Genomic DNA, 71,686 nt, shown 5'->3' on the forward strand with positions numbered 1-71,686 from the left:
GTGAGAGTACCTGATGACAGAGTGGAATGCTATCAGAGGTGGTGAAGCTCCTTGGACCAAGGTGATAGATAGGTGTGGACTGTGGTGTTAGCAGAGGATTTTATGTTTGATGCTCAATTCTTTGTAAACTCTCTTTCTCTAATTTATATCAATGAAAATTAATTAATAGGAAAAATAATTATCTCATTTCAGTCTCTTGGGTCTTGATCCTCATAACCTTGCGCTCATGGATGTCCTTAATGAGAATCTGTTAAAGTTTATATAGTCAAATGTCTGTTGGTATGTTGTGAGATCGTGCATATTTATGGGCTTGATATCTGCCAATATTTGAATTAATAACCACCATGTTTAAAAGCACTTGGCCTTATTATCTTGAGGAATGAATGTCAATTTAATATGGGGGTATGATTAAGCTCGTATTCTTACTGAAGTACGAGTACAACATCCATCTATGGCTTGTTATGAGGCGATGGACGTGTGTGTGTGTGTGTGTGTGTGTGTGTGTGTGCGCGCGTGTTATGAGGCGATGGACCTGTTGGACGTGTGTGTGTGTGTGTGTGTGTGTGTGTGTGCGCGCGTGTGCAAGAGAGAGAGCGAGAGAGTGAGTGAGTGAGCGTGTGTGTGTGTGTGTGTGTGTGTGTTTGTGTGTGTGTGTCTCCATTTTCTATGTGCTATGTGTGATATTCTAGAAGTCATTACAGTGGCAATGTGCTATTCAAATATCATATTTGGAAGAATTTGTCAAGTGCCTGATCATTCCTTGGTGGGTTGTTACAGCCTACTGTGTGGTCGCGGTTGAATCAGTGGGAAGACAAGCGCCCATGGCTTTTCTGGAGCGTGTGAAGGAAGACTTTAATAAGAGATATGGAGGTGGAAAGGCTGCTACTGCTGTTGCAAACAGCCTCAACAGAGAGTTTGGGTATATTATCTCCTCTCTTTCTCAACCAACTGTAAATTATCCCCTCAACCAACTCTAAAGGTTCCTATGCTTTATGCTTTTAATTTCTTGATTTCATCATTTATTTCTTTGCTTTCTGCTATCTATCCAGTACTTTGAAATATTGCTGTTTCATAAAGAAATTAAAGAGTGGCATAATTTTTTTTTTTTCTTGGGTACTTCAGCGGTGGGATTCAAACTTTGGGGTGTTGTGTTGTGATTGCTATCGCATTACATTTTCTTTCATTCTTCTTTATCTACTAACACTCGATATTCAGAACAAAATTAAAGGAACATATGCAATACTGTGTGGACCACCCGGAGGAGATGAGCAAGCTGGCAAAAGTGAAGGCACAAGTCTCCGAAGTTAAAGGAGTAATGATGGAGAACATTGAAAAGGTTGAATCTCTCTCCCTCCCTCCCTTCCTGTAGTATAAAGACTAACTCTAGCATGCAAGCTAGATTTCAAATACATCATAAACTATGAGCTGATTTCATCCGAAGAACCGAACTGTCAACAATCACTTCTAGTCTGATCTACTGGAGCTGGAGGGGAGGTTCCAGCTTTTTTTCCAATGCTGTCTGGGTTTCAGAGAAATTCAGGTTTTGCCGTGTTCATGTTTTTGAACCAATGCTGTGTTCAGGACTGTGCACGGGGTTTTAGAGAAATTACTCTATGCACTGGGTTTCATAGAGTCCTGAACACTGGGTTTTAGTGAAATTACTCTATGCACTGGGTTTCATAGAAATTTAGGCAGCGTTTGTTTTATTATGAAAATTTTGGGAGAAAGGGTCTAGACTTGTATATGAGTTGTAATATATTGTTTTAGTGTGGTTGGTTTACAGCAAAACTCCGACAAAATTTGACCCTCTTCTTCTCTCCCTCTCAAAATTTGGCACACTTCCTTTCAAGAAGCATGGATAGTTTCTTGAAATACACTTAGTCCTCTGGTGATTTTGGATGTACTGGAGTTCCCTCTAAAATTCATTAGAATATTATTAATATACTGTTGCTTATGTTCAGGTACTTGACCGTGGTGAGAAAATTGAGCTTCTAGTGGACAAAACTGAAAATCTTCGCTCTCAGGTTTTTCTATAGCTCAGTCTTTTTCTTCGCTTTCCTTTTCATTTGATAGGAGATTCGCAGTTGCATAACCATGCCTTCTGTGCATGTGTGTGCATGTGTGTGCATGTGCATGTTTGTGTGCGTGTGCATCAGGGTGTGTGTGTGTGTGTGTGTGAGAGAGAGAGAGAGAGAGAGAGAGAGAGGTGTTACCCTCTTCATTAGCATGTGTTTCAGAGAGAGAGATATGTGCTACTTTCTTCTTCAGCATGTGTTTGCAATCAAAACAATTGTATATTTGGTGTTCAGGCTCAGGATTTCAGGTCACAGGGGACTAAGATGAGGCGAAAAATGTGGCTTCAAAACATGAAGATCAAGCTGATTGTCTTGGGTATTCTTATCGCCCTCATCCTAATCATAGTCTTATCTGTGTGTCATGGCTTCCATTGTTGATCAAACTGTGAATTGTATTGCTCTCCTCTTGGCTGCTGCTGCTGATGCCAGCACAATACCTGATGGAACTGTGGCTTTTTTGTGGGTGGATGAGTTAGGGCTATTTTGTCCGTGGAGGAGTTAGGGCTTGTATATTCTCTGTTATGCATGCGTTCTTTAATGAAAAGGATATTTTTTTTGCTTAGGAAGGTTTGGTGATTCCTAACTTTTCAAGTGGTGATGATGGGAAGTGCAGCAGTAAGTAGAATAATCTATTATGTTTCTGAAACACCACTTTGAGGATGAGAGCTATGTCATTAAGGTGGTGCGGATAGCGGGGGGAGATTTATTTTGTGACATAGGTAATCGAGCTGTTTGTTGTGGACGAGAGCCATGTCAACATTTGAAATAGGGCTTGGGTCGGGCCAGCCATGCGTGAGTGGAGTCAGGTTGGCTATAGGGCCGTCCTAGGGGTGGCAATGGACCCAGACCCGATCTAAGACTTGAGGGGTAGACCCGATCCAGGTCCGAGTATGGGTACAAAAATTGGACCCATCTGGTCGGGTCGGGTCTGGGTCCAAATTGTGGACCGGAACACTATTCGGGATTGGGTTTGGGTACCATATCACCCAGACCCAACCTTTTGCCACCCAGGCTTTGTGCAGCCTGGATATTTAAAAGAACAAATAAAAAAAGATGAGAAAAGCATGGGACTTGCTGTAGCCCTAGCATAGGTCCAGCCCGATCCAGCCCTTGTCCTATGGTGGCCCAGCCTGGGCCGTGTGAAATATGCCCTTTTATCATCTAGAGAGATGCCCTTTGAGCGGTATCCCAAAAGTGATATTGAGAGCTTCCATATTGACTTCTCAATACCTAACCGGAAGGTGATTTTATATTGGAAAAAGCTTATATAAAGTTAGTAAAGGTTAGTAACCTTGTATTATAGATGTAAGGTGTATCTAAAAAATACAAAGTTAGAAAACTTTCCAATTGATTATCACGATGTTGGGATGCATGGATATAAAAAACTTCGAGTCCTAAAAATAATATATTTTTACACACGTTCTTTAAATCTCTATTTTTCAGATTTTTAAGTATTTATAAATATGCTTGATATATGCATTTATTTAAAAAATTTAAATTACATAAGTAGAGTTGAATATGGATTTTAAGCCAGGTTTCACATCTGGTTTATATCTTTTGGCAAAATTTAAACGTGCAACTCTCATGCATAGTATAAGGTGCCTATGTCATATTAATAAGGTGCGTCTCTAAAATTTGTTTGGAGATGTGGTTTTTGTGTCGGAAACCTTGTGATGGCTTTAGAATATTTATCCATAGTTATGAAATTTAAAATCTTGAAACTAGTGCATTGAATAGACTTGTAAATTCTTGAAAATCTTGAAAATAGACGGTCCAAATAACTTGATGTAAGATGCATTATTTTTAAGCGTGAATTTTTTTTCCAGCATCTTTTGAGGTTTTTTCAATGTCGAAATACTCTTCTAGAGGATTTATGAGGTGCACCTTCAATAATATAAGCATGCAACCTTGTATGAGCTCTGGCTTTTTTTTTTTTTTTTAAATGGGGTCAGGAAAAATGCATTGTATTTAGTGCGTTCAACATTCCAAAATTTACAAAAATATGCCCCAAGCAAAATGAGGGTGCTATTAGCTTCTGGCCTAGGCTTTACTTTAAAAAAAAATGTTGAATTTAAAATGTTGCCGGAAAATGCAGGTCTGGCATGATAAATATTTGTGATAGATTGAAAATATGTTTCTCTTCATTGTAAAATTTGAAGCTCCAAAGGGGTGCAACTGGATTTGAGAATGCTTGAAAATAGATGGTCTAAAGAATGTGTTACCTACAATTTTGGGATTCAAAATTCTTTTTCTTTTTTTCATTTCCATAACAATTATTGGGGTTGAGATGACCAATTTGAGAGTCTTTGGGGTTGGAATGTTCGTTTTTGGGTTAGGGCTTCACCCTTTAATGTAAATCTTATGCCTTGTAAAGTTTGTGCCTTATACAATCCTTCTTGGTAAAGTTTCACCAAACAAAAAAATAAAAAAAATAAAGGTCTCTAGAAGGAAATTTTATGCTCTTTTGGAACCATCTTTATGATTCAAGGGGAGAAAGGGGTAGTAGATGTATTTTGCAGGACTGGCGACAAATTACCGATACAAAATTGAGCTGTTGAACATTTTGATTGTCTTTCAAAAAAAAAAGAAATGCGGGCCCCTTAATAAATCTATTTTTAAAATGGATTTTTGGATTTAATTTTTAAGCACATGTAATCTCTAACCTGGAGAACATGAATATGAAAAAATAAATAAAATTAAAAAACTAGAAATAATAATTCTATAAAAAAAACATTTGGATCGGTAGTTTCAATTGTTTTAGATGGATCACCTATTTGCATCCATCTTTAAGATGGATGCTTTATACCTTGGATCCCATATGTAGAAATGCGGTCCAGCCTGCATGAAACAATTTTCCTTATTTCATATAGCCTGTCATTTTGCCCACCAATTGACATCATTATAGGTTTTGAAATTTATTTGATAATCATGATCATTAGATAGTTCAAATTTTAGAAATATTAAAAAATAGTATAAAAGACAACACAAAATATGATTCAACCAAGTATTGACAGTATTAAAGCAATCATCATCATCAAAACTTTTTCCCAACAATAATTAGAGCAATGTGACCATAAAATAAAGAGAATACAGATCCAGGAGGGTACTAACAATAGTTCTCTAAGGAATTTCCATTATAATGAACTTTTATGAATTAAGACTCTTAGGTACATAATAATGTATCTAAAAGAAGCTTGAAAAGCTCTCAACACCATCATCAATCTCATGTTTATTGAATCGATAAATTATAAAAGGAATTATTGAGAAAATTGTGAACATTGTAAATTTACATTTCCATATTATCAATCAATCTAACGTTTTCGAACCAAGCAGCAATGCAGAATACCACAGGGCCTCGAATCTCCTCCACTTCCACCAAGCTTTCTCGGTCCACAATCTACCAAGCACAAGAAGGCATCATCAAGTTTTCAAGATAAAATAACTAAAACATTCACATTTTCCATTATTTTTTAATAATATCACAAAAAGAGTGAAAAGGTTATATGCTCTCCCTGAAGCAAATTGTACACTTGTTTGGGTAGAAACTTACGTAGAAGTACCGTTATTTAGACGAGACTGGATTGGGCGGACAACTGAGTGGTGCCTTGCCTAGTATAATCTAAAGCAAAAACAATAATTGATTAAAAACTGACCAAAACCGACGCTTAACCACTTTTGGTTTGACAAAAAGGGACTTGGTGGTTTTGAACGGTTTAATTTTTTTTTTCTATTCTAAAACTATTTTCATACATTTTTCTACCTTTTTTTTTTTTGGTTTTTTAATTCTAGTCCAACCAATTCAATAGGTAGTCATACCTATTTTCTTTTGACTCTACCAGACCCTCGACTGGTTTGATAGCATGTCAGCTTTTAATAGTACTTCCTAGGAGTAATTTTTGGGACCCAAAATTTTAAGATGTAACCTACTAATCCTAGCAACCAACTTAGAAAAAAGAAGTGGCAGTCAAACCTTTGAAGATTCATTCATGAAGATTGAACACAAAGCGTCCATACTTCAGATGGTCAAAACTATATGTGTAGGAAGCCCATCTGTTTTTATTTTTCATTATTATTATTATTTTTTCTGATGGTTACAACTACATGTCTAGGAAGCCCTAAATGTTTTTTGAACTTAATCTTGTGACTCAAAGTGTTTACCAACATTCAAGTCCAACAAATCTAAGTGGGTGTTTTGTCTAGGGAGCAAATGTACAATTTGCTCAAGCATGGGTAAACTACACGTGTCCCATAAATAAATACAAAGAAAACCTCCAGCGTTATTTTCTTGGATATATTTAAATTCTTTTATGCAAAAAAATGAGGTAATAAAAGAAAGAGGGATTGAAGCCTAGCCTCTGCATAATCAATTCTCCCACCAGCTTCACATATTTCTTGCATGACTGAATCTCTCAGCTGTTTACAAGAGATTTCACCACTTTGAATGGAGGATTTAGCTTTAGAGAGACACCTGTTAATTGATAAGGCCTGCATTATCCCAGAAGAATAACCAAACATCACCAAACACTTCTAAGGGATGATACTCAAAGATTACACTAAATGAATATAGGACATAAATGCACAGAGTTTACGGGAAATAACATCTTTTTATTTGTGTGTGTGTGAGAGAGAGAGCACTAAATTATAGTGATTTGAGGATAGATCAGGCCTACAACATTGCAGAAGCCTGAAGAACCAGCATCAATACATAGTATTTCATGAACAGAAGGTTTAAGGGAATGTATCTGGTTCTCTCTCCCTTTCTAAACACGAATGCACAGCCAAGCACACTCAAATTCACAGAGAGAAATATGGTTTGTCTTTAGATGAGTTAGGAAAACTCACTCCAAGATTGTAAAGTAAATTGTAAGTAATGAATGAAATCATGGGTGATGATCACTTCCTACCATACCCTTCATCTCAGACCATTACTGAAGAGTTACTTGATAATTGTAGTAATGCAGAGCTTGTGATAAACTGTGGATGATAAAGTGAAAGAATTAATGGTACATGGAGATGGTCTCTCTCTCTCTCACACACTCACACACACACACACTAGAAAAAGTATAGAGTAGAACCTTTTGCCGTCCATATGCAGAGAGATACACATTGCGTGAGCTCATGGCGAGGCCATCAGCATCACGCACGATCTCGGATCCAATCACTTCTACGGAAAAATCGAGATCTTGAACCTGAGAGAAGCCATCAATTAACAAGAAATCAGATTAATTTAGTTAGTAATTAATATTGCTTGGGTTCCAATCATTGGACTCCCGAAGTTAAAAACAGCAGCAACATTTCTGGCTTCTGGAGGTCTGTCCTTCGAATCTGAGATTCCTTTCTACAAAATATGCGTTTCCATCCACGAGAGTGGACAAGGATCAAATTTTGGCCATACGCCTCTTGGGAAAAAGTATCCCAACCTTTTTCTATAGCCGACAATTTCAGTGTCGTTGGAAATGTAGATCATGGTCGCCTAATTTTAGGAGATCTCTTTTCGACCATGAGCTTGAAGACTTTAGCTCTTTGGCCAGTAGAATTCAATATGTATTCCTTTCGCCATCTGGAGTCGATTGGATTATCTGGGCACCAACTCCCTCAGGTTTGTTCTCGGTCTCCTCCTATCACACTTCCACCTCCCCCTCCAACTCCTTTGGCCACAGCTGTTCTATGGCCTCAAAAGCTTGGAAGCCCCTAATACCTCCTAGGATCCAGGTGCTATGTTGGATTGCACTACACAGGAGATTATTAAAAGTTGATCAACTTCAAAGGTGAGGATGCAAACGCCCCAATAGATGTTTACTCTGTATGGAGGATGAAGAAACAAACACACATCTTCTACACTGCAACTTCTCTAGAGCAGTATGGAGAGGCAACCTGAAACTGTTCGATTGGACATGGGTCACCCTGAGATCTGTCCCCCACTTATTCCAAGCTACCCTCTTCACTCCTTGTGGCCTAAGGCTGGAAAAATCTTGTGGAAAGCTTTGATCCCATCCACCATTTGGGTATTGTGGATTGAAAGAAATCATATAATTTTTTGGGGAGAGAAATCCACGGCTGAGCAGGGTGGAGAAGGTAAAGAATTCAGTGGCTTTCTGGGCCACCAATCACAAACTATTTATTAACTCTTCCTTCACTGATGTTCACAGTAACTGGTCGAATTTGCCTAACCAAGAGTCTCGAGGGTCTCTATGTGGAATTTGCCTAACCAAGAGTCTCGAGGGTCTCTATGTGGAGACCACATGATAGGGGAGCCTTTAAGCTCAATTTTGATGGTTGCTCCCTTGGCAATCCAGGACCCTCAGGCATCGATGGATCTCTTCCGTGCTAGTGATGGGTGCACTCTGTTGTCCTTCTCCCGTCTTATTGGAGTTGCAAACTCCATTTTTGCTGAGGCTCTTGTCCTATTGGAGGGTTATCGCAAGTGTAAAATCTCTTGGAGTCACAACCTAATAGTGGAGGCAGATGCCAAGAATATTATCTCTTGGGCTTCTAATCATTCATTATGGCCGTGGCGTTTTGATGATATCTTTGAGGAAATTTTACATTTAACCAGTGCCTTCAGGATTACCTGGTGCCATGTGTATAGAGAAGCCAACTTAGATGCTGATCGGTTAGCTAAGGAGGGGGCTAGCACCAGCTCTCCTTTGGGGTCTTAGGGTCACCTATCCCTCTACGTCCCTCTTAGTGGGTTTTCCGTTCACACTTTTATTTATTTCATCCCTAATTGGGTATAGAGCTAACATGCGGGGTCACCATACCTCTTGCAATTTTGGTTCTTTTTATGAAATACAATACAGTGAACTTTACTAAAAAAAAAATTTAGTTAGCGATGCTAGTGTATGATATCTAATTTTGAAGTTATTAGTACGTTAGTACTAATTATCACAAAAAGGTGAGCCTAGTCTTTGAAGTTAAGAAAGATATCGAAAAAAGAATGGAAAACTATCTTGCTATGGATAGGGCAATGAAAGCACCCAATGGCAAAATAGGGGTGCTTATTAGATTGGGCCAACCTGAAATCCGACGAGTTGACGGTTTGGGACCCTTTTCTAGACCTAATGGATCAGATTTGGTCAAGAAGTGGGGACCCAACATTTCTCGGGCGGTTCCAGGTCAAGGTTGATCCTACCTAACATTTACTTAACATTTAATAAAGAACAATTGTTTCATGCGGGCTGGACCGCATCTCTTCAATACGTGGTCTAGAGGTATAAAGAATCCATCTTTAAGATGAATGCAAATAGGTGGTCCATCTAAAAACAATTTTAACAAATGGGTCAAATGTTTTTTTTAATATAGTTATTATTTCTAGCATTCAAAATTTATTTATTTATTTTCATATTCATGATATATAATGTTCCATATTGTATAGCATATAATTATTATATTATATCAATATAATATGATCATTGTATTATTAGATAATATAATAGAACCTGACCTGGGTAAGGTCCTGTCCCGTGTCGGATTCGGGTAGGGGGGGTTGGGGGAGGGGCGGGTTTGGACTCGGCACGTCCCCGGTATATATTCAGATCTGTTCAACAAGATGCCGACCCACCCAACACCCATAGGTACAAGCATACGGTTACCAGCACTATAAGGATGGCTTCAACTTGATATGTAAACTCTTTCAACTTGACGGCATGTCAATTATCAAAAAACCAAAAACATAGAAGATCTTGTAGGACTTTTATCAAATAATTTGTGCAGTGACATACAAAAATGAGTTTCTATGGCAATAGAGAAATCCACAAACTTGAAAGCAAGTTATATGATCCCCTATTCTTAATTCTTTGAATTCCTCAATCCACAAAAACGTTCGCTTAGTAGAACACATGGATTCTCATGTAAAGCACACATTGAGAGAGGAACTGCCTCTATATATAGAGAGAAAAACGATATGGCCTTACCATTCTACAGATTATTCGCCATTGTTGATAGTCCTTCTTCCCGAAAACAGCAACATCAGGCTCCACCACATTGAACAACTTGGCCACAACTGTAGCAACACCCCTGAAAAATATAGGCCTACTCTTACCACACAAACCTTTCTCCAATTTCTCGACCCTGATCCATGTCTGGTGCCCCAACTGACCTCTCTCCTCCAAACAAGAACTCAACTCACTTTCTCTCTCTACAGTTACAGATGACCCACCTGATTCAATTTCAATTTTTGGCTCAAACCCACTTTCTCTTTCTACATTTTCAGAAGACCCAGTTTGCCCAGATTCAGAATTTGTCTCATAGAGATTTTCAGGGTGGAAAATCACATTGACCCCAACTTGCTTGAGCTTCAAAAGATCACTATTAAAATCAGAGGGATACCTCGTTAAATCTTCATTAGGGGCGAATTGGCTGGGATTAATATAGATTGAGACAACAATTAAATTGGCATGTTTCTTCGCTTCCTCTACTAGGGAGATGTGGCCTTGGTGCAGATAACCCATTGTTGGAACCAGGGCTATTTTGTGGCCGTTGGATCTCATGGTTCTTGACCATGATCTTATCTGATTCTTGCAGGTAATGATTTCTACTTCAGTTGCCATTGGCGAAAGCTCTTCTCCTTTGTTTGTTACCCTTTTGTGATTGAACTTGAAGTACAAAGGTCCTTTCGGGGCTTTTGGTCTGAATACAAAGACGATAAAGTGGGCCTCCCGTTCACGAAAGGCAACACGATCGTGTCAATTTTAGATACGCCGTGAATACTGGTAGCCAGGAACGGCCCGGCCCGGACCTGAGAGCGCACGGCCGACCGGCCCCCACAGCCTAAGGGTCGGCCTAGGGTAGAACCAGCCGGATTCCACTTGGTCCGGCCTTTTTGGAATTCTTTCTCTTTTTATTTTTCTTGATTATATTTGGCCCAGGGCCAGAGCCCCTTCAACTAGACACTTCATATTTTTCTTGGTAGGCTATGGACCCAAACCCAACCTAGGTTCGGACGACCGAGCTTGACATGGGTTCGAGTATGGATTTGAAAATTGGACCCATTGAATTAGATCTTGATCCACTATTGTACCTGAATACTATTTGGGTCTTGGTCCATGTGGACCCGACATGAACAGTGTTATTATTTAAATAATATTAATTTTTTAATATTTTAATAATATTTAATTAATATTAAATATTTAATATTCAAGATACATGGACATGAGAAAAATATGGATTTAAAGTTTAAGAAATAGTGCATCTAGTAATGCATTTTTGGACCGTTAATTTTCAATATGTTCAAATTTTCATAGATCTGCTCAATCTACAATATTTTTGAAGCTTTAAATTTTATAATTAAAGATGAAAATATATTTTAAAGCTATCAAAAATATTTCCAATATTGAAACCATATTTCTCAACATTATTTGAAGCAAACAAATAGTCATTTTTTAAGGTTGTTGCATCATATTGCTATACCACGGTTGCATGATATCATTGCTCTATATGTATATGGGAAATATTTCTATACTTCTCTTATAGTATAGAAGATCTATGCTTCCCCTACCCTCTCTACCCATCCAATTTTGATCAAGAGAACCACTCACTATTTGATCTTAGATCTAATGTCTCAAAGTGTTTTATTTTTATTTTTCTTTATACAAATTTTATGAATATAAAAATTGGTACGTCCCTTCTTCTCATTGGGACACACCTATAAAAATATTAAAAATAAATTTTTGATAAAATATAATGATCAAAATTCCTCTTGAAACTTTCAGAGATATTTTGGATTATATCTGCCCACGGGCTGGATCAACCAATGGCCCAAATTCAACCTGGCTGATCTGATGGTTACAATCTCATTGAATTTTTATTTTTTTTTCTACAAATCCAAATCACTTGAAATTTTATGCGTTCATTGTTCTCATCAAGACGCACCTAATAAAAATATAAAAAAAATAATTCACAAAATATAAATTGATTAAAATACTCCCAAAATGTAGACCATAGGTGAAAGTGAACAGTGATGAGGGTCGGCAAAATCACTGTTGATTTTTGCGTATAGGCGTTGGAAAGAATTTTCCTATATATATATATATATATATATATATATATATATATATATATATATAGGTGTGGGTTCTATAAGGTTACAACCTTAAAAATTCCAATTACGGTGCACCTCTAAATTATATCATAACATGTAATTTTGGTAAAAAAAAAAGTATTAAGATTATCTCAAAATCTACTTTTATATCTAATTATAACATTTAAAACTCAAAAATAGAAAATCTTGAAAATGGATGGTTTAGATAATGTATTGCAAGATGCACTATTTTTTGAAGTCAAAATCCTTTTTTTTTTTTTTCTACATTCATATATCACGATGTTGAGATGACCAATTAGAAGTTTTTTAACATTAAAACAACATTTTATGATGGATTTTTGAGGTGCAACTATAATTCTACATTTTAAAGATGCAACCTTATATAAACTTTTTCAAATATATATATATATATATATATATATATATATCACCATCCAAAGTTCATCGCACAGTCACGATTGTCCGGTAATATTTCATTTTTTATTTTTTATACAAATAGGAATGATCTAAAATTTGAAGTGTGTGTACATCTTAACGAGACGTACCTAACAAAAATAGGAAAAAAAAAATTCGTGAAAAATAAATTGACCAAAATATCCTAAAAATTTTCATAAGTATTTTGGTCAATTTTTTCATGTAAAATATTTTTTTAATATTTTTCTTAGACTCTCCTATTTTTTATGAACAATACTCTCCAAATTTCATATCATCCTGATTTATAGAAAGAAAATGAAAAATAAATCACTACCGGACAATTGTGACCATGCGATGAACTTTGGACAGTGATGAGGGTAGGCGAAATCACTGTTCATTTTTTTCTATAGGCGTTTTGTAGTATCTTCCATATATGTATATATATATATATATATATATATATATATATATATATATATATATATCATTACAGAAGCACCTCAAAATCTATCGTAAAAGGTTGTTTTAATGTTGAAAAAACCTCGATTGGATCATCTCGATATTGAGATATATGAATATGAAAAAAAAAAAAAAAAAATTTTGAGTCCCATAGATAGTGCATATTGCAATATTTTTTATAGGGATTGTATACAATGAGATCATTTACTTTTGAAATAGAGAGGTCACAATTATTTATTAATAAAATAAATACAGCCACCTAGGTCCAATGGTTACAATTAATTGTGACCTTGTAGAAAGGATAAATGTTCTCATCATATACTTTTCCTTTTTTATAAATAATGTTACACTCTCAAGTAAAACTATAAACTATAAATGTAGGAGTAATTGTAAGATCCCAAATTTTTGGGTCTCTGTGCAAATGTCATTTAAGGATCGAAGAGAGTTCCATCCCATTTTTTTTAGAGTGAGATCTTAAGTATTATAAAGGGGCAACTTGGGCGCATGTTTTCATTATGAAAATTTTTGAAAATCACTAGAGAATAACTCGAAGATTATTCTCTATTGAAATTTGAATTTTCTAACACCAATATCTCACTATCTAAGAATTTGATAGCTTCTATTCAATCTTAAGATATTATCTTTTTCAATTGAATAAGAGGGTACAATTAACTTACTTATTGAGGTTAATCTCTAGGTCTGAAGAGGTTACTTTTCGACAAATTGGGTCCTAAACTCTAGGTCGGGTTTCCTGGCGGGAGTAGATGTACATTGTACTCCCAGGGTAGTAGGAAAAAAAAATGATTTTATGTTAAAAACCCTGAATAATAAGAGAAACCTGAAACGATTAGCTACTTGACAAGAACATCTATAAAAACCAGTAAGCAATACGGAACCCCCAAGATTTAACACTCGCTCTATAAAACCATCCACAAAAGATAGAAATGGAAGGTATATATATATACATGCATATATAAAAAATTCACTAACAATGTGTACATGCCAATGTAAAATCTCATTTTGCTCTTGGAGTAGCCTCTGCAATTCCAAACTCCAGCCAAAGACCCGGAAGCTTTAGGTCAAGATAAGCTTGCTTTCTAACAAGCTGACTTTGCCAGGCATAATTATTTTCAGCTAGCCTTTAATAAGTGCAAAAAATCTTTCATGGGATCGTCGTGGTGAAGTCTCTTCATCCTGTAAGCTTCCATATCCTCAGCAGTGACCTGCAATCGCAATAAGAGTTGTTCAGTCGCTGGACTTAGTTCAAGCTTCTTTACATTTGGAACTACGAATTAGAAGGATGTGGCTAGTCTGACACAGCATTGCTCTCGCCTCAATTTGGTTTGATATATTTCATATAGAGTGCCGGAATATTGATTCAAATTACTTTCTCTAGGAAATGATCCCGAATGAACAGGTATCGCAGCTATATATAATTTCATTGTAAACCACGATCCCTTGCATTACAGTATGGGAAAGTTAGGGTTGGCAATGGATCCGGACCTGACTTGGGTCCGGGTATGGGTCCAAGAATTGGACCCGGTGGATCGGATCCAGGTCCAAATATTATTCCGGTCCAATTCTGAGATCCGAATATTATTCTCCTCAGCCGGTACAGGTTCTCTACAAAACAAGTTGCAACATCATAGATTATCACCAAGGAATGCAAATTGTTTGATAAAAAAGAATTATACATGCCTAATCAAGGAATGCAAATTATTTGAAAAGTAAGAATTACACATTCAAACCAGCAGAGAGAGCATTGAGCATTCCACAAACCTTCTAAGGCTTCTTTTCGTGCCATGTTTTATTTCATGAGATCATTTGCACCTTCTGCAGCTTCAATTCCAACTAAACCAATGCAGTAACTAATCTTTATTGTTTGCTTGCAACACCTGTAGCCCCATTGATGGTCTTTCCACCAAGAACCCCATACGCTTGTGTGATTATTGATATATACATCCTCCTCATATTTGCTTTTGGGAAGAGATTTCTCCTATAAATATACTACAAAAGTGTGAGCTATGCAAATAAAATAACAAATTATGGAGTAACAATACTTGATGTATTTCATGGTTAGAACAAAAGCTAAAAACATAGATTAGATGCAAAAGTATGAAGACTCATCTAGTTCAATAAAAGCTCCATCCATCTTTTTCTCTTTTCTCTTTTTAATAAGTGACAATAAAAATTGAGCTTCACTACTAAAATGTCATATAGTTACTGCAGAATAAAGAAGCTACACAAACGAAAGAAGACACTAGACAAGTTCCTTATTATAAAACAAGAAAGAACTCACCTGTCCCTTTATAATCCTTCCGGCACCATCATATTCAACCTCTCTCTCACTTTGACCTAAGAGAAGTTCCCTAGGAAGTTCTTCCTGAGAGGCAGCATTTCCATACTTGTCCGTAATGGTATCTTTCACTTGAGACTTCAATTCTTCTTTTTTGATCTTAAATTCTTTGCAGAGCAACTCAGCCTGAGATGGAGCGGCTTGCATATGAATATCTTGTCCTTTTTCAAAAGCCTCCAAGGAATGCATGTTAAGTTGCTTAAACTCCAATGCTTGCCCACTGACTCTGTATCGGTTATCACCCTAAAAAATACAACACACCCATAAGAATATAGCGGCATCTCAAGGCCTGCCATTAACACCTTTGGCCCTGCCAGTTGGGGCAAATATAGTCCAAGACACTTACTCCATAGAACTTTTCATTTGGATCACTATCCGGTAAAGGATCCTCTCGCATGGATCGCGCATTTGGGTCGTAATGTGCTGAATTAACATCCAGATTCAAAAGATATTTTGCTGTGTCCTCTCGGATACGCAAATTCTTATAAAACCATTTCATTAAAGATTAGCACACAGAAAGGTAAAATAAAATGTCAGTGCCTAAAAGAACTGTAGAGATCATGCAGGTTGTCGAGAAGCTCAATTTTAAACAATTTTTTTTCTCTTGATTCTATGATTTTAAAAGCTTGGATAAGATGTCTTGAAAAATAAAATAGTCATATGAAAACATGTTATCTTGATCTTTGTTCTGGACAATCTGCAAGATCTATGCACATGTTATCTTGATCTTTGTTCTTAGACAATCTGCAAGATCTATGCACATGTTCTAGGTACAGTACTGATATGTTCCTATATATGTGAAATATCAAAATTTACCCTTCATCACACGACTTGCCAAAACTGAAACTCGTTCATTTATTAAAAATCCAAAATAAAAAAGTGCCTGGAACACTGAGACATAAGAAAAACTACCTAACAGTTCCTTTGCTTCCACCTCCTGTAGTGTGCACACGTTTTTCTGCCTTCGCAAAATCCATGTGCTTGCTCTCATCAACCTTCAAGTCATATTCATCGTCCTCCTCATCACTAACCTCACCATCGCCATTATGATTATTGTTTTTCTCTTTAAGCTTGTTAAGCTGACGTTCTTTAAGGTACTTTCTTCTTGGCTCATCACGTTTCCCATCATAATCGAGTACAAATTTTCTCATCAGGTGATATGTGTTTACCAGTCCACTTTGCTCCCAACTTCCGACGTATGCATGACTGTCAATTATGTGTCATTGCCCCGCAGCTACAAGGGTAGAAAAGATTATAATTTCATCATAAAATTCTATATGCAAGAACGATAGCCAATTTAAAGTAAATTCTTAATAGTTTAATATCTTAATCTTAAAAGTCGCATTGAGAAGATATTTTGCTTTTTTTTTGGAACATATTGTCCATTTTCTCCATCGTACGGTAATATTCTTAAGACTTTGAGGATATAACTTATTGAACGTTGAAAAAGATAAAAGGGAAATATCAAATAGTATCTTCTTAAAAGAAAAAAAAGTAATGTGTCATGATACTGAAGAATGAACATCCAATTTTTAGAGGGCAAGAACTTGATATTGAAGAACCCTAAATCCCTATGCTGCTTTTCCCCTTTTTCCTTCCCTCAATCCCTCTCTCTATCTCCCACACCGCCAACTTTAGGGTTTGTTTTTGCTACTTGTCCGCCTAATTCGAAGCTTTCTTACCAATTTTGAAGGTTTCTACCAGCCATGTATGATGGCATAGGTTTACAAACCCCTAGGGGTCCTGGTACAAATGGGTATTTACAGAGCAATAAATTTTTTGTGAGGCCAAAGAGCGCTAGGGTTGAGACCAATGAGTTTAGTAGCGATCAGGGAACAGGAGGTGTGAAGAAAGCAAACAAGGAAATTTTAGATCATGATAATAAACGCCAGATCCAATTGAAATTGGTGTTGCTTGAGGAAACCGGATTCAACTGGTGACTTATCTGGCCACCACATCCGAGTTCTGGAACATATTATAGTCCTACTGGTGCAAAATGGATGAGAAATGTGTAAGCCCAAAGATTTGAAAAAGAATTGCTCAATGGCACCCAAAAAACCTTTCAAATTTATTATTGTCCATATATACAAAGAAATTCCTTATTACTAGCAGCACCTTGGACCCTCGCACCCTCCTCTTCAAGCATAATTCTAACAATCCTCTCTCTCTCTAACCTATTCTTTTCTCTCTCTAACAACCTTAATTACACACATTTCACCAAGCCACTTGGTCTCTGCAAGGCATGATCTCCTCAAATATTGGCAATCTCCTCGGCCTCAATTCATTTGAATTCAAAATCCAATTATCAAATGACTCGAATCCCTGAAATATGAGCTCTTCTGTGTCCTCCAACCCTGGAGCTTCAGTTTCTATCTCTCTCAACAATTCCTCAGCTCTGCTAATTGACTTGCAATCTGCCGATCTCGAGTTTGTTATAGCTCGAAGAACCGATCGAGCCTCTTGGAACTTGCCTTGTTTGAGGAGGCAGAAGCCGAGATTACAGGACTTGTTGGGGTCAGGGTCTATCAGTTGAGCCTTTCTGTAAACGATTTCGGCTGCCATGTAGTTCATTCTTTGCATGTATGCCCAACCTAGATTACCCTGCAATGAACAACTTCGTTAAAGAGGATTTCATGGTTAAGGTTCAAAAAAAAAAAAAAACCTTTGTTACACAGGAAAACATAAATAATTCAAGAAGACATCATATGCATTTGACAGTTAATACACATTTAATACAAATGCTCGAAGAGTTTCTTTGTGGTATTGGACAAATAAGAAAATTGGGAAATTTACCAAAATATACTCATGTTTGTACAATTTAACATTTTACCTTTTTACAACTATTCAAACTCATGATATAAGAAAAATATTAAATAGTTGATCCCTTGAGTGTATTTTGATACATATCCCACAAAAAATATAAACTTTACAAAATCAATGTATAAAATATGTCTATACGCAATTTTTTTTAATCTGAGTGTTTTTATTATATGCTCGATTTTCACTTACCCATACTTTATATATTTTCCTATAATTTTTAGACTTTTTATTTTTTTTATGTTTAGTTTTTTATTTATTTTATTTTATTTTCTTGGTGTTATCTTTAATGAAACTTTTGTAATTTTAAAAGAAATTTAAGCTTCTATGGGTTTATACATGACCTGAATGGATCTTGGGACTAACTCGAGTTACGCTGCTCCAAACCCATAGAATGCAAAGCTATCAAAGATGGAATCTAGTTTGTCATTAATGGTGGCAAAGGTCGGGAGGTTTGGGTCAGTACCTATCCCGAGCTGATAGACTAGGTTTCACATGGACTTAAACCCGACTAGACCAAGGTCCGCTCCAAGTCATTTAGACCCATACTTGAAATTTAAAGACTTGTATGATATTATATACCAGGTTGGCTCAGGTCTGACCAACCCCGACCCAAAGTGGAGTAACAATCATTTAGACCTGGACCGACCCGTTGGATCCAACACATGTACCCAGCCCCGGACTCTTGTTCGGGTAAGCCCGCCAGGTCAACACAACCCACTTGACAGCCCTATTTGTCATCTTGCCACATGAAAGCTTACATTCAAATCATCTCTCTTTCTTTTTTCTTCTTTCTCTTTTCTTTTCTTTTTCTTTCTTTCTTTTTTTTTTTAATTTAAAATTTGAATTTTACATGTGTTTAAAACCACCATCAATTCCTCACTAAAATATTCTTAATGTTATTTTGTTATGAACTTACCAAAATTCTTGAGGTTTCTTGTTTGATGGAGACTTGAAACTTCTTTCCATGAGAACGGGCCGTTTTGGTTGGCTTTCCGTTGAAGGCCTCACCCAAATATATCATCCTCAGCTTTTGCTTTAGCAACTCTATTTGCTCCTCTATTCTCCCACACTTCTGCACAAAATAGGAGACAGATAATGACCAAAAAGCCCCCCAACCCTTCAATAAGTGATAAATCCTTGCACCAAGCTTTCAAAGGGCCCCTTCCGCATTTGATAAGAGGTTAGGAAACTTTGCCAAAATCAAATAACATTATAAGTTATCAATACTAGACTAAATCCAAAAATATTGAGGGTGATCATGAGCCCACAACTACTTTAGCAAAAAAGGATTTAAAATTTGGTATAAGAGAATTATTATCGAATTTTGTGACAAACTATCTGATTTCACGTGAGATGGTTATGTGTAATTATGATTTTCTTATACCAAATTCTTATATTGAGGGTGATCACGTGAAATCAGATAGTTTGTCACAAAATTCGATAATAATTCTTTTTGGACTTCATGTTTAGTTAATACAATAAATGGAACCCCCTAATTGCACATTTGATCAAGATTAATTGTGGCCACCTTGTATGTAAAAAGGCAAATGGTCTCATTATATTTTTCTTTAAAAATATTGAGCACACACATTCAGAAGCATGGTTTACTTCTACTCCCTTGGTTCCATGACCTTCTTGTGAAGATTTTTTTCGATCTAAAATTTTGATAACCACCTTAGAATCATTAGATGATTATTTTCAAAACAAAATAATAATCAAATTTTGAGTTTTCTAACACAGTTCTTGCACCCTAAAAAGTGGATGGTTTCTATTCAATCTCAAGACATTATTATTTTTCTAGTGCTTAGAGGGTGCAATTACAATTTTTTTAGTTGAAGTTAATCTGTGTGTTAAAGATGTTATATCTCCAAAATTTGGGGTCCTAAAACTAATCCAAGGTAGGGTTTTAACCAAGGGGCTAAATGAAAAGTATACTCCTAAAGGAGTAGAATATCTTCATGTAAAATATTATTACAAAACAATAAAAGAAAAGGGGAAAATGTTCAAATATGTACTAAATTCCAAAATTATACTTAATTAGTCACTAAAATATGAGAGCAACCCCTGGCCTAAAAATCTTTAAAAGCCACGCCTCCCTCCAAATGATTTTATTTTTAGAAAGAGATCTGTTACTTCTCTATCTATTCATAGAAAAGGATTCCTATGAATTAATATTTTGCCTGTATTCTTACCTTGTAGAGATCGATAAGGACATTGTCTAGAGACTCTTGCGCTTGCTTAGAGCAACGGCATCTGAAAGTGTTGATGGCTTCAATGCCTTCTTCCGCTCTATCTTGTTGCTTCATAACCACCGCCATGTCTTTTAAAGCGCTGTCCACTCGATCACCTGACTCGATGGCCATTTTGAATAACTCCATTGCACCCTCTGGGTCTTTATCCACCAACTAATCTCAACCACAAAAAAATAAAAATAAAAATAAATAAATAAATAAAATCTACAAAATAAAGTGCAAATCAGAGTGATAAATAAACTATAAGATAGAGAGAACTTTTTCATGCGTCTTCACACGTGATTTTTTTTGTTTTTGAAGATCTATAGTTGTCCAATCAAGATAAGAGAGTTGAAAATTACTAAAAAATAGTATTACCAATGACCTATTTCTTATCACAATTCATATGTGACAAAAAGGGAAAATAGATTTCCCGCATTAATTATCTTCATGAGACTGAATTCCACTAGATTACCTAACGCCCAACAACTCAATCGTTATTTCCTCTATTCAAACGACCAAAAATACACCATCTTTTAATGCAAACCACTTTTGGCATTAGGTTAGCTGAACACATTACTCAACTGCAATTAGTTACACCTACAACAAGCCATATATGAGTAAAAACCCTCAACATGCATATTTCTAGAAATACATCATTGACAGGAATAAGTAAAACCAAAATAAATCAAAATGCACAACACCATTTTTCTAAAGATGAAGTATCCATGAGACCTAGACTTTATGAAAAGAAACTAGAACCTCCCATCAAATCCTTGCTCCAAAAATACTTTCGGCAATGGAAGTCTTTATAATGGCTCTAAAATCGATTTCCAATACCGAAAATAAAATATGAAACTCAAAACAATATAGATCTTGCGGATCATGAAACACCTATTTTTAGGGTGAAATAGATGGTCTCGTAATTTGTTATAATATACACTCTTTTTAGAGTTTAAAATCATAAATTTTGTTTTCACAACCATAATGTTCGAACCAAGATGATCGATGTAGAGGTTTTAGAGCCATTTTCCTATTTCTAATTCTTCTACAAAAAGCAACTTAGTTTTCACGTATGTAAGGGGATAGGTCAAATTTTTCGAGACAAATACATTCCTAGTTGGGTGCACGTTAACTCAAAGGCCCACAAAAGATGGAGCATAGCGTGTGAACATGTGTACAAAGTTAACTATGAGGCCCATAGCTTGTTAAACTGTGTGCATGTTAACTATAAGGCCCACAAAAGATAAAGCATGGTATGTGAACGTGTGTGCACATTAAGACTTAAGAAAGCTCATAGATAGAGGGCTCTTGTTATAAACAATAAGCAAAATCATTTTTTTCCCTTTTTTTGAACGTTGACTGAAAGCAAAACCATTGGCATCATAACTATTACTTCTCTAGAGAAACCGGTGGGCTTCCCACTTTTACACCACCCTTTGTCCATGATTCATACTTCCTAGATTTGAGAGGCCAAAACAATAAATAAAGAAGACGAGGACGACAACTAACAACAACAATAATAATAATATATATGCTTCAATAACAATGTTCTATATCAGAAGTCATCACGCTAAATGTTTTTGAAGTTTTTTTTAGAAAATTTGCGAAAAATCCTATTGTACTATAGTAAAGATAGTTATATATATTTCTTTTTTTACATTAGACTCTCACTTTAAAAAGGTGAGTGTTGTACTATGATTTTATTTTCTTTTGTATAAGGGATTGAGCTTAAATTTGGGGAGTTGATATTCACCATCATCTCACATTTGACAAAAATTGCAAAAAATATTTTAAAATATAATATAACCAAAATACTTTTAAATTTTCAAAATTAACAGGGAATTTTAGTTATTTTTATTTCACTTATTTGTATTTAAGAAAATTTATCAAAATACACATAACAAACAAATTATTTAACAATTTACCCTTTTGCAGCCATTCCTTGTCATGGTTATTTGAAATTAAATCATAAGAATGAGTAAAATGTTAAATAATTTATATCTCATAGTTATTTTGATAAACTTCTCTTATATTTACAAGTGTGCTACGACAAGGATGTCCAAAATTTAAGTTTAAACCTATAAATAGAAAAAAAAAAAAGTTAATAAGATTAAAATACAGTACACATTAATAAAAGTAACCTTTTTCCAACTATAAATTTAGAACAAACGAGATTATTTTTTAGTTTTATAAATAAAAAGAGACTTTTTTGGGGCTAATTTCCCCTTTTTAAATATTCAGACAACATTATGAACCCAAGAGAACAATACAGATGGTAAAAGACGAGATTTGTATAGTTTCATTTGTGAGATCTAGGAGAGCGGGGGAATCAACGGCTGAAAGGAGCTACCAAATAAGGAAATGACTAAAATATCCTTCATCAAAGGAATTTCCACGATGGAAAGCTGCGTGTCCTCGTAAGTGGCAAAGAGAAAACTCTCACACCTTGCCCTCTTCTCTCTCTCTCTCTCTCTCTCTCTCTCTAATGTCTAATTAAATTTTAAAAAAACATTCTCTCCCTCTCTCACCTCTAATTAACCTTTTAGAAATCATAAAAAAATAGGAAAACCACTTAAAGACAACAAATAAAAATTTGATTAAATTTCGTTTGCATTGAACTTAGCCAAAATATAGAGCAAGAGCTAACGAAAAAAGTCCCATAGCTATCGGTAAAAGCAAAATAAAAAGCGTAAAAAAAAATAACATTTTAATTATTATTAATGATTGAATTTAAAAAAATATTGAAAAATAGTGGTATTGGATGTGAAATTAAGTGGCTTTAAATTTTTTTTTCAAATTTTGTGGCATATTCAAATTATCTTTCACATCAAATGGTTGTAAAAAAAAAAAAAAAAAAAAAAAAAAAGTATAAATGATCTCATTGTATACTATCCCTATGTTCAAACGAATTGGATGAATTACTTAGAAATAGAAAATGAATTTTAAAAAAGTTAAAAAGGCCGATATATTTTTTTTTTTAAAAAGAAAAAGTCAGAGCTAATGGGGCTTGACTTTGAAACTTTCAAAGTTACAGCACGATGTATACATTGGTACAGTGATTAAGAGGTCCAGTTTCCTCTTTTCATTTGAAGATGGAAAATTCAAAGCAATTCCTGGTAAAATAAAAATAAAAATATATTAAAAAAAAGAAAACCTATTTCCAATTCCAATGTAAAAGATAGGGTTTTGTAATTTTTAGATGTACAGTTATAGTGAAAAAAAGTACAAATCCATACAAGACAAATGTTTGACCTACTATCTAGCAATTCACCATTTGATATGAGATCTGACGTCTCGAAGTATTTTATTTTTAGAGTTTTTTTATATAAATTGTATGAATATGAAATTTGGTCGGTGCGATCTACTCATTGGGGCGCACATATAGCTAAAAATAATTTTTTGATAAAATACAATAACCAAAATACCCTTTAAAACTTTTTAAGGTATTTTGATCATTCTATTTTATTGATAATATTTTTTTTTAATCTTCTACGCTAGTGCGTCCAAAATTCGGTGTAAAAATAGTTTATAGAAAAATTAAAAATAAAATAATATAAAGTTGTGAGATTGTGATTGCGGCAATCCTCACCGTTGGACAAGGAAAAAGGTATGTAAGTTTTATGCTTACCCAAAAGAAAAATCCATAAAAGAAAACATTAAAATAACAAAAAATAAGAAAAATAAGAAAATTTTCATAAATTTTGTTTTTCCATAGTTATATAAATCGAGAAAACATTTATTAAAAAATTCGCCCAAAATCAAATTTACCTGATAAAAATTGCTAAAATTCCACCATTTAAAATCCCATAAAATGCTAAAATAGCATTATTTAAAATCCCATAAAATGCTAAAATAGCAAGTAAATTCATGAAAAAAGGGCTTTCAGTTAAATTAACTGAATCTATGAACTGAAGAAACCATCTCTTTCAAAATTATTAAGTTACCAGTGAAATCACCATACTACCCTGCAATAAGAAAAATGAGAACTCATTTCTGAGCCTTTGAAAGTATAGAAAGCACCACAACCAACCGTATGTTAATCTTATAAGCTCCAAAATAGTAGATTCATCCTCATTTTTAAATTCAAATGCTATTCAAATAGGGTTTCACTCTGAATTTCTCAATTAGAGGGAAAATTAAGTTCACTGAAAATGATAAGAAATACAAGAAACTGGTTCTCAGGCATTAATCTGAGAAATTCCACAGATCATTTCACAGAAAAAAAACATCTCCTTGATATTCAGGGCACCCTAATTAATTGAATTCCCAGAAATTCAATGCAAATTCATAGGTTATTAACCAAAACACATTAATGTCCAATAGATTAGAAAAAAAAACAAAATTCAAGAAAGCCAGAAATAATATAAAAGGAGAAAACAAGAGAGCAAACTGTAAAATTTTTAAGAACACATTCAAGAAACCAGAGAATACAAGAAATCCATTAATTCACTAAAAATCACCCAAGTTTTTTTAAAAGCAATTAAGAAGACCAATAATAGAGAGAAGAAAAGTAAACAGAAAACACACCTGCAAGTGCTTGGCTCTAACATAAGGGGTATCACCAGAAGGGACCTTGTGTATAACATGGTAGAGATCTGTCTTTGGCGCCATTGTTCCTTCTCTCTCTCTCTCTCTCTCTAAATTCACATTCCTTTGCCCTAACTCAATCTAGATTTATGCACTGTCATGATTTATGAGCATTTTCTCTAACTAAAATGCACCTGGACTCGAACGCGTCCAGGTTCGATGAGGGCCGGCTATTGGTCCACCAGCTCCTTCGTGGACTGCCATGTGGACGTGACTGGTCGGCCCGTACGTAGCGTCTCGCCACGTCGGGAACTCATGACGTGGCACCCGTGGCCTTTCCTAATGGATAATGGATCTCGGTGGAGCTTGTGCCTTTTGACAGAAATACCCCTCTATTTCGGAGGGTTTGGAAATCACCGGTCCGGATCAGATTCAAAGGGTGGGTTGTCTATCTTAGTACTTACTCATATATATATATATATATATATATATATATATTATTTTATCTAGTTTTAAGGGATAAGCGGGTTTGCAATCTTAGTACTTACCCCATAAGATTTTGTTTTTGCTATTTGTAAGGGATTGTATGTAACGAAACTATTTACCTTTGTACAGGGAGGTCACAATTATCGACAACCATCCAATGTGAAATCTAAATGTGGTCAATGAAATAAATGTAGCTGCCCAATTTCACATCTAATAGTCAAGATTAATTATGACCATCTTATACTAAAGGTAAATGATCTCATTATATACTTTCCCTATTTTTAAATATGGGTGTGGTTTCTATAAGATTGCAACCTTAAACAATCCAATTAAGGCTCACCTCCAAATTTTATCATGTAATTTTGGTGTAAAACATTTTTAGGATTATCTGAAAATCTATTTCCATCTCTAACTATAAAATTTTAAATTCCAAAAATGGTTGAAATCAAGGAGATTTATAAACATATGAAAATCTTCAAAATCGACGGTCTAGGTAATGTGTTGCAATGCAAGATGTACTATTTTGAGACTCAAAAAAATAAAAATAAAAGTAAATAAATAAATAAATAAATAAATAAATATATATATATATATATATATATATATATATATATATATATATATATATATATATATATATATATATATATCAATGTCAAGATGATCAATTAGAAAGTTTTCAAACATTAAAACAACCTTTTCCAATAGATTTTTGAGGTACATCTTTGATTCTACCTTTTAAGGTTACAACCTTGTATAAATTTTTTTTCTTTAAATATTTTTCATTGATTTGGCAATTCAGATCACTAATCAATACAAGACTAATCCAAATCAATAGGTTGGGGGTGTTTCGAAGCTCACGTTAAAGCTAGTTTATGCTTTGGATGCTTCTTTGTTTACCGATCTTTGATAGTTGAATTTATTTAAGTACAAGGAGTTTATTACAGCTTTATGCATAAGAATTATGAGATTGTCTACAAAGAGACCATTTACCTTTTTATAATAAGGTCATAACCATTCTTGTCCCTTAGATTTCAAAATGGGTGGTTGAAAAAATGTCATTGATTAGACATAAAACTCAAAAAAAAAATACTCAGATTTCGTGAATCATCCAAAGTCATTCAATTTGACATCTAATTAGAGAGAGTAATTGTGATTTCTTTATACAAAAAATATAAATGACCTCTTTGCGGACAATCTCCTAAATTATTAGGACTCTAGGCAAAAAAACATTTTTAGATTGTTCCCCATTTCTCTTTTGTGAAAATTGTGCATTTAAAATATCACTTTTCTCTATCAACCATGGATAGGATACAATAAGGGCATTATAGTCATTCAAAAAGTGGAGCAACCGTATTTTGCTAGAAAACAATGGGCTATTCGAGCTAAGTGTGAGAATGAACCTGGACGGTTTCCTTTCCTGGTTTAAGAGGCCCAACTAACCTGGTCACTTATTAGTCCACATTCATTAAAGTTTGAGGTTATTGTGGTTTTTTAAATAAATGTAAATAAGCTAGTTATATGAGGTGCATATTTGGATAATTTAAAAAATGCAAATAAGCTAGTTGTGTGAGATGCATAATTGGATAATTTAAATAAATGCAAATAAGCTAGTTGTATGAGATGCACAGTTGGATAAGGAGCTAATTCACAAGGCCTATATTCAATGATGAAATGATTTGTTTCATAGTCTCCAGTCATGGATAAAAGAATTTGGGTGGATTGGTTTCCTCCTCTTTCTAAAATTCATTAAGAGCATGTTTACTATACTACCTCGGAGCAATACTGGGCATCTACTACCTAAGTGTACAGATTTACTAGGGAGGAATTTTTTTAGTCTGGAATTTTGGGAACAACTTGAGAATCACCAGAAGAACATTTTCAATTTTTTTTTTGAATTTTAAGTTTTTGACACTTAGATCTCACCATTAAAAACTTGGATGATCTATATTCAATCTTGTGACGTTATGTTTTCTAGTACAAAGAGAGTTCGATTCGAAAGTTCTCAAGTGAGGTTAGTCCATGGGTTGAAAAGGTTACATCCCCAATTTTGGTTCCTAAAATTATTCCTATACTGGATTTTACCTGAAGGAGTAAACATACGTTATATGATCCCATAGGAGTATAAAATCTTTTGGAGCTGGTTGATGGTGCCGTTAGACATTATAAACAAACTTGAATATTAAACAAACTTGAATAGCTGATGCGGAAATTTTTATGGGGATCTTTGGGGACAATAAGAAATATTGTCTTTAGAAGTAAGTGTTGATTGGATAGTTTGGAGTTGATCGATTAAATCAGTTTATTGTCAGGTGCAGAGGGGGCTCGAGGCAGTCCCATGTTTGGAAGTCCATCATGTCAATGAGATCCTTTGTGGTGAGGCATACTAGATGGTCTGGGTACAGGTATGAATATTCTTTTTTGGCGCCAGAGATGGGCTTCAGATTCAGCTTTTAAATTTATGTATCCTGATCTTTTTCAACAGTATTCAAATCCGATGGCTATGGTGAGTGATATAGGTGAGCATATTGGTGGGGCTGTTTTCTGGAATATCACTTCTTGAATATAATCGAATGCCCCCTGTCGTCTTTGATCAGTTGTCGGATTTGCTAAATGTGTTAGTCCATGTGAATATCAAATTCGGCTAAGGATGAGGCTATTTGGGTATATGAAACTGATGGGTTATTCAATTAGATCTGTGTACTCTTTGCTTTTCCATGATCGAATCACATGGAGTCAGCCGGAGTTAAGGAGATTTGGAGATTTGGAGATGGAAGATTCTTACCAAAGTATAAGGATTTATTTGGGTGATGATTCAAGATAAGGCTCCCACTATTGATAATCTTAAAAAGAGGGAAATAAACATGTGCCCATTTATTCTTTTATTGTCTCTATTCTTATTGTATTTGGTAAGTTGATGTATATTTAATAATGCCAGGGTCTTTGATTAATGTTATGCAACATCTTAAACTGGTGGAATTCTTTGGGATATTTTTAGGTGGGTTATTATATAGGAATTGTGGCTAAAAAGAAATAGAAGAACTTTTGATAGACTGTCTTTAGAGCTTCAAAGGTTTCGAACAAAAATTTCGAATACAATTTGGAATTAGTTTAGCGTCACAAAGGAAGGGTTTGGGATTTTTAAGTTTGATATTGTGCTTAATATGGCTAATATCATCTCTTAGTTATTAAGGCCAGACCGAAGTCTCAGTGGGAACCTCCATTCCAGGGATGTTTAAAGCTGAATTTTGATAGTTCCTTCATTGGGGGTTATGGGGAGTGCAAGAGTGGGTGGAGTATGTAGAAATAGTGAGGGTTCTATCGTTTTTTGTTATGCTGGGCCATGTGGGATTGCGTTGGTAAATCCGGCTGAATTGGCTTTTTTTTTGCAACTTGGAAGGAGAAAGGTTTAGGTAATATTCTGATTATTGAAGGTGATTATCTTAATGTCATTAAGTAGTGTTTAGTATCCAAACTGCCATGGTGTCTTAGATCCATTTGATTACAGGTTATGGAAACTTTAACATCAATGGTGGTCAGTTTTCATCTTGTATATCAAGAGGCAAATGAGGTTGCAGACGAGTTGGCTAAGAAAGGGGCTGTTTTCGAGTCTCTTGTGATGTTTGATGTTTTATTGCGATCAATGCTGTGTAATCTAAATCTTATTAATAAAAAGTAAAGTACTCTTGTCAAAATAAAAAAACAGAACGTTTTCCTCTTTCTAACTTATGAGCCGGCTCAATTTCGGAGAACAAGTCCACAGACTAGACCAAAAAAAGAAGTTTAGGTCCTTTTTTATCTTGTTATTAGGACCGTAGACCAACAGGTAAGCCCCGCATCCGGTGTGTGTCCCAATCACATGCATCTAAATGTCGGCCGACCAGGATTGGATTGGGTTTGAGACTATAAAGTTTAAAGTTATATTTTCTAATATATAAAGTTATATTGCGTTCAATATTTATAATATTTGATAAATATAGAATATTATATACACATGTAAAAAACATATACCACATCCTAGGTCGAGTCGAGAAGGGTCAAGTCAATCCTAACATGGATTTCAACCTAGATCAGGCCAAGCCAAGTGGATCCACACCTGATCGACTGGTTCATGAACCAAGTCTAGAGTTGGACGCTACTCGGGACGGCCCCGGTCATTAATGCTTCAATACATTTTTGGCTTGTTATTTTCAGGTTGGTTTATGCATTGAAGCCAATATTTCGGAACTGATTCAAGGTGAAAAAGACCCAACCAATAATATCATGGTAAAATATGTAGATGAGTGTAGGATGAGAATGGGGTTGGGGCTTTGGTGGTAGCACCATTTATGCCTCAGCTAGGATCTAGCTTTCTATTTTCACCTAATGCATTCAAAAGCCACTAACGATTTAAAAAATAGATAGGAGCTTGTCATCCCCACTGAATTACCCAAAAAAAAAGTTTATGATAACAATAATTATCACTGAGGGAGAGATGTGAAACTACCCGAAAAAAAGTTTATGATAACAATAATTATCATTGAGGGAGAGATGTGAAGCACATGTTATTGTCTTTATTTTGTAAAACAAAAGAATGAGGCTCAATATTATTTTGTAAAACAAAAGAATTAGGTTCAGTATTGTTAATAAAGTTGAAGCCAAAAGATTTCATGTTCTTGAGTATTGTTAATAAAGCTGAAGCCAAAAGATTTCATGTTCTTGAGGCAGCACAGAGTCTGGTACAACACTTGTTAGGTGGTGCGAGTTAGTTCAATTGTTGGAAGTAATTCGAAAAGATATGGGGACTTATAACCTCACTAAGGGTGTGGATTTTAATAGAGCAGAATGACGAACCAGGATTTGTGCAGTTAACCCCAATTAATTGGGACAAAGCTATGATGGTGATGGTGATGATGATGAGAAGCACAAAGCCTATTTACTCTCTAAAACAAAACTCAATTTAGGAATATTTTTAGGACTCTAAAATTTGGAGATATATCATCTTCAACCAACATGTTGTACTTGGTAAAAAATTCCAAATTAGATTCTCTATGAGCTGCATAAAAATAATGACTCGAGATTAGAAACCATCTAAGTTTTGAATAGTGAGATCTAAGTGTAAGAAAAACTCAATGTTTAATTTTTTTTTTCTTTTGAATATAATTATCTAGTATTTTTAGGTCGTTTTTAAAATTTCAAATAAAAAATTTCTTTCCAAGTTGGTCCTCTGAGGGAGTAAGTTGAGATTATATGCTCCCAAACATGTTAAATGTGCGAAAACTTGAAATGAATTTGGTCAAGAGATCTACTTTCAACTAGGTGTTCGACGTGCTTAAGAGACAGTACGCATTTATTGCAACAATGTGGAGATGACAGTGTGGGCCTACAGGGTCCTTAAGAGCTTGTAGATAACCGCATACATTTGAGTAGGAGACTTTTTTTTTTTTTTTTTTTTGGGTTAAGATATCTATTTTTTATCTTTAATTATAAAATTTAAAGCTATCATGATGGTACAGATTGAGTGGATGTATAAGTACTAAAAAAAACTTTGAAAATGAATTATTTAGATAATATGTTATAAAGTACACTATTTTTAGAACTTTGAAGGTTTTTTTTTTCACAATTTGTAAATCCGGTTGAGAGGATCAATCGCAAGGTATTTTAATGTTGGAATAACCTTTTCCGCAAGATTTTTTGAGGTTCATCTTAGTTCTATAGTATAAGTTTGCCCATATGAAAAACATGTGGATGGTTGCTTTTCTAGAGTGGTATCTCTTAATCCGAACCGAGTCCCTTCTCTCCCCTTTCTCCGGAATTATGAAATTTCTTTGCTCAAATTAAATAATACCTTAGATACAAGTGTATGTCCTTCCCAAAGTTAGTAAGTCGGAAGAATAATAATATATTGGCAAACCAAAACATCGGTAATAAATTGATTATTTTAAAAAGTTTGAGGAAAAAATTAGATAGCCAACAGATAAATAAGTTATAGAATCATGAGCATTTCGGATTTGACCAAAAAAAAACAGGGTGAAAAATCGGATATGTAAATATGACAAAATATAAGATTATGTAAAACAATGGTCTGGCCAAAATGCTATGTTATGTAACCCCAATAAAATAAAATAAAAAATAAAATTAATCAAACTTCTCATAAGAAAGCAACAAAAGGCTTAACCAAATTCGATCTCACATTGAATTCCTAGCTGCCTAAATCTTTAGTATTATTGAATATCTCTCGTGCTCTTTATAAGGATGCTCTGGGTTTAAAGAAAAGAATTTTTTTTTTCATTGGATTACTCTTCTTCTAACTCTACCTATTATTTTGAGATATATAATTATTTTTATATTTTATTTTTTAGGGAATATATTGTATATATTTTTACGTGTACCTTGTTTTAAGGGAAATTATTGGTTAAAAATTTTATGGAACTTTTTGTTAAATCGAGATTCTTATTTTATTCCCACTATTAATGTGTTTATTTTAAACTAAAACTCAATAATATTAAAATGAAGAAACAAAGTTATAGGGAAGAACTTTTTTTGAATTTTTTTTTTTTAAAATATAAAATACAGAGTTATGCCGGTTCCATTAAAAAAATACAATTTTTTAAAATTATTTTGACCGAGTTTTAAATATAGACTTGCTAACTACAGTCCTTAGATATTTTGAAAAACTCCAAGTTTTAAATATAGACTTGCTAACTACAGTCCTTCTACATGGTTTTTGCTCTCTCTCTCACAGAGTAAAAGTTTAGATAACTTGCCTGAAACTCTAGAAAATATCTAGTACTTTCAAAGTTGAGTCGAAGTTTTCCATATGATCTCCCTCTCTCTCTAAAATTGTGTCAAAGTTTTTCTATATGATCTCTCTCCTTCTCCCTTTCACAAGAGCATTTTAAAAATTTACAAAATGTTGAATTAGGTCACATCAAGATGATCAATATGTTCTTTCTCGATTTGATTTTAGGGTCAAATATATATTTTCTCTCAATTACAATCAATACCTCTTTCTATCTAACATTTCTATGGCATACACATTAGGTAATATCCAATAAACCAAAGTCTCTTTGATGTAGCGTAGGATTCTTTTTCCACATTAAAATGAGTACATGTAGGCTTCATTATATACCTGCTGATAGGACTAATGTACACATGATCAAATACAGAAGGCTGCCCACTAATTTCTTAACTGATTTTAGTCCATTCTCATCCTTTTATAGCTTCAAAACCCACTTCACCTCGAGCACTGTTTAGAAAATCGACTTGGCCATCGTACTTGGGCCTTGGCCGTAGCAAGTTATTCGGCTCACTTCTTTTTTTAAGAAAATCAACACATAAAATATGATATATATATATAACTAGCAGATCGCATTTTCAATCTAGAAGCTAATAACGCGTGGCTTAGACACATAAAGTTCCCTCTTTATAAGACGTGTGGATTAGGCATATAAAGCTCCCTCTTTGTAAGAGATGTCGGTTTGATTCTTGGGAGGCTATCTTTATTTTGTTTAGAACTCCTTTCATATAAAAAAAGGAAAATATAGAATGAGACCATTTACCTTTGGTACAAGATGGTCACATGATCTCATTGTATATCCCTAATATAGAATAAGACCATTTATTTTTTGTTCAAGGTGGTCACATGGTTTCATTGTATATAATCCCTAAAAAAATGACATGCTTTTAAAAAGTGATGCTCGCTAGTGGGACTCAAACCCAGATCACACTAAAGTGATGCTTGCTAGTGGGATTCAAACCCAGATTACATTACAACATAAGCATCAGAACTACCAGTGGAACTATTAATATAAATAATCTTTAAAAGTATGTTGTAGAGCCTAATCGGCCAAAACTTGCCTCGCCTATAGGGTGAGATCGGGTTACTTGACCTAGAGTCATAGATGGCTTGCACATATCTATCTTATATCCTTTAAGAACATATCGCATATTTTCTTCATTCATGGCTTTTTGTTTCCATTGTTTCATCTTCGATTGCGTCTTTAAAACCTACAAGTTCAATATCTATAGAGAGTATCTCTTCATCATCATTATCACTTAACACATAATTTTTAAGCCAAATGGATCGTGACGCATGTGATGCGACCAAAAAGTTGCAGACGAATAAAATGGGAGCTGAAAATCATTTGACATTAAAAAGTTGAAGAGGAAGAAGGAAAGAGGAGCTAAAAGTGGATCGGAGAAGAGTTATCAGCTGCAGGCCTTGAATTGTCAATTAATGGCCTTGAATCATCGCTTTAAGGCCACGATTCATGGTGAATCATCTACTAAAGCTCTTATTTCATTTGAGAATCTACATAAACAACTTAAAACGACTAGAAAACGAGATTCAAGATAGATTTCGGTTCAATGAGAGGAGTCACCTATCTCCATGAAGATTGCAGACTGTGTACTTCAATGATATCTAACTAGAGAACATCCTATGGCATGAGCAAGTCTATATGTTATTAGATTAGCAGCATGGCCATCATAAGAAGAGAAACCAGTGGCTATTTAGCACTGGAGTGGATCATTGGTCTCGTTATTATTTCAAAGGTTGATGTTTGTAGCCGTAGCATGATACTTTTCGAGATAGTTTCTTGTCGTTGGGTTTCGCAGAAAAGTGATATTTCGATGAGATTTCCAGCTAAAGGCTCATCTTTTAGAACAGAAAAAAAGGTTTGATCAAATTCCCCCACATGGCTTTGGTAGAAATCCTTTTGATTACTAACCGATGAGAAGGAAAATGCTCCAAGGAATCTATGAATTTTCAAAAAAGACAAAACTATAATCAAAGATAGGAATCAGTGATATTCAAAATCTATTGATTTCTAGTATCAAAGATTCTTGATTTCCTCTGACCCCCCCAAAGAAAAAACGTTGGTCTTGAATCCTATCAAACATCAGATGGGGTCGGAATCTCATTTGAAATACTAGCATTTAATACCTTTGGCAAGAGGACCCACTCAAATATTTGGTTTCCCACTTATACGCCACTTTACTTTTCACCAGTTCTACGATTTAATTTCCTATTTTTCCACATATAAGATGGCCAAAACCAATGCTTACACCCGTGCTAGAGCCACACCTTCATCTTAATGGGCATCTAATCTATACTATCGTGCATTTTGCACCGCAACCCCATTCCACAACCCACACAAAAAAAAAAACCCCAAAAAAAGAAAAAAAAAAAGAAAAAGAAAGAAAACTTAAAAGAGAGCGGACGAAAAAAAAAATCTGATGTATTAGTTTGTATCATGTGAAGGATGAATGGCTTCTTTCAGGGTGTGCCATTAAAGTTTTATCATCTTCTTATGAATTATAGAGCTCATCAGCATTTCATTAGTTTCTCTACATGCTACAACTCATGGGTCTATCTTGCACTCTTTAGGACCACATGGGATATGGGGTCTTGAGTCTCATCATCCTCGATGTAAGGATGGTAATAGAGAGATTGAAATTCGTCAAAAAATGTTCCTCTCTGTCTCTCACCCACCATTGATCAAAAAGAGGTGAATTCAAACTAGAGCAATCCAGGACATCCAAATTTGGAAGTTCATGATTTGAAAGTAGCCTTATTTTGATTTAAACCTGGTCGATGTGTATTTTTGTTTCAATTCTATTCTGTTTCTGAAGAATTATTCGATTAATCCTCTTGTTAAAGTTCGTTATTGAGGCGTGCTCGGAGGAATATGCTTTTCTTGGATGGCTTTATTGATTCATTTCACTAATGTTTATCGATGGAATAAAGAACATTCTAATCTCGACCAATCATCTGAGCCATGAATCATGGAGGTGATGAAGCATCTCTGCAATTGGACTCGACTAAAGTTGAGACTTAAGTCTGAGTAAGATCCTCGCAGATGCTCCTAACCACAACAAATAAGAGTTTTTATTGATAATGTCGTATGACATCACTTACGAAGCAATTATTTTTATTTGAACTGTATGTATTATTTGACTACCTATACATAGATAAGGGCAGTGATTTCATGCAATGGTTGTATCATAGTATAATACAATCACACTTCTAGAAAACTATGATTGTGGTATTTGTATGTCCCAAAATTTTGCACACACACTCTCTTCATCTCAATAATCAATCCCAAGAGAAAAAAAAGTTCAATTTGGACCCTAGATATAGTAAAAATGCAACGAATCTTTACCATTCATTTGGTGAATTTCAAGATCTTCGCCTTTACAAACTCAAAATCATTTTTTTTCTTTTTTAACATTGTTCATATAATGATAATAAAGCCATCTAAAAAAATTAGAAAAGAAAAAATCCTTCTAAGGCCTAGATCTAAGCATCTCACCAAAATGGACAGCCTATGTTAATTGGGCTAAAAAAATACTTTTTAGGTTGCATTTTCAAAATTTTCTTTGTTTTTTGTTGTTCATTAAAATGAAAAGAGTATATATTTTAAAATTTGGATCAAACAAATAGCTTTAACATAATTTTTAAAGGTTGTAGCATTATACTATAATACAACCGTTGCATAAAATCACTGCCCCATAGATAAATTATGACCAATTTTTTTTTCCTTTCAACAAATAATATCTAATTGATAAAGCGTTTCTCATTTTGAACTAATCCAATCTAATTTAGGAGTGGCAACGGCCAGACTTGGACCCCGAATCGGACCTAAAAATATAGTGTGGGACTTGAACCCGATCAAACCTAGATCTGAATAGCATTCGGATTGAAGATTTAGACCTAGATCCAACCCGTGGGGTTCAATTTTTGGACCCATACCTGGACCCGGATTGGGTTTACCCCTTGGGTCCTGGGTTGGGTCTAGGTCCATTGCCACCCTACAATATGTAAACCATTTGCGCACACATTTGTTTAGTTGGACTCGTACTTTTTCTATGTTTGTTTACTGGAAAAGTGCGACTATCCCAGCCTTTCCCAGCACCCCATATGTTTTTGTGAAAAGCAATGGGCAACATTTCCATCTGTTTAGGTATGAAAGCACCCTTGGGAAACTCATTTGATGAACAAGTTTCCCTAGGGCCGCTTTGCCATGAAACAAACTCGCATTTTATTTGAAGCTTGACATTAATAGAGCTGATTTCAAACTCCTATTTTTGATCTAACGTTTCGATGTTGCCAAAGGAAAATTCTTCAAATGGGGTAAAGTGCTTCCTAACATTTGCCTGATGCGTAAACTTGATGAGGAGACTGAGAATCATCTCTTTTTTCATTGCAATGTTGCATCTAGAATCTGGTACTAGTTCTTTGGTTTACTAAAGATCCATGCCTCTCTTTCAAGGTCGGTAATGGACATTGTTTCACAATTTTCTTTACACCACTTGCCTTCTAGAGGTAGGTAATGGACATTGCTTCACAGTTTTCTGTTCACCGCTTGCCTTCTGGAGGTTCTTTGGTTTGGTGTATTGCTCGTGGTGCGGTGCTTTGGGAAATTTGGAAGGAAAGGAATAGACGTATCTTTGATGGCGCCTTTCATTTGACCGGTTGCTAGACAACATTAAAATTTCCATTTGGCATTGGTACTCGATAACTTAGGATGGTTGGGGCCTTTGTCAAGAGGATGTCATGATTAATTTGCAAAATATGTTTCTCATGGGAAAATAGAAGATGCGGCCTCGCCACTTCTGGAGTCCACCAGAAATTGGCTGTTTTAAACTTAATTTTGATGGAAGCTCTCTTGGCAACCCTGGTTTCGGGGGTGTCTTACATAATGACTTGGGTGAGATTGTCTTTTTCTATGCAGGTCCTCTTGGTTTAGCTACGACGAATCATGTTGAGCTGGCTTCTATATTGCAAGGATTTAAACTCATTATCTCAAAAAATTTGGTTCATTATTGTATTTGTGAAGGAGACTCTTTAAATGTTATTAGTTGGTGTAAAAAGGAGCCAGGCACCCCGTGATTACTTCGGTCTCTATGGCTGGACATCATGGATCTTGTTGCTTTTTTTTCTGTTTCCTTCTCTCATGTTTATCATGAAGCCAATGGTCTGTTTCTTGCTGCTCCTTTGTTTCCTTCTCTCATGTTTATTGTGAAGCCAATGACTGTTTCCTTCTCTCATGTTTATCGTGAAGCCAATGACTGTTTCCTTCTCTCATGTTTATCGTGAAGCCAACTGCTCCTTTTTCTATTTCCATCACTGTTTCTTTCTCTCATGTTTATCGTGAAGCCAACTGCTCATTTTTCTATTTCATTCTCTCATGTTTATCGTGAAGCCAATGACTATTTCTTTCTCTCATGTTTTTTCTGTTTTCTTCTCTCATGTTTATCGTGTTTATCATGAAGCCAATGACTATTTCCTTCTTTCATGTTTATCGCTTTCATGTTTATCGTGAAGTCAACTACTCCTTTTTCTATTTCCTTCTTTCATGTTTATCGTGAAGCCAATGACAACCAATGACTGTTTTCTTCTCTCATGTTTTTTCTGTTTCCTTCTCTCATGTTTATCATGTTTATCGTGAAGCCAATGGCTTTTTTCTCTCATGTTTATCGTTGTCTATCGTGAAGCCAACTGCTCCTTTTTCTATTTCCGTCTCTCATGTTTATCGTGAAGCTAATGACTGTTTCTTCTTTCATGTTAAGCCAATGACTGTTTCCTTCTTTCATGTTTATCGTTTCATGTTTATCGTGAAGCCAATGACTTCCAATGACTGTTTCCTTTTCTAATGTTAAACCAATGACTGTTTCCTTCTCTTATGTTTATTATGAAGCCAATGACTGTTTCTTTCTCTCATGTTTGTCGTGGACTGTTTCTTTCTCTCACGTTTATCGTGAAGCCATTCCTTCTCTTATGTTTGTCGTGGACTGTTTCCTTCTTTCATGTTTAACGTGAAGCCAATGTTTCATTTTCTCATATTTATCGTGAAGCCAATGATTGTTTCCTTCTCTCATGTTTATCGTAAAGCTAATGAAGTAAACATCATATTTACTCTCATGTTTATCGTGCAGCCAATGACTATTTTCTTCTCTCGTGTTTTTCCTTTTGTTTTTTTCTCTTATGTTCATCGTGAAGCCAATGATGTAAACATCTTATTTACTCTCATGTTTATCGTGAAGCCAACGACTATTTTCTTCTCTCATGTTTTTTCTTCTCTCATGTTTATTGTGAAGCTAATGCCTGTTTCATTCTCTAATGTTTATCGTGAAGCCATTGATGTAAACATTATATTTACTCTCATATTTATCGTGAAGCCAATGACTGTTTCCTTCTCTCATGTTTATGGTGAAGCCAATGACTGTTTCCCTGTTTCCCTCTCTCATGTTAACTGTTTCCTTCTCTCATGTTAACTGTTTCCTTCTTTCATGTTTATCGTGAAGCTCATGTTTATCGTGAAGCCAATGACTGTTTCCATGTTTCCCTCTTTCATGTTAACTGTTTCCTTCTCTCATGTTTATCGTGAAGCTCATGTTTATCATGAAGTCATGTTTATCGTGAAGCTCATGTTTATCATGAAGTCATGTTTATCGTGAAGCTGATGACTGTTTCTTATTTTCGTCTCTCATGTTAATTGTTTCCTTCTCTCATGTTAACTGTTTCTCTCATGTTAACGGTTTCTTCTGTTTCTTCTTTCTGTTTCCTTCTCTCATAATGACTCTTTCCTTCTCTCATAATGACTGTTTCCTTCTCTCATGTTTATCGTCATAATGACTGTTTCTTTCTCTCTTTTTGTTTCCTTCTCTCATAATGATTGTTTCTTTCTCTCATGTTTATCGTGAAGCTCATATTTGTTTATCGTCATAATGACTGTTTCCTTCTCTCTTTTTGTTTCTTTCTCTCATAATGACTGTTTCTTTCTCTCATGTTTATCGTGAAGCTCATGTTTATCGTGAAACCAATGACTGTTTCTTCCCTCTCTCATGTTAACTATTTCCTTCTTTCATGTTTGTCTTCTCTCATATTCTCTCATATTTATCGTGAAGCCATGTTTCCTCTCATGTTTATGTTCTCTCATATTTGTCGTGAAGCCATGTTTCCTTCTCTCATATTTATCGTGAAGCCAATGATTTCCTTCTCTCATAATGATTGTTTCCTCTCTCCTTTTGTTTCTTTCTCTCATAATGACTGTTTCATTCTCTCATGTTTATCGTCATAATGACTATTTCATTCTCTCTTTTTGTTTCCTTCTTTCATAATGAATGTTTCATTCTGTCATGTTTATCGTGAAGCTCATGTTATGGTTTTCTTCGCTCTTTTTGTTTCCTTCTCTCATAATGAGTGTTTCCTTCTCTCATGTTTATCGTGAAGCTCATGTTTGTTTATCGTCATAATGATTGTTTCCTTATCTTATAATGACTGTTTCCTTCTGTCATGTTTATCGTGAAGCCAATGATTGTTTCTTCCTTCTCTGATAATGACTGTTTCCTTCTCCCATGTTTATCGTGAAGCTCATGTTTGTTTATCGTCATAATGACTGTTTCCTTCTCCCATGTTTATCGTGAAGCTCATGTTTGTTTATCGTCATAATGACTATTTCCTTCTCTCCAATGATTGTTTCTTCCCTCTCTCATATTAACTGTTCTTTCTCTCATGTTTATCTTCTCTCATATTCTCTCATATTTATCGTGAAGCCATGTTTCCTTCTCTCTTCTCTCATGTTTATGTTCTCTTATATTCTCTCATATTTATCGTGAAGCTATGTTTCTTTTTCTCATGTTTATCTTCTCTCGTGAAGCCATGTTTATGTTCTCTCATATTCTCTCATATTTATCGTGAAGTTTTGTTTCATTCTCTCATGTTTATCGTGAAGCCAATGATGTTTTTTTTGCTATCTCTATATTTATCGTGAAGCCATTGATGTCCGTGACTCCCTTATATTTATCGTGAAGCCAATGATGTCCGTGACTCCCTTATATTTATCGTGAAGCCAATGATGTCCGTGACTCCCTTGCCAACTGCAGATTTTTTTTGCCATTTTTGTTGGTATCCACTAATGTAATTTCCTTTTGAGTAATTCTGTCGATGACTCCCTTGCCAACTGCGGGGTTTTTTTTGCCATCTCTGTTAGTGTCCACCATTGTTCTCTGTTAGCGTCCACTAATGTAATTTCCTTTTGAGTAATTCTTATTAATAAAGCTGGGAACCCTTGTCAAAAAAATAATCGTCAAATCGTCCAAGAAAGATTGATAATTTAACACTTTACTCATATTTTTTAATTTAATTTTGAATACCCAATTCTCATTTATCAAGCATGCCATGAAGATTAATTTGATGCCGCTGTAGGTCCATTGAATCATGGACCAATCAATTGCAACTTTTAACGCCATTCTTGGCTGGTCACATGGACCAATGCTCTCAACTCCAGAAATGTTTTAAATGCTGTTTATTGTTTTTGTGTACATTGAGGAATCAAAGGCTGCAACAACCGAAAACTTTCAGGAGTAGACCACTAATAGCTTCACAATTCAAAAATATGAGGTATACCCTCTTCTTTTCTTTTCACTCAAACCCTTGAACGCATTTTGTGCATGTACAAACCCTAAAGGTCACAAAATCAAAGTGCCCTCCTACCGTGGGCTTAAACACCTTATGACAAATGCTTTGATTGCAAGTAAATATACTGAGAAAACCCCTTATAACATATATGCTTTGATTGCAAGTAAATATACTGAGAAAAAATGAAGTTAATAAAACAAAGATGAGTCCTTCGCAATGAGCCCTGCTAAACCCAAATTAATCAAACCCAAAATCCAAATCACTCCATATGGAAAATGGATATGAATACATTGATAGGTGTATGAAAGGAGGGAAATAATACAAAGGCCATATCTCCCAACCATAATGAAAGTAAAGCCTGCCTCCATTCTGTCATAAACATAGAGAACCATAAACAATGCAACTCTAATGCAGAAACCACAGTTATGCTCAAAGACGGTCGCAATAATTCTCACCATAGAAACCAAGCAAGCCTAATCCAGCGCAAAGCCACATTCCAAAAGAGAGCCACATTCCAAAAGAAGGGAGAAACCGCACCCTAGAGCTGAGAGAGAGTGAAAGAGACCTCAATCTCCTCTGCCCCTCCCGCCCGCCCTTCCACGCCCTCGACCATAGCCCCTTCCTCCTCCCCTACCTCTCTCATATCCTCCTCTGCCTATATCATACAAGATACGAAATTTAATCAACAAATATTTTAAGAAATGCAACTAAGTTTATCTTATTTCAGAGTTTCAAAAGATCATATCCTCCTCTCCCTATATCATACAAGATAAGATATAATATCACCAAATATTTGAAGAAATGCAACTAAGTTTATACTATTTCAGAGTTTCAAAAGAAACTTAAAAATGGACGAAATCATTGTCAGCATCCATTCAGTCTTCAGCTGAGGTGAAATGAATCCCACATGAATATTTTCCAAATACTGATGGTATTATATAAACACTGGAATGCTGTGAACATATTGCAGATGTTTTAAAAGTATTGGAGATATTATAGCAAAAAATTAGAACCATTAAAATACCTAGTTACATGTTTTCTTTGAAACCTTTGTGTTATTTATATAAAAGCCCATGGTAGTCGACAACAAATCGTTGGGATCAGACTTGGATGATGATGATGATAATTTAAAAGCCCATTGTCTTCCCCCCGAAGTTGGTCATTGAGGCGCAGTATGTCTTCCCCAGCCAAAACAAAAGAGATTTCCCAAGCAAATTTAACAACATTGGACTAAAGAAAAACAATATTGTATTGGACAAAATACTACTACCTGAGGGTAGATAGCTAACTCTAGGAAAAGGATCAAACTTTTGGTAACTTCCAATGATAAAATGTGGAAAGAACCAAAAAGTAAAAACAAAACTCACAGAAATCATGTCAAACATGGTAAATAATTGAAAACCATAGCGGTTTCAATCAAACTTACCACCACGATTGCCCCACCCTCTTCCTCGACCACCTCCTCGGTTCCAATTATAATTGTTGTTCCACCCTCCATTTTCTGCCACAACATTGAATGATTGCAATAAGTTCAATCTTCTGATCTTTATTTACAGTTATGACAATTGTAACACAAGATCCTAACAAGGCAAACACAGCAAAGCTCCACAAATAGCAATGCATTTCGATTTTTTAAAATCCCAGATAAGGAACTCTTTGTGAAGGTTTTCAAGAATTTTATTCGAGGACATTAGCAAAGGAAAGAGATTGCAAAGAAGGAAAAATATAACAGTTTAAGACGTCCACTTCACATGTAAAACTAGATTTATTTCTGTACGGTGAGTATTTTATTCCAATATCTTGTAAATTTCGTTCCCATGAAATTAAATTGTTCTTGTAATTTAAATAAGGATCATGTTATGGTACTCATACATATATAAGTATTTGCTTAAGGTACTCAACAGTTTTGGACACACTTAATAACGTTATCCCACTATATAGTAACTTTTTTGTCTAGGGAATATTAGGTTATTAATCAAGGGTAAAGTAAAATTTCTTGATAGAAAAATAAGCATTACTAACTACAGTAGAGAATGACATCATCCATAGCAATGATTCATTCTTAACCACTAATAAAATGCCACTAGTTTCTTATGGAAATACAAATATTTATCCAACCCTTCCTAATGACGAAGAATGCCCTTACTCAAAAAATTCTATATTGCAAAACAAGGGACAATAAGTGTTCAAAAATGTTGAGTACATTAAAGAAATACTCATTTGTATGAGTACCCTAACATAACTCTTTAAATGATACACATATGTACTGAGACTGAACTGATAATTAGATTCAAATAAATTTACTTTTACATACATAGAATAACAAATCTTGTGATATCAAGGAAAATTTCTTGAAACCTTGCAACGTTTTCATAGAGCTGCTTCACTAATCTTCATATTTCCTAAAGGTGCACGACCAAAAAGAAACATGGGAGTGATTTTACGAACCTTGATATCCTTGGTTGTTATAACCCTGATTGTTATATACTTGATTGTTACCGTATCCTTGGTTATAACCTTGATTGTTGTACCCTTGGTTGTCATACCCTTGATTGTTATAACCTCTACCCCAACCCCTGCCTCTTCCCCTGCCACGACCTCGTCCTCGCCCCCGTCCATATAAATCTCCTTGGCCATATGACTCTGTAGCATAACCAACACACACAAAAAAAGAAGAAGCAAATGAAACAGGTCAAATAGTAAAAATGAGGGCCAAGCAATATAGGCCGCTAAAATACACCATCTTATAGAAAGGTCTCTCCAAAGAAAAATCCATAAGTGAATTTTCTCATTTCCGCTCAACATTTTTAGATGACTAATCGTTTGTCCCTCTGAAAAAGTAATATATTTGAAATCAAGGGGATCATTTGCTTGGGGTAGATTGTAAAGTATCAAATGAGACAAGGGCATCTGTTGACCAATTTGAGCGAGTTGAAACAACCCGCATGAGAATTTTTGCTGAATGCAAATTTATGTATCCTTTAACTATATCATGCCCCAGAAATTCAACAAATCTCATCTCTGTTTATCAATGGCTTCATCTACCAATGCACCCATCTACACGCACACATATTCAAATAAATTTGCTAACCTGCAGGCCTCCAACAGAGAACATTAGAAATGCATTTCCCATTTATTTGAAGGAATAGCCCTCCCTAGTTGTTGCAAAACATTTTAAGGCAGATACAGTTTCCATCATCTCATAGGGGAAACAACAAAAATGCCACTCAAAAGCAGAAGTCAATTATCATCTTCCACATTCATTAAATTGCAAAATTCGCAACTTAGGGGTCCATATCTTCTCTAGACAAGCCAAATAATTGGTCTTTACTTTTCTTTCCTAAGTCGCACTGCTTAGATTGTACCCTATGGTTCTATCTCGAGTATCTGATGTTCTATTGATGGTAGAAGCTCCTTACTAAGCATAACAGTATAAACTCCTATTTTATCAAGAATGATAGGAACATTTATCACTGAGGCTTACCTGCATTCCCACGTGAGACAGGAATCTGATTCACCTTTTGTTGTTGCTGGGGTGGATGCTGCTCAAGGGAGGCTGGAGCTTGATACCTATACATGACACAATTAATGTGAGAAATAAAATCATTATTCACCATGAATAATGGATAGCATCACACATAGTGTCCAATTTGAGGTTTTTCTGTTACCCTGGCGAGTTCTTGTTAAGCTCTTTGGTAGAGAGAGAGATGGAGATCATAGAGACATGCCGGGTCATCTCCAAGCTGCAAAAAATTTCTCAGTTTTAATAAGCCTTTTAAGAATGGGCTCATTCAGATCAATGAAAGAGCATACATGGGAGGAAATAAGAGTAAGAAAGAAGCAACATACGGTACAAGGCCTTCTTCGATGGGCTCCCAAACATCTGTAATGCTTGTGGAGCTGATGGAGGTTTCTTGATGCAATCCAGGCATCCTTTTCTGTTTTCAAAGAGGATATGACAATAAGGAGCATATGGAATATACTTTTATCAAAAAAAAAAAGGAGCATATGGAATATGTAAAAAAGAGGAAACTAAAATGATTGTATATTTGTATGTCACCTTTATAATCTCAGCAATGGCCACAGTTTTGCTAATTGCTTGTCCCATGGCCTTCAGCACAATCTCCCTCACCCTCTTTTCCTGGAATTGTTAATGAACACAGAACCGGATCAATGTAAAAACATGCATCCGGGGTTGAAATTATCCGTGTTTGTGTGTGTGTGAGAGAGAGAGAGAGAGAGATTTTCATACAGCTAGGCTCCTATGGAACAGAAGGTTGTTGCAGACCAAAGAGCTGTATATCATAGTAGGCATGACACTTCTCATTTTCACCAGCCATTGGTGGGACCATATTCCACAAAATGCATCAGATATGGAATGCACGGTAAAAGATGCTTTGAATGTCATACCATACCAAGGATTCTCCGATTCCTCTCTATATTCAAATAATACCACATTCAACACCAAACGTAGTATACAACAAGGAACCAACCAAGTAGCGCAAAGTCATAGAACATAGAAATGCATATTTATTTGTTTGAAATTTGCATGTTCAATAAAAGAATCGGAATGAAGCAACCATATTTACACCATTAAACAAAAATAAATCATCATTTGAGCCTTATCCCAACTATTTGAAATGGCTACACAAATCCGGTTCTGCTATTCCACTCTATCAAGGGCCATACCTTAGTTCCTTCCCTTGCCATTTAGAGCTTGAACCAAATCATCCCTCCTAATTGGTGATGTTCTAGATCTACACTGCAGGCAGCCAAACCACCAAAGTCTATTTTCTCTCATTTTATCGCTTACTGGAGCTACCCTTAAAGTCCCTTAAATGTATTCATTCCGAGTCCTATCTTTCCTTTTCTTGCCACTCATCCATCTCTACATCGTTATCTCAGCTATACTCATTTTGTTTCTTGACTGCCCAACATTCTGTCCCACAAAACATGGCTAGTATTACACGTCCTATACAACTTTCCCTTCAGTTCCATTGATATGCAACGATCACATAAGACTCCAGATGCACATCTCCACTTCGTCCACCCAACTCTTAACTTTATGAGTAACATCTTCCTCGACCTCCCCTTTCTCATGGACTATCAACCAAGATATCGAAAATAATATCTTTTAAGTACTTGTTGGCCATCAATCTTAACTAATTCCTCATTTCTGCTCCGATTATTACTATACTTGCATTCTATATATTCTATCTTAATCCAACTAATTTTCAAACCTTCAGATTCTAAAACATCCCTCTAGAATTCTATCTTTACGTTTATGTCATCACTAGTCTCATCAATCAAAAACTGTCATCCGCAAAGAAAATACACCATGGGACCTCATCCGTATATGCTTAGTTAACATGTACATAATCAAAGCAAAGAGATATGGGCTCAATATTAACCCCTGATGTAGGTCTACTGTCATTGAAGACTCACTTCTATCCACTAGTTGTCCTCACCTTAGTTAGCTCGCCCTCTTACATATACCTAACCATGTCAATATATCCTCTTGAGACTCCTTTCTTTTCCACCAAATTATATCTCTAGGTACCCTATCATATGCTTTCTCTAAATCAATAATGACTATATGGAGATCTTTTCTCTACTCCTCAAATTTCTCAATCAATTGCTCAATTAGGAAAATAGCCTCCATTGTTTTTTTTTTAATAAAGGTTAACTAAAATAGCCTCCATTGTTCAAAACAAAAACAACTAATATCGAAAAAAACCAAATAAAGGACCAAATTAAAAACATTATTCCTTAGGTGATGTCAACAAAATGTCATGCCTATCTTGATGTAAAATAAAATCGCAAATTTATCAAAATGCACATAAGTTGTCAACCGTTTAACGTTTTACATATTTTCAACTATTACAACTAATGATGTGTATTTATAGGGTTTTTTGAAATTAAATAAATAAAAGTGGGTGTCATGTTAAATAGTTCATCTGTTAAGTGCATTTTGATAAATTTCCTAATATTAAATGAAACCCATAAGTAGATTTAAGCGCTCTTCATATTTCTTGCATAGAACAATCAAAAAATTCTATGATTGATTAAAGGGAAAAAAAAAAACCTAGAAAATTGGTCGAATTCAAAAGCTTGTGATTTTGGGCACATGGAAAAGCATTAGAAAATTTAGTTGAAAAGACCTTATTGAGTCTCTCAAATATCCACTTTTCAGGGGTATTTTGATCAATTTATATTTTACGAATTATTTTTTAAAATATTTTTATTAGGTGCACCTTGATAAAAAGAATGGACGCTCAAAATTTTAAGTGACTTGGATTTGTAGAAAGGAAATTAAAATTCAAATACGAAATGCAATCGTGACCATTAGATTAGCCTAGATTCAATTTGAGCTGTTGGGCTAACACTATAGCGTTAGCCAGTGAGCAAACCTCAGCTTTTCCCTATATATATATATATATATATATATATATATATATATATATATATATATAGGATTATGTTAGGGGCTCACACTACAAAGCATTTTATAATTGCACTTAAAAAATTTTGGATATTTATATACCCTTGTTTTGTAATATAATATTTTTCTTTGGAAAAGGTATATTTGGTCATTAGGAGGGGTGTGACATCATCCACGTGGGTGTGATGCTCTTATGTACAAAACAATTGAACTTGCTAAGCTTGTTTGGGCACCACAAGTCTTAACTGAAAGACTTGCAAACTTAAGGAAATTATGCGATTTTCTATAATTTGGGTTAAGGAATCTTGCATTTGGAATATAGATGGATAGATAGATAGTTATGGTGTGTTCATGACCATGTACAGTTGTGGGTTGCGCACCAATCCATTATCTGCAGACATGAGGTCAATCATCAACTCAAGCCCACTTTCAGCACATAAGAAAGTTCATCCAATACCTTCATATCTTATTCTTTTTTTCGTATAAGAGTACCTATTTTATTTAGAACACTAACGGAAATATTGGTTCTTTCTTTGGATGTTAATATATTTGTTGAGAGAACAAGCATCACAAAGAAAAAAAAGGTATCCAATATTCCAAAAACAAAAGAACAAAAAATAGATAGAACTCTCCAGCTCAATGGCACAAAGGCCTATGTAAGGGTTTCCAAATTGGCTTATTTATGACCTACCAACAAACCCTTCCAAAACACATGAAAAATAGTCAAATAGATAATTACTGATGTTACAAAGTCGAAAATTTATGAAGAATTCAGCCACTAATCTCCCATAACACTCTATCTTAACTATCAACATAACATTTAGAGATCCACAACACCAACTATAGGATTATCTGAATTCCTACGTTGGCCAGAGCCAAGGGCCTCACCAACATAACATGGTCGTGAAACTCGCTTGATCAAGATCCATATTTATACTCACATTTTAAATAACTTTTTCATTAATTCCCTCGTGAATGCATCTCTTTTGTACACATCCAGTTTCCGAAGTTTGCTGGTGTCGCACCATGACAAAACCTCCAAGTCCAAATAGCATTAGTTAAGAGAGGTATGTACACAAAGGTCTATAAGCAAAAAGCCTAAAATCCTTTTTTTTAAATGATCAAAATAAGTATTGATTCTCTTGAAGATCTTCATGAGATATGTAGATGCTCGTTGATGGCATTTCTAGAATGGGGCTGACTAGTTGTCTTATTACAATCTTCGATGTGACTTCACTCCTAAAAGACCATGCCATAGGCAGGTTACAATTGATGTCAGGCTTTAGCACATGCCAAAGGTGCAAGGTACAAATGATTAAGTAAAGAGAGTTTTGCAGAGATGAACTTGTGGAATTAGTGGGAATCCATCTTGTACAGGAAGGGGCTTCGATGTTATTCATACATCCTCTCCCACTGAGGAGGGGCCTTCCTTATCTCTTGGGATTTTGGTCAAGAAGAAAATCCAAGGAATCAAGTACGGCCCTTGTGCAAGATGGAGAATGGTGTCACTTTGTCAAACTATTTGCACCCAATATGAGATGCAGTATGCTGAGCCCCTATTAAGATTTGTGAAATTGAACTTCGTCAACAGGTCTCTTGGGGATACAAGACCTTCAATTGACTAGAAGGCCTCTTAAGGCCAAGTAGGGGTCTTTTCACTTGAATGCGATGGGGCAGATCAAATGAGCTTGTAGTTCCTAGGAGGCCAGGCACCTGAATTTTGAACATTGTCACCAACAAAGCCTTGATTCTTCGGCTAGAGAAGAATGCCCCCAATAAGACCTGTGAAAGTGAACTTTGTCAACAAGTCTCATGGGGATACAGGATGTTCACTTGACTGGAAGGTATATTAAGGTCAAATAGGTGCCTTTTCACCGGAATGTGATCAGGCAGATCAAATGAGCTTGTAGTCCCTAGGTGGCCAGGCGCTTGAATTTTGAACATTGTTGAAAGGGTGGTTAGAAAGGAGCAAACCATCACGAATATCAGTCTAGTACCTTAATATTTGTTATGAACATATTTTAAGTGTATTTCCAACTAATTGCATAACACCTCTTAATAATTATTTTTTATCCGCTATAGAACACTCACTTGATATATACACCTCTGCACTAAATCGAGTTCATAATATCTATAGTGTAAAAAGAAACATCTGAAAGGGATGGTTCCAAATGTGAAGCATGACTTCAAGAATTTACAAATGGAATATACCATCTTGATAATGATGTTTCAAAGTCAACATGACGAAAATTGAAACTGGAACTGCCAAAACTCTAGTATAGCAGTATCCTATAAAATAAGGAAACAATCAAGCACAAATTTATATATATATATATGGGCAATGATTTCATGCAACCGTTGTATAGTAATATGACGCAATAACCTTAAAAAACCATCTTATGGCCATTTTGTTTGATCCAAATTTTGAAATATACACTCTTTTAATTCTAATGAACAATAAAAAAAAATGAAAAAATTGAAAACACAACCTAGAAAGTATTTTTTTAGCCCAATTAACATAGGCCGTTCATTTTAGTGAGATGCTTAGATCTAGGTAGAAGGATTTTTTCATTTCCAATTTTTTTGTATGGCTTTATTATCATTAAATGAACAATGTTAAAAAAGGAAAAAATGATTTTGAGTTTATAAAGGCGAAGATCTTGAATTTCACAAAATGAATGGTCTAGATTTGTTTTTGGAGGGGACTCATTTTGACCATATCTAAGGTTTCAAATTGAAATTTTTTTTTATTTGGGATTGATTATTGAGATGAAGAGAGAGTGTGTGCAAAATTTGGGGTCATACAAATACCACAAACATGATTTTCTAGAAGTGTCGTTGCATTATACTATAATACAACCATTGCACTGGATCATTAACATGAAATTTTGAATTAACAGGATCCGACCAAAAGATAAAAGAGAATATTTGGTTTTTCATGAATTTTACAATTGAATTAAAATTTACCAAATTTGAATCCGCGCCTGAAAAATAACATGGAAACAATAATAAAAAAAAAAAGACACTTTGGGATAAAGTATTTTCATAATTTGCAGAAATATGACTAAAATCTAAAATTTTATTTTATTTAGAACCCTTACCTGGCAAATGAGACAGTAACAATATTAGAACCTATTTTAGAAGCAGGAACATCTCAAACAGAACTTTTTATTGTTCTTTATCCCCCAATCAATGCCGTGACTGCAGTCAAATTTGATTCGGGGCACGCTCCAAATTGCACAGGGGAGAAAAGAAATTCAGCTATTAAGTCAATTGGGAAAATCCAATGTTTGGAAATATTTAATTTTTTTTGTAAATTTGAACACATCAAATACTGTAATCAATTACATTTATCACTCAAACTCATGATTACGCTTGACCTAGAATAAGTTAAAAACCAAATACCATCATTCACAATTTTACTTTGCATGCAAACCACCAAAGTTGGCATTCATTTGAAAAGAAAAACCACAACACCTAAAAGGTGAGAATTCAGGAATTTTTTTTTTTTTGGTCCACCCCCCACCCCCTTTTTTTTTGAAATGTATGGGGATTTCATATTTAAGAATTTGTCCAAACAAACAAAAATTTGGGGACCTGGGGATTTTTTTGGGGAAAACTTAAAGGTTTTCACCTCAGGCAACTTTTCACACAATATGTTTTCATGCAGATTCACTAAAAACCTTCATTGAGTATCCAGCATACTTATTATCCATGGAAAAGCAACTATGGATTGGATGGAAATTTGGTATGGTGGAAATGAATTAATATAACTCATTACAACGGGCTTCCCACAAGTGGAGATCAGGATATTGGATTAGATTTCGGCATTTGAACTTATTAGTTATGCCAATCCAAGAGTCATCAGGAATGAAACACCACCCATTGAGGTACTATGCTTCTGAAACTGGTGGGGACAATGCTTTTTCATGACAACACCAGAAACTCAATCGTCGGTTTAATGAACATGGAAAATAACATATGATACTTTTAGCTGAAAATTTTATGGTATTGCTGTATTGACGAATACATAAAGATCAATTTCATAACATAAACAATACTTTTCTTTTTTCACATCCAACTTGAAATTTAATATTTAGTCTCGACTTATTTTTTACAAAAGTTTATAGAGAAAGTACCATATAAAACTCATTGATTCTCAATGCACATAATATTGAACCTAGATGTGCAAAATTCAATTGTGAATAGCATGCATAAAAATTAAGTAAATAAAAGGAAAAAAAGAAAATCGAAAGACAATAGGGCTTCAACAGCGACTACATGCGGAACTGGAAAAACAAAAAAGAAAAATCTAAAAAAATATTCTGAATGAACAGAGTAAAGGAGCCCCAGGTTTAACGAATTCATGGCATAAAATCCCATAATGGAAAATTAAACGAGCATAAATGAAACTCCCAAGAGGATTTTTTTGTTAGTAGTTAACTACCCATTGCATAGAATATGAAATATCCATGCAGAGAGAAATAACACAATATGTATTGTATGCATCCATTTAATGTGAAGAGAAGCATCCATGAGATAATGAAAATGTATGTTGAAATTTTTTTACAGCAAGCATATCAAGGAGTACAAAAGAATGAATCAAACGAGGTTGGCAAAGAAAATAAATCTCTAGAACATCCATCACCAAATCCAAAACCCCAACGATAAGCCTCATTTCCCTAACTATAAATCCCAACTTAACAGTCCCAAACCAGTGAGAAACCCCAAGAGTCAACATAAAACTCTAGAACATCCATAGAATCGCAAATAAACCTAGGTTTCAACCTGGAAACAACCAAAACAAACAAATGGGTGTGAAATACGTGAGGATAGAGAGCTTGAAAGAACCTGAAGAAGACTGGTAGCATAGCTTATGTAGTTTCTGATGAGGCCCTGAGTCGTGATCCTGATCTCGTTCTCGTTAATGGTTGATTCAGGCCTTGGTTTCTCAACTCTCTGATACCTATCCATGGTCACTCTGGAGAAACCCTAAAACCCTGATAAAACCCTAACAAACCAGACTAACAGAGAAACCAGTTCGGAGTGAAGCGGAGGGATTTAATAAGAGGAAGCGCAGCGATACCGACATTTTTTCCGCAAACACAAAAATATATTTGGGCAAGATACCCTTGTTCTTTTATTATAATACCGTAAATTTCCCTAGATATCGAGATAATAATGATAGGACATAAAAATGGAATGCAGATTTTTGTTAGTCAAATTTAAGCCATAATATGTGGATTAGGGAAATATGTTTACTCCGTGAACATAAAAAGTCACTTTTTATATATATATATATATATATATATATATATATATATATATATATATATATATATATATATATATATATATATATATATATGGAAGTTACTACAAAACGTCAATAGGTAAAAATGAATAATGATTTTGTCATTGTATGGTCACGATTGTTTAGTAGTATTTTATTTTTCATTTTTTTTTTATAAATCAGAATGATCAGAAATTTGGAACGTATGTTCATAAAAAATAGATGAATCTATGAAAAATGAAAAAACTTTATTTTACATAAAATAAGTTGATCAAAATACCCCCGAAATGTTTCAAATGTATTTTGATCAATTTGTTTTTCACGAATTATTATTTTTATTAGATGCACCTCACTAAGATTTATATACAATCGAAATTTCATATCATTCCGATTTGTAAAAATAAAATAAAAAATGAAACACTACCGAACAATTGTGACCGTACGATGAACTTTAGACGGTGATGAAGTTTGTTTATGATGAAAATCTAACAGATCTTCCGATGAAGATCTTTCGAATTTTAACACCTTAAACTAATTCAAAAGATGTAAATAAAGTGTTAGAGAAAGCGACATATAGAATTCAGATCTGAGGCCAAATTTGCCCGAAAACGAGCAGATTACTCTTAAATATGTGGTAGAGCCATTATGATCCAGAGCATTAAAACATGATTTTTTAGATAAGTTAATAGATCAAAAATAAATTAAAAAAAGTAAAACAGTAAAAAGAAGAAGAAAAATAAAGGAATAAATAATACCAAATCGGGCCGAATGGCCCGGGATTCCCGAGCCTTTGAGGGCTCGCCCGTTTCAGAACCGGTCCTCTTTGCCTCTCTGATTTGGATATTGACTAGCAGATCTCCTGTGTTAAGGGTTAGATCTAGGGTTGTTGTACGTTAATTGTAGTTTTGATTTAGGGTTTTTATACCTTAGGTCTAGGTTTTCTCAATCTTGGGGGTTAGGACTTCAGGAGGCTACGGTTTCTATCTTCTCTAGGGTTTTCAATCTAGGGATTTTTCTAAAGCTGTCGGTCTGGAGGAGAATTTCCTTACTTTTTTAAGGGTTTTGTGATCTCCATAGGTTGAATATGAATTTTGAGATTTTCTCTAATTTTTTGGGTTTTTTTGGGATTTTCCTAAATTTTTAGGAATTTTCCAAGGGTTTTTCTTATTTTAGGTATTTTTTGGTAATTTTCTTAATTTTGAGAATTTTTAAGTTCTTTTTGGTCTCTTTTTCTCTCTCATTTTGGGTTAGGGAGAGGGGGTTATAAGATTCAATTGGTGATTTTTCTTAAATTTTTTAGATTTTTTTTCGGAATTTTTTGGATTTATCTTGAAGTTTTAGCCTTATATAATTAAAAAAAACGTGTTTACTGCATCATCAGCCTGCGTATGAGCATGTCGGGCATGTTACAGCGCGACCCGCGGCCCGACAGTTGGGTCTCACAGGGACTAAATTATCATTTGTTATATCGTTTTATTTGTAGGTTCGATTTAAGCGATTCTTGGACAATTGGAAAGCTCTTAAGCTCTACTTCAAATTGGAATAGGATTTGGGTAGTTTTAGGTAATTAAATTGGGTCTAATAGGATAATGTTAAGAAAACCATAGAATTTGCCATATTTAAAATGGGGTGTCTACAAGAGTAGGCGAAATCACTGTTAATTTTTGCCTATAGGCGTTGGGAAGACTTTTCTTTTATATATATATATATGTGTGTGTGTGTGTGTGTGGGAAAAGTTTATATAGAGCCGAGGCTCTAAACAATCAAACTTGAGCCTACCTAAATTTTTTTACTAAAAGGGGTTGTTTTGATACCCAAATATCCTCAAATTGATCATCTCGACATCAAGATGCATGAACATGAGAAAACAATGGATTTAATGTTTTGCAAATAGCATATTTTGTCATACATTTTTTGACCATTGATTTTCAAGATTTTCAAGTTTTCATAAATCTATCTATCTACACTATTTTTAAAGCTTTAAACTTTATAAATGAAGATGAAAATATATTTCAAGGTTATCACAAATATTTTAAGTATTGAAAATACATTTCTCAACACTATTTGAACGTAGGCTCTAATTTGTTTAGAGCCTATGCTCTAGACAAACCGCACCCTATATATATATATATATATATATATATATATATGTATATGTATATGATTTGTCTAGAGTTAACAACCCCTTAGAATACAAATGTTAAAGTTAGAAAGGGTTGTAATGGGTGTATTTATCAAAAAGATGATTACTATTTTTGTTTAAAAAATTATTTTAATATGTAACTTAACCATTAAGCAATGGTAAATTTGAAAGTTTTACAAAAGTAGAATGGGATTTTAGAAGTTAATGTCGTGGAATTTTTTTATTAGAGTGCCTTTGTCTTTTAATGAAAATTTGAACGTTACTCTTTATGAAGATGACAAAAATACCAGTTGACTCAGATTAAGCCAAAATGGCAGGAAATGTGTAGAGACTGTTTCCAGTTGACTCAGATTAAGATTGTAAATCAAATATGGCAAATTTGTTTAGAACACTATCGAGTATAAACCGCTTCTACCAGTACACTCCGTGTTAATAACAAGAAAGAAGTTATTATCAATCATATCGACAAACAAATCCAAAATTGGAACATCCCAAAAGTTCTTATAACATATGTTTATAGAAATGAACTTTTGAATTCAAAAATAGCTTCTCAATTAAAACTGTTGATAAAACTATTTATGTCATAGAAACTCAGGATACTTGCCAATTACTATCCTCAAGGATGGTTGAAGAACATAAAAAAAAAAATTTCAACTATCTGCATATTGGTATTGTCCAAATAGATGTTAAACTTTTAACCAGGACGGGGTTAAACAACTATGTTTTGCTTTGCTTAAAGGATAACAGACATAGAAGGTTCATCGATTCTTTATTGGGAATCATCGAATCAACTCTTTGTAATAGTTCTATATATTTTAATTGTTTTTCAAACTTTTCAGTGGCCTTATCTGATCCTAATCTATTAAAATTTTTAACCTTGAATGTAAAAACTCAAGGTTTTGATATGGATCATGAATATCAAAACTTAGCTTTTGTTTATAGAATATGTTATAAAATTATGAACACTCTATGTCCTGATGTTAGGCAAATGAATACTAAGGGTCAGACTATTTTCTTTCAGACTAATATGGATAAATCTAATTTAATTATACCAAGGTCTGTATCTTGGAAACAGGTTAAATTACCAGAAATATGGTCCCTTCAATCTGAAACTCACACTAAGATTTTTGAAAATAGAGAACCTGAACAAATAATTGAATATCCGAATGGAGAGATAGAAATACAATTTCTTTCATCTAAAAAAACTAGGCTGAGTGTTTCCAATACACTTCCTAAAAATCTACCTAGAACCTCAACCTCCTCTATTCCTCAATCTAATTACGAGAAAGCCCATAATGAGATAATAGCCCTTGCAGGATTAGGAAATGCTTCAAATCAAGTCTAACATCTAATATATAAAGTTGACACTCCTAATTCTTCCCAAACTAAACCAGAAGTGCCAACCTATCTGAATTTGACTTTGAGATTCTTACAATTCAAAATCTAGACGAGTTTGTTATTGATAAAGAATGGATTAAAAAGATTTCATCTCTGACGAAAATAGACAAATCAGGGAATGGTTTTTCCAAGAATTTAAAGAAGAATTAAGGGATGTTTTTCATGAACAAATTTAATAAATTTATGATACAACATAGAAGAAATGTGAAATTCTTCAAATGACTTAAGTACATCCTTAGAAAAGAATGAATTAAACTTCTAGAGTTAAAAATAAATATGGCTCAAAATTCCCTTCAAACGTTTCACACAATCAAACGTGAAACAATAGATCTATCCATCCCCCTGAAACGAGTTTACAATTAAGAGGAGAAAAACTTGAAATAAAAGTTTCACCTTTTAAGTTCAGGCCTAAAGAATCTGAAAATCAAATGGCTAAATTAGAAGGAATACCACACATTATAAAGTATAATAATTATACAAATCTCTTATTACAAACTATAGGAAAGCAAACCACTAGAATTGAAAGTGTCTTGAATAATTTGAAATCTATATGGCAAGAAAAGAAAGAAGAGAAGGTTAACGAGGCAGTCTTATTTAAGCCACCACCAAGTATAGATACAGGAAAATCCAGCTTACAAGGAATCAAGAAAACAGAAGATAAATAATTGGTTGATGAGTTAGTCAAAGACTTGCAAAACTGAATATTGATGATAAGGGGAAATTAGTGATTGGTGAACCACAAGTCCTCAAAAAAATATCAGAATTATACAAACAAAAAAATATCTAAAATAGAAAAAGCTTTTAAGACTGAAAGCTTAGATCTCAACATAGTAGATTATGGGAGAAAGATTAGACCAGTCGTCCAAACTAGAATGTATTATCCGAGACTCACTCCTATTGATTTCCAAATAGAAGAAGATCTTATTGCTACTTCTGTGTCCTATTCAGGAAGGTCAATTGTAAATTGGAATATAGATGGCATGTCTAAAAATCAGATCATTAACTTTATGAAACACATGACAATGTATGCCACCGCTTGTAAAGCAAGTGGGAATAAAGATCATGAAATTGCCAAAGCTATTATATGCGGCTTCACAAGATGGCTTAGAAAATGGTGGGATTTTCATATGGTTGAAACTGCAAAAGTTCAAATCCTAAATGCTACTAAGCAATGGCTTATTAAAACTGAAATCAGACCTGGATAGGTCCAAGAAAAAATAGTTGACAAAGGAGGTGTAGTTAATACACTACTCTACACTATCACCTTGCACTTCGTTGGAAGTACGACCCTCTTATCTGCTAGATCTGAAGATCTGCTTTCAAATTTACGTTGCCCAACTCTCTCTCTCTTTAAATGGTATAAATATGTTTTATACTCTACATTATTATCCAGGGAAGACAGTAAGGTTGATCATTGGAAGGAAAAATTTAAAGCTAGGCTTCCCCATCTTTTTGCCGAAAAGGTTAAAGCACGACTGAAAAATAAACATGGTGGAATTATTCCCAACTCTTTTTATACCCTTGGATAATTATCAGAGGAAAAATGCGCTGAAGACTTGCTTTATGCACAGATCTGAAACTTTAAAGACAATTAGAAAAACAGAAAATGATAGGGAAGAAAGAACTAGGATTCTTTTGTGAACAATTTAGGTATAATACTTTACCCACTTCTAAACCCACTCACAAAGAAAAATATAATAATTTACGGAAATTAAGATCTAAACATTCGCATGAAAGAAAAAATACATTTCTTAATTTTTTTTTACAAGATCACTCTTTCAAGCAAAGGGGAAAAAGAAAGATATCAATTTGCTATAACTGCAGAAAGGTCGGTCATTATAAGAATAAATACAGAGTTAAAAAGAAAATCAATGCATTCGTAATTTACCTAGATATTAAAAAACAATTCTTTGATATTTTATTAAGAAAAAGAGATGATTCTTATTGTTCTTCTAACTCTGATGAAGAAATGATAATTGGATAAATAAATGATGAGGATTTGATCCTCACTAGCTCTGACTCTGATTCTGATTGTGAAGATAATCATGAAAATGATTGCCAATGTAATTTCTTCAAGGCTATCTTTGAAATGAATGGTTTAAACATAAATACTCTTATAAAAGAAGAAAATTTAGTCATTGACCTGATTGATAAAATTAGTAACCCAGAGGCTAAAAACGAAACATTGATTCAATACATCGATATGGCAAAAGATCCTTCTAGACGTACTACTCCTAGACCTTCTCTCGTTCCAACAAGAGAAGACTATAGTTTCCACGACATCCTTAAAAGAGTTCAGAACAAAACTTAAACTATTAGAGAACCTTCAATTCCTGAGTTAAAACATGAGATAAATGAAGTTCGCAATGAACTGATATCTTTGAAAACTAGGATTCAAATCTTGGAAATGGGAACTACCACTTTTAAAAAGGAAGGTATTTATGAGAAATATACTGAAGAAGAATTCAATAACATAATGAGTGATTATCATCATAATCTTCTACCACCTGAAGCAGAAGATACTCTTCTTAAAATTCTAAAAAATGTTACCATGAAACTTCAAACAATTGTACTATGCTGGGAAAAATCAAAATTCAAAACTATAAATATATTAACCTATTAGACAAAGTCATAACTCAACGATGTGTGTGTATATATATATATATATATGGATGGAAAATGCTAGGGTGAGAGCCCACTAGCTCACAGGAAAAAATGAGTCAAGCGGTTCAGATTCAATCTGGGCCGATTTGACGATCATGGATATCCGGTAGTGTTTGAATTTTAATTTTTTTTCTACAAATTCAAACCACTTGAAATTTGAAGTGTGTGTACATAAAAAATAGCTGAATATTATAAAAATATCAAAAAAACATTTTACATGAAATAAATTGACCAAATACCCCAAAAATTTTTGGGGGTATTTTGTTTTTTTTAATTTATGAATTATTATTTTTTATATTTTGGCTTAATAAAAAGAACGCACACCTAAAATTTCAAGTAATTTGGATTTATAACAAAAAAAATTAAAATTCAAATACTACCGGACATCTGTGAGCATCAGATTGGCCTAGATTTAATCTGGGTCGTTGAGCATATTTTTTTCTTTGAGCTAGTGGGCTCACACAAGCTTTTATATATATATATATATATATATATATATATATATATATATATATATATATATATATATATATATATATATACACGAAAATGAACAGTGATTTCAGCTACCCTCATCACTGTCCAAAGTTAATCGCATGGTCATGATTGTCCGATAGTGTTTCATTTTTCAATTTTTTTTTACATATAAGAATTATCTGAAATTTGGAACATATGTACATCTTAGTGAGACGCACCTAATAAAAATATAAAAAAATAATTTACAAAAAGACCAAAATACCCCCTAAACTTTCGAGGGTACTTTGGTCAATTTTTTTCTTGTAAATATTTTTTTGATATTTTTCGTAGATTCACCTATTTTTTATGAACTCACATTATAAATTTCAAGTCATTCCGATTTGTAGAAAAAAAAAAAAATGAAATACTACCAGACAATCCTGACCGTGCAATAAATTTTGGACGGTGATGACGGTAGGCGGAATCACTATTTATTTTTGCCTATAGGCGTTTTGTAGTATCCTATATATATATATATATATATATATATATATATATATATATATATATATATATATATAGTTAGATATTTTTTTTATCTAAAATTTTGAGTGCGTATAAAATAATCGCTAAATGGTTATTTTCAAAAAAGAATTAGGATTTTGAGTACTCCAACACCTTGATCTCACCCTTCAAAAAATGCATGGCCCTTGCTCAATCCTAAAATGTTATTTTTTAAAATAACAAAATGAAATTTGGCTTTTTTTTTTTTTTTTTTCTGGAAATTACTTACTAGTTTGAAGAGGTAATAATCCACAATTTGAGGTTAATAAAACGCTTCTAGTTTTCCCAAGGGAGTAATTAAACAATATGCTATACCACATAAGCACACAAACTTCTAGCAAGTACCGTTTACAAAAAGGGATTGTATACTATGAGACCATTTTTTCTTGGTACAAGAAGGTCAACTTTTTTTAGCCATTGGATGTGAAATTTAATATATTAGAATATATCACAGCTTTCGAGAAAATTTCTTTTGGACTTTGCGTTCAATTAGTGACATGTCACTATCCATCCGATTTCACATCCAATGGTTGATAATGATTGTGATCTTATTGTATCAAAAGAAAATGCTCTCATTATATATATTTCCTTACAATGGGATGATGTGTGTAAATGATTAGAACCATCAAAAAATTAAACTTATGCAATAAAGTGATTTCATCAGAAATAATAGAATTATAGATATGCGGAGAGGGAGGGAGGTAGGTATTCCATGTTTCGAATAAATTCTAAATAAGGTTAAAGGACTTAGCTATTGAGCCACTTATTTTTAAGAAAAGGACATGGCTTCTATGAGTCCATGAAAATGAGTCACCTCTTAAAAAAATCGATTTTTGAGATGGATTTTTTATTTAATTTTGAGAAAAAATTTCGTATAGAACTTTAATTCATTATATTATTTCATGGTAGACCCTGCTTATGTTTTTTTTCAAGCGGCATAAAAAAACCCCGAACGATTTCACTGTACCCCCTCATCTCTTATCTTTCTCTTTTATCGAATTTTGCTCATAAAAATTCGCCTCAATAAATATTTTTATACCATTTTCATCTCAAAAACTTTTTTAACCCTCTTTTTCCCTTTCCACCCATTAAAAAAGTTTTTGGGTTGAAATGGTATAAAAATATTTATTGAGGCTAATTTTTATGATCAGAAGTCAATAAAAGAGGGAGATAAGAGATGATGGCGTATGGTGAAATCTTTAGGGTTTTTTTTATGCCGCTTGAAAGAAAAACGGAGATAGGGTCTACCATGAGATAATATGAAGAATTAGGATTCTATATGAAATTTTTCCTAATTTTTAATGACATGTAATCTCTAACATGAAGATCACAAATATGAAAAATAAATAAACAAAACTTTTAAATTAGAAAGAATAATTCTATTAAGAACATATTTGTACCGTTAATTTCAATTGTTTTTAGATAGACCACCTATTTGTATCCATGTTTAAGATGGATGGTTTATACCTCGAGGACCGCAAATGTAGAAATGGAGTCCCCAGTGCATGAAACAATTTTCCTTAAGAAAACACATTTCAATGGACTGCCTCAACATAACGTCCCATCTTTCATTTTCTCCATTAACCCAAAAATTTAAAATATATATGAATTTAAATATATTTAACATAAATTAAGACCCAAAAATATATTTGGGGCCCAGAACCTGATCTGGACTCAAATAGTGTTCGAGTCCAATATTTGGACCTTGACCCGACCCGTCGAGTCCAATTTTTTGATCCATACCTGAACCTGGATCTAATATACCATTTGGGTCCCAGGTTGGGTCCTGGTCCGGGTCCATTGCCACCCCTATGTATGATTGACAATGCATAAATTTAGTGGTAGAAACATCGGTTTGAGTGAGAGAAGTAGGAAATTTGAACCCTTGAAATTTGTCATGAAATCCCCAATAAGCTAAATTAGCAGTTTTTTCACATCCACACAATGTCATAGGAAAAAGTTTATATAGAGCCGAGGCTTTAAACAATCAAATTAGAGCCCACCTGAAAAATTTTACTAGAAGAGATTGTTTTGATGCTCATTGATCATCTTGACATCAATATATATGGACATAAGAAAGAAATGGATTTCAAGTTTTAGAAATAGTGCATCTTGTAACACATTTTTGGACCGTCAATTTTCAGGAATTTTAAGCTTTCATAGATCTGCTCGATCTACACTATTTTTTAAGTTTTAAATTTTATAATTAAAGATGAAGATATATTTTAAGGCTATAACAAAGATTTCCAATATTAAAGCGACATTTCTTGACATTATTTGAAGGTCCACTTTACTTTGATTCTTTAGAGCCTCAGCTCTATACAAACCGCACCCATATGTATATATCTATATATTGGCAATTTTGTGGGGAAAGGTCCCTATCATGAAACTCAGGACCTTGTGGAGACTTGCTACCAATGTTGTCAAAGTCACTTTGGAGTTTTTTTCGGTTTTGTGAGAAAAATGAAGCAATTCGATGCTTCAATTGATTGGAGGGAAGACTTTAGACTATTTTTTTTAAATTTATTATAAATATATATATATATATATATATATATATATATATATATAAATATAAATATATATATATATATATTTATATAAAAAAAAAATACTTTTATATAGATATTACTGCGCTTCGGCCAAAGAGGCCAAATTTTGGCAGAATCGGTTCCAAGATGATTAAAGCGGCCTGCCCTTTGTTCTAAGCCTAAATCCCGAAGACTTCAACCTCTTCGATCGAAACGAAGCGAATTTGACAAAACTACCTACTAGCCTAGCCTTCCTATCCTAATACATATACATATTGCCTACTACCCTAGCCTTTAGCCTATTCCTAGTACATATACATATGCTTATACATATACATGTTGTCCATATCATCACAAACGAAGAAAGAAGTGCCTATACATGTTTTCCATATCATCACAATCCAAGAAAGGAGAATGAAAGAGATATCCGATTTAACTAAGACAAGGTAACGAAAAATATGGCTACTCGTAGGCCAAGAAGCTAGACCAAAAATAATATTTTAACAATATAGTAGTCAAGCTGTCATTTTATTTTAGGTTACATGAATCTTGTGATTGTGTGATATAACTTTGGGAAAATGTTATGGAAGTGCTTATATTATTTTATAAAATTATTTAAGGGATAAATTTTTTTCATTACAGGGTTTGCAATATTTAGCAAGTCTTTAATTGAAAAACAAAATCTCCTATTTTTTGAAATCCATTAAGAATTCAGAGTTTTTTTCAAAAAAATTTCAAAAAATTATGTTTTTTTTAATAGAACCAATATAAATCTGTATTTTGTCTTTTTAAAATAAGATTTTTTTAAAAAAATTAACCTTAGTGAAACTTCCATTCTCTTTATTAATTTAAAAGAAAATACATCAAGAATTTTCACCAACAAATTCTCCTAAAAAATTTATTAAAAGACATGAGGAATGGATTCCTAGAAAAAACAATTGTATATCTCAAATAATATGTAGAATTACAAAAAGATTAACCCGGTGAAATCTTCTCTTTAAATCACGAGCATCATTATAGAGAGCAAGAGGGAGATTCCATCACAACCAAAGATTTAGGCAGTTGGGAATACGAGACAAGATTAAATATTTGGATTTGCTTACACATATTGTTAGGTACAAGTAAAGCATTTTCTCGTCTGTTTTTTTTGATATACAGAGTTCACCTTTTTCATTTTTTGTTTTTTGTTTTATGTTATTTCATTTGTGGATACAATGCAACAATTTGGAGGGACCACTGTCTCACATTTTTGGGTTTTCGAGTTTTTGTTAACTACAATCCTACACTGAAAGCATTGTTTTTTTTACCCTAATAACAATTTTATTACAATTCTTGTTATTTGCTAGAGTAACTTTTGTGTTTAGTATTGCTGATGTTGTTTCATTGTACGCTTACAATAATTAGTCCATCGCATGATTTGTTTATTCACAGCAATGCAAGCATTGTTGCTACATTTGATGAAAATTTAGACAAAAACTTGTCAAAGTATTACGTTAAATGATATTAGGCAAGAACATATAAATATTGTTCAATGACTCTAAATATCCATATAATTATTACAACTCATAATTTTATCTTATGTCATTTTTACATATCTGATTGTTTTACTTTATTTTTTTCAGCCAAATCCAAAATGTTGATGATTCTTTAACTTACCTAATTTTTGGCAATTTATGTTTTTTTATCCGATTTTTTTCCTCCAACTTTTTGGGAGAAAAACAATTTATTATTGGTATTTTATTTTGCCAGTATATCATTATTCTCCAACTTGCTAACTATGGGGTTTCTTTTAAAAATTGCAATGTGTGTTTTTTTATCAGATATTTTTCCTCCGACTTTTTGGAACAAAACAAATTTATTACTGGTATTAAAGGTTGCATGTATAGTATTACTCTCCGACTTGCTAGCTGTGGGATATATTTTTAAAATTTCATTTCATGAAAGTATATCCCCTCAAATTTTTTTTCAACATTTTTCAAATTACGCTTATTCAAGTTTGGGAATCTTGAACAACCAATGGATTTTTTTTTTGTGATTTTACCAACTTAAGTGGCTCGAGCTAAATTACAAAAATTACCCATGTTTATTCAGGGTTGGGTAAATAGAGCTGCCAAATAATAAAAATACCCTCGATCATTCAATATTAGCAATATAAAATCATGAGTTCTTTCGTTTTCTGGTACTTATGCATCCCCAACCTTGAACAATCAAGGGAATTTTTGTGATTTGGTTCAACCTAGTTATGTGTGTCAAATCACCAAAATTCCCTTGGTTGTTGAGGAATTCCAGCATTGAACATGAGTAATTTAGAAAACTTGGACTGATTTTTGAGATGGTAATTTTAGGAAATGAAATCTAAAAGTTGACATTGCAACAATAAATGGGATCTTTTGAGCTGTTCAATGATATTGTAAGATCATTTGAGCCCTTCAATGATATTTTTACCTATAGCTTATAGTGCATTTGGGATATGGTTTGAGAATGTAATATCGCGTGTTGTATGTGATACTGCATGGGCAGAAACATTTGACGTTTGGGAACCTTCACCCTAATTGCTTTAATAGGGTAAAATGGCACCATTTAACAATGTTTTTCATTAAAACATTACTTTCAAAGTTTACTAGAAGAGGTTGTTTTGATACTCAAATATCCACAAATTGATCATCTCGACATCAAGATGTATGGACATGAGAAAAAAAATAGATTTCAAATTTTGGAAATAGTGTATTTTGTAACGTATTTTTGAACCGTCAATTTTTCACGATTTTCAAGTTTTCGTAGATCTGTTGATATATATTATATTTGAAGCTTTAAACTTTTATAAATAAAGATAAAAATATATTTTAAGGTTTTCACAAAGATTTTCAATATTGAAACCATATTTCTCGACACTATTTGAAGGTAGGCTCTAATTTGATTGTTTAGAGCCTCTGCTCTATATAAACTTTTCCCTTCTTTTTTATTTCCCTCATATTGCACTAACACATTTGTGCGACTGCTACTATTTTTTATATTTATATTTGACGATTAAAAATGATTGTGTCCTTTTTGTACCACTTATAAATTGACTTCTAATACACAATATTTTTCTCTTAGAAATGAAACAAATGCTGGAACTTTAGCTTTGGAAACACAAAGAGAAGGGGGGCAGCCTGAATTATTGAAGACACTCAAAACACAAACTTCTTCTCTTTGGTGGTGTTTGTGCTAGCCCATATTTGTGAGCCTATATCATCTTACAAGACCCCAATTTTCATTAAAGTTATTGCATGGAGCTGAAAGTTGACTATAGCCCTGGGTAGGTTTTTTCGAGAGGAAAATCATTTATTTGAGAAAATTCATGACTAGCTACAAAGGGACCGTTTCATTTTTGTAGGTTGGTCTGGTCTATTGTTTTTTCTTTGTGTCTATTTTGCTTTAGGAGGGTGGTTTATAGGTACGACCTTTGTAACTTCATGGTATACCCATGGATTAGTTAGCGCCTATTTGGAAGGATACAATTTTCTAACCACTGTAGTTTCTAATCCTGCTAATAGTTTAGTAGATTCTTAGATACTATGATATCATTTCAGGGTATCCAAATAGTATATGCATCTCTAGGTACCAAATATCTAAGTCTGAATTTGGATGCACTAATAATTATATTCATTTTTGAGCTTGTTCAAATATATCCCAGAGTCCAAATCTTTTTGGATTTCTATGTTTTTTAGGAAACTTATCAATATCAATCCTAATCTCACATAATATGGGATTTCCTTATGTGGATGATTTTGGATATCACAATATCCAACAATCTTCACCTTGATTTTAAAATCACCTGCTCACCATGCCAACATCCATTAGATAGCTTTACAAATTCTTTATCTTGCCAAATAAATTATTTCATCGTATTTGCAGAAAATTAGTGCTTGCCATCATATTTCTCCACCTCAAAAAAAAAGCTCGCATGTACTTTTCTTCAACCAAATGCACAAAGGCTAGCATTGTATGCGCTCTGAGACCATTTGTTAGGATTTAAGAACCCTTTTAAATGCATAAACAAGAATCCTAAAAGTTGGATCCCACAAAGATCATGTACTTATCCAGCTAGAAAAAAAAAAAATAGTAGAGAGCATGAGCCATAATACGAGAAATAAAGCATGAGACACACATACTACAATAACACAAAGATTTATGTAGTTTACCCCAAAAGGGCTACATCCATCGGTACGACAATCAGAAATCCGTTATACCAATGAAAGTTACATTACAGATTTTTGGATATAGAGTTACCTCTATAGCTCTCGATAAAAACCAGTCGAGCAGACCCTTTTAGACCCACTCTCCCGATAGGCACGACCCATCGATCTCTCATCTCTATTCCACAGCTAAACGACTATCCAGCAAGAGACACATCTTCTACAGCTAAACCACTATCCAGGAAGAGACCCATCTTTATTCTACAGCTAAACTGTTGTCCAGAAAGAGACCCTTGAGAGCAACTGAGACTCTCTCACTAAAAGGAGAAACCAACCAAAATCTTCATAGGATTTGCTTCTCTACAAGAAACTAGTCTCTTACAAGAGGCATATCATGGAGTTTCTCTCCATAGGAAGCTCTCTTCTCTCTATAGGAGCCATTATCTCTCATGCACAGGCGACCCTTCCATCTCTCTCTCTCTAGAGGAAGTCACGTTTATCATATGGTGATCCAAATAAGACATACAAATTCTCTACTCTTTCATCCCATATATATAAGGTTAGGTGTCCACACCAAATAGGAACTTCCTATAGGTGTTATATATATCTCAAGAAGTAAGAGATATATATCCCAGATTCTTAATCTTCTTGGATTTTTATTTTATTTAGGAAACTTATCAATATCAATTTCAATCCCATATAATATGGGATTTCTTATGGGGTGATTCAAGATATCACCATATCCAACAATCTCTACCTTGATATCAAAATTATCTGCTCACCATATCAACATCCATTGGATAGATTTACGAATTCTTTATCTTTTGTCAAGTAAATTCATTCATCATTATTGTTGAAAATTAGTGTTTGCCATCATATTTCCCCACCTCAAATAAAATGTCCACATACTTTGCCATGTGCTTTTCTTTAACCGAATGCATAAATACTAGCCTTGTATTGAAGACACCACTTATTAGCATTTAAGAACTCTCTTAGATGTGTAAACCTGAATCCCAAAAGTTTTATCCCACCAAGATTACGTACTTATCCAGCATGAAACAAAATAGGAGAGAGCACAAGCCATAATACAAGAAATAAAGCATGAGACACACACGACACAAGAACACAAAGATTTACGTAATTCACCCCAAGAAGGCTACATCCATGGGTACGACAAACTGAAATCAACATACAAATGAAAGTTACATTACAGATTTGGGACATAAAGTTACCTCTCTAACCCTTGACAAAAACTAGTCGCGCAAAACCCCTTTAGACCCACTCTTATGATTGACAGGACCCGCCAATCTCTCATCTCTATTCTACAATTAAACTACTGTTCAGGTTGAGACCCATCTGCCACAGCTAAACCACTGTCTAAGAAGAGATCCATCTCTAATCTATAACTAAACTGTTGCCCAAAAAGAGACATTTGAGAGCAACCAAAACTCTCTCACTAAAAGGGAAAACTATTCAAAATCTTCATGGGAACCACTTCTTTATAAAAACCAACCTCTCGATGTACAAGAGGCACAACATGGAGTTTCTCTCCATAAGAAGCTCTATTCTCTCTAAAGGGATGCCTTACCTTTTATGCACTAGAGCCCCTATCTCTCTCTCTCAAAAGCTACCTTTCCCATATGGTCACCCAAATAGGGCATACAAATTCTCTGTTCTTTCATTTCATATATATAAGATTAAGAGTCCATACCAAATAGGAAACTTCATATAGGTGTTACATATATCTTAACAAGTAAGAGATATAGTCCTAATCTTTTTGGATTTCTATTTTCTTTAGGAAACTTATCAATATCAATCCCATATATTATTGGATTTTCTTATATAGGTGATTTTGGATATCACCATATCCAACATCATAAAGTTCAAGAAAATTACTTTTGAAGTTTGAACTTGGTCAATAGAATAATTGCAACCACCCAATTTCACATCCAATGGTCATATAACTAATGTGACCAACTTATACCAACAGTGAATAGTCTCATTCTATATTTTCCTTATGATTATTTATTTTTGATGCAAAGCAGTCATAATAAACTTTTCCCATTGAACTTGCAAACTGGGCACTTTAAGGCATTCCATTAATCGGGCTCAAAGTGTGGAAGTGATTTTTTTTTTTCTAAACTTTATGATAGGTCTTAGGTTTTTATCCAACAACTATAAACAATAACATGAGAGTTTTGAAATATATTTGCAATCTATTCAACTAATACTTTTTAATGAAGTTTTTTTTTTTTTTTTTTGGGTAATTTAGTGGGATGATGAGCCCCTACCTGTTTTTTTTTTAAATCGTTAGTAGTTTTCTAATGCATTAGCTGAGAATGGAAGCTTGGACCTTAGTTGGGATACAAGTGGTGCTACCACCACGACGCCAACCCCAATATCACTTTTTAGTGAAGATTAAAGTCGCTTTCATGTGCAATTTATAAAATTTTGAGATCTTTAGCATTCGAGGTGCATACGCTACATAAGCCTAAAGGAATTAATAAAGGGATAAGAAAATCCACAAGGAAGAGATAATGTAGGCACATAGTCTATGGTAAGATCTCAACGGCGACGGTTCCATTAATTTTTGGAATTGTGGTTCCTCTCAATGATATGGGATACAATGATTTTTGTTTATGTACGATATACCATCCATAGGCTTTGGGAAAAGAGTGATCTATGTGCGGACATTAAAATTTTGGAAAAATTTCGTACAGACCCCTAATTCTCCATCTTATTTCACGGTAGACCCTCTTCTATTTTTCTTTCAAGCAGCATAAAAAAACCCTCAAATGTTTCACCGTATCCCCTCATCATTTCTCTCCCACGTTTATTCACTTTTGGCTACAAAACCAGCCCCAACAAATGTTTTATTCTTTCTCAATCCAAAAACTTTTTTAACCTTATTGAAAATAAAAGTGTTGGAAATAAATGAGATGGAATAAAACAATTTGTTGGGGCTATTTTTTGTGGCTAAACATGAATAAACGCGAGAGAGAAGAGATGAAGGGGTACGGAGAAATACTTGAGGGTTTTTTTATGCTGCTTGAAAGAAAAGTAGAAGGAGGGTCTACCGTGAAATAAGATGGGGAATTAAGGGTTTGTATGAAAATTTTCCTAAATTTTTTTCTAAAATACAAAATGCTTTGTGTATAGAAAGAAATTATAAAGGTCAATCAACCTGCATTTTTTTTAAAAAAAAAAAAATTGGCCCCTCTGTTTTTTCTCATTAGTTTTAATTTTAATTTTAGTTTCCCCACTAACAAAAAAATTGAGAAAAATTAAAATTTGGCCTAAAGAGAGATTCCATCATCAGACCGAAGGGTAATTTTAAAAAATATATAAAAAAATTGGGTTGACCGACCTTTGTAATTTTCACTTATAAGTAGAGCATTTAGTATTGGATGAAGTTTCTATAAAACCTAGGCTTCACCTTAAATTCTCGTTTAGAAAGAACTTTCGGTAACAAGAATCTCTATGATGGCTCTAAATTCAATTTCCCACATGGACAATAAAATTTGAAACTAAAAAATGGAACAGATCTTGTGGATCGTTGTACACTTTTTTTTAAGGCGAAATGAATAGTCTAGATAATTTGTTAAAATATCTATTTTTAAAGCTTAAAATCCTACTTTTTTTTCTCACAACGACAATATTCAAGCCGATGATCGATGTAAAGGTTTTCCGATGCTTGAATTACAATTTTTGACGAGTTACGAGGTGAAGCTTCATTTATTTTGATAGAACTGCAGCCCTATCAAACCATTTTCCTTTAGTATTTTAAAAAAAGTTTTGGATCCATATATAAATAACTCTTGGGAAAATAATATGTACTTCATTAGAGTACAATGTTAAATATTCGTACCAAACATCTGTTGTTAGTACTTATCGTAAACAGTGGAGTTGCCTTCTCCTAAGACAAATCTTAGGATGAAGTCTACCGACCGAAACGGAAATTAAATAGAGAAAAAGGAAACCAGACAAAATTGAATTAATAAATATGAAAAATTTATCGGAGCTGTCGACTATATAATCTAGAAGTAAGACATGCCTCAAAATTCCATCGAAAACGCAGTTTTGAAGCTGAAAACCCCTCTAATTGATAATCTCATCTTTGAAATGTATGGATTTGAAAAAAAAAAGAAAAGAATTTCAAGTCTTAAAAATTGTGCATCTTGTAACATATTGTCTAAACTGTCCACATACAAGATTTCCATGCATTTGTAGATCGGTTCGATACGTGCTATTTTTTGAGTTTTAAAATTCATAATTAGATGCGACATAGATTTTCAGGTCATTGTTAAAATTTTCGATACGAAAATTACATCTTTCGACGCTAAAATTACATCTTTCGACAAGGGATTATTTAAGGTGGTCCCATTAATAAAACAAGTTTAATGAAAAGTATGAGAAAGAAATATCACTACTTCTCTCGTTTATTATCAGGTAATAAGTTATTATATTAGCATTATTCCCTCCTTATTCGTACAATAAGCTCAAATAGAAGGCATACAATATATTCCATCACAATATAATGAGCCCATGTCACTCTCTTCTAAGGAACAACTCCACCTACTGCCAACCCCTCCCACCCCCCCCCACCTCCACTGCCACCGCCAGAACCTGACCCACAACCACGGGCTCACCCTGAACTTCCGCCTCCACCACCTCCACCGCCGCCACCACCACCAATAACTCCACCATCTGCTGAACCTCTAGTGCCAAAGCCAAAGCTAAAGCCAGCACCACCTCCTTTGCCAAACCCAAACCCTGAGCCACCTCGACGTCCCCCACCGCGACCTCCTCCTCCACCTCCAGCCCTTAGTAGAAGAGGAGGAGGAGTGGTGGTTGGAGAGGAGGAGGAGGAGGAGGAGGAGGAGGAGAGCAAAGGTGCAAACAAGGTTGGAATGTGCCATTTCCTTGTTTCTAAAGAGGAGGGCTCGAATGAGGATGAGAAAGATTGAATGGGAAGTGGGTATTTATAGAGAGGGAGGGCATGGGCAGCAAGGAAGTGGGAATTAATTGGGAGAGAGGGGGGGGGGGGGGATACCGGCTCACGTATGAGTTGATTCGTCGTTGCACCGCAACATGAAGATAAAAAATTACCTCCATATGCTTTCTATTACTTGGGTTTTCGGAAAATGAATTGTGTTGCCCCAGGGAGAGACCCCTATACTGTAGATATATATATATATATA

General features: G+C 34.2%; 5 protein-coding genes and 1 long non-coding RNA gene across 16 annotated transcripts in view; 2 read left to right on the forward strand and 4 right to left on the reverse strand.

Moving 5' to 3' along the window:
• LOC18447245 (vesicle-associated membrane protein 721) overlaps positions 1–2,637 on the forward strand; it is a 10,373-nt gene extending 7,736 nt beyond the window's left edge. The window contains exons 2-5 of the mRNA XM_011629844.2: positions 778–919; positions 1,216–1,336; positions 1,962–2,024; positions 2,310–2,637. Of these exons, the coding sequence (XP_011628146.1) occupies positions 778–919; positions 1,216–1,336; positions 1,962–2,024; positions 2,310–2,453 (470 nt within the window). The 3' untranslated portion in view covers positions 2,454–2,637. The remainder of the gene's footprint in view (positions 1–777; positions 920–1,215; positions 1,337–1,961; positions 2,025–2,309) is intronic.
• Positions 2,638–5,179: 2,542 nt separating this feature from the next.
• PANC (pantoate-beta-alanine ligase) lies at positions 5,180–10,904 on the reverse strand. 6 transcript variants are annotated; one of them, XR_016059531.1, is made up of 5 exons: positions 9,989–10,897; positions 7,151–7,264; positions 6,985–7,049; positions 6,429–6,560; positions 5,180–5,472 (listed from the first exon to the last, which is right to left on the reverse strand). XR_016059531.1 is itself a non-coding variant. In XM_020675437.2 (5 exons), the coding sequence occupies exons 1-4, from the start codon at positions 10,622–10,624 to the stop codon at positions 5,638–5,640; spliced, it is 939 nt and encodes a 312-aa protein (XP_020531096.1). In that variant the 5' UTR covers positions 10,625–10,897; the 3' UTR covers positions 5,180–5,472; positions 5,636–5,637. The 6 variants fall into 6 exon arrangements, 5 of the variants coding, with proteins under 5 accessions (XP_020531096.1, XP_020531095.1, XP_006857409.1 ...); XM_020675437.2 differs by lacking the exon at positions 6,985–7,049 and adding an exon at positions 5,636–5,694; XM_020675436.2 differs by lacking the exon at positions 6,985–7,049 and adding an exon at positions 5,626–5,694.
• Positions 10,905–13,874: 2,970 nt separating this feature from the next.
• Positions 13,875–15,934, reverse strand: LOC105421665 (pre-mRNA-splicing factor SLU7-like). Of its 4 annotated transcripts, XR_016059532.1 has the most exons (5): positions 15,690–15,934; positions 15,287–15,586; positions 14,767–14,983; positions 14,491–14,610; positions 13,875–14,210 (listed from the first exon to the last, which is right to left on the reverse strand). XR_016059532.1 is itself a non-coding variant. In XM_088872395.1 (4 exons), the coding sequence occupies exons 1-3, from the start codon at positions 15,840–15,842 to the stop codon at positions 14,795–14,797; spliced, it is 642 nt and encodes a 213-aa protein (XP_088728521.1). In that variant the 5' UTR covers positions 15,843–15,934; the 3' UTR covers positions 13,875–14,210; positions 14,767–14,794. The 4 variants fall into 4 exon arrangements, 2 of the variants coding, with proteins under 2 accessions (XP_088728521.1, XP_088728520.1); XR_016059533.1 differs by having other exon boundaries at positions 13,875–14,610; positions 14,767–14,994; XM_088872395.1 differs by lacking the exon at positions 14,491–14,610.
• Positions 15,935–17,367: 1,433 nt separating this feature from the next.
• On the reverse strand, positions 17,368–25,096 carry ATSDI1 (Tetratricopeptide repeat (TPR)-like superfamily protein). Of its 2 annotated transcripts, none has more exons than XM_006857348.4 (4): positions 24,925–25,096; positions 20,356–20,568; positions 19,080–19,235; positions 17,368–17,944 (listed from the first exon to the last, which is right to left on the reverse strand). In XM_006857348.4, exons 1-4 carry the CDS (start codon positions 25,006–25,008, stop codon positions 17,558–17,560), a joined length of 840 nt encoding a protein of 279 aa, XP_006857410.1. In that variant the 5' UTR covers positions 25,009–25,096; the 3' UTR covers positions 17,368–17,557. The 2 variants fall into 2 exon arrangements, with proteins under 2 accessions (XP_006857410.1, XP_020530967.1); XM_020675308.2 differs by having other exon boundaries at positions 19,080–19,232; positions 24,925–25,073.
• Positions 25,070–25,851, forward strand: LOC148781196 (uncharacterized). Its single transcript, XR_016059534.1, has 2 exons — positions 25,070–25,363; positions 25,540–25,851. It is a non-coding gene; the product is annotated as an uncharacterized LOC148781196 (long non-coding RNA).
• A 15,202-nt stretch (positions 25,852–41,053) lies between these two features.
• Positions 41,054–52,397, reverse strand: LOC18447248 (Alba DNA/RNA-binding protein). Of its 2 annotated transcripts, XR_967097.3 has the most exons (9): positions 52,110–52,397; positions 44,877–44,957; positions 44,666–44,754; positions 44,485–44,559; positions 44,301–44,386; positions 43,265–43,459; positions 42,243–42,317; positions 41,272–41,471; positions 41,054–41,185 (listed from the first exon to the last, which is right to left on the reverse strand). XR_967097.3 is itself a non-coding variant. In XM_011629845.3 (8 exons), the coding sequence occupies exons 1-8, from the start codon at positions 52,230–52,232 to the stop codon at positions 41,383–41,385; spliced, it is 813 nt and encodes a 270-aa protein (XP_011628147.1). In that variant the 5' UTR covers positions 52,233–52,397; the 3' UTR covers positions 41,054–41,382. The 2 variants fall into 2 exon arrangements, 1 of the variants encoding a protein (XP_011628147.1); XM_011629845.3 differs by having other exon boundaries at positions 41,054–41,471.
• Positions 52,398–71,686: the final 19,289 nt, after the last annotated feature.

The sequence above is a fragment of the Amborella trichopoda genome, chromosome 7, assembly GCF_054954075.1.
Source record: "Amborella trichopoda isolate Santa Cruz 75 chromosome 7, AtrichopodaSantaCruz75HAP2 v2.0, whole genome shotgun sequence".
In the NCBI taxonomy this organism is placed as follows: Eukaryota; Viridiplantae; Streptophyta; class Magnoliopsida; order Amborellales; family Amborellaceae; genus Amborella; species Amborella trichopoda.

What these genes read in the sequence shown, in the direction of transcription:
- PANC (XM_006857347.4), bottom strand. Translation starts at nt 10,624, where the DNA reads ATGGCAACTGAAGTAGAAATCATTACCTGCAAGAATCAGATAAGATCA. An exon ending in GGCGAATAATCTGTAGAATG is followed by an intron (nt 7,265 to 9,988) that starts GTAAGGCCATAT and finishes GGCTTCTCTCAG; the next exon opens with GTTCAAGATCTCGATTTTTC. An exon ending in GGAGAATTGATTATGCAGAG is followed by an intron (nt 5,473 to 6,428) that starts GCTAGGCTTCAA and finishes TGTGCTTGGTAG; the next exon opens with ATTGTGGACCGAGAAAGCTT.
- LOC105421665 (XM_088872395.1), bottom strand. Translation starts at nt 15,842, where the DNA reads ATGAAATGGTTTTATAAGAATTTGCGTATCCGAGAGGACACAGCAAAA. An exon ending in CAAATGAAAAGTTCTATGGA is followed by an intron (nt 15,587 to 15,689) that starts GTAAGTGTCTTG and finishes TGTATTTTTTAG; the next exon opens with GGTGATAACCGATACAGAGT. An exon ending in GAAGGATTATAAAGGGACAG is followed by an intron (nt 14,984 to 15,286) that starts GTGAGTTCTTTC and finishes GTATATTTATAG; the next exon opens with GAGAAATCTCTTCCCAAAAG.
- LOC18447248 (XM_011629845.3), bottom strand. Translation starts at nt 52,232, where the DNA reads ATGGATAGGTATCAGAGAGTTGAGAAACCAAGGCCTGAATCAACCATT. An exon ending in CCATTGCTGAGATTATAAAG is followed by an intron (nt 44,755 to 44,876) that starts GTGACATACAAA and finishes CTTTGAAAACAG; the next exon opens with AAAAGGATGCCTGGATTGCA. An exon ending in AGGGTGGGGCAATCGTGGTG is followed by an intron (nt 41,472 to 42,242) that starts GTAAGTTTGATT and finishes TGTATGATATAG; the next exon opens with GCAGAGGAGGATATGAGAGA.
- ATSDI1 (XM_006857348.4), bottom strand. Translation starts at nt 25,008, where the DNA reads ATGGCGCCAAAGACAGATCTCTACCATGTTATACACAAGGTCCCTTCT. An exon ending in TCCTTATCGATCTCTACAAG is followed by an intron (nt 19,236 to 20,355) that starts GTAAGAATACAG and finishes TATTTTGTGCAG; the next exon opens with AAGTGTGGGAGAATAGAGGA. An exon ending in AAGAAACCTCAAGAATTTTG is followed by an intron (nt 17,945 to 19,079) that starts GTAAGTTCATAA and finishes TGTTCATTGCAG; the next exon opens with GGTAATCTAGGTTGGGCATA.